This window comes from Leptodactylus fuscus, chromosome 11 (assembly GCF_031893055.1).
Source record: "Leptodactylus fuscus isolate aLepFus1 chromosome 11, aLepFus1.hap2, whole genome shotgun sequence".
NCBI lineage: Eukaryota > Metazoa > Chordata > Amphibia > Anura > Leptodactylidae > Leptodactylus > Leptodactylus fuscus.
Genome location: NC_134275.1, coordinates 86,439,447 through 86,499,626, shown reverse-complemented (window position 1 = coordinate 86,499,626; position 60,180 = coordinate 86,439,447). Strand labels below are relative to the sequence as shown.

The 60,180-nt window shown below is 45.3% G+C and overlaps 2 protein-coding genes across 2 annotated transcripts; both read right to left on the bottom strand.

Moving 5' to 3' along the window:
- Positions 1-9,644: 9,644 nt before the first annotated feature.
- Positions 9,645-21,237, bottom strand: LOC142185389 (cytochrome P450 2G1-like). The gene is made up of 9 exons (XM_075260809.1): positions 21,061-21,237; positions 18,684-18,846; positions 18,442-18,591; positions 16,163-16,323; positions 15,215-15,391; positions 14,243-14,378; positions 11,931-12,118; positions 10,746-10,887; positions 9,645-9,972 (listed from the first exon to the last, which is right to left on the bottom strand). Exons 1-9 carry the CDS (start codon positions 21,235-21,237, stop codon positions 9,788-9,790), a joined length of 1,479 nt encoding a protein of 492 aa, XP_075116910.1. The 3' UTR covers positions 9,645-9,787.
- Positions 21,238-24,826: 3,589 nt separating this feature from the next.
- On the bottom strand, positions 24,827-54,153 carry LOC142185392 (cytochrome P450 2G1-like). The gene is made up of 9 exons (XM_075260812.1): positions 53,974-54,153; positions 53,155-53,317; positions 46,458-46,607; positions 33,327-33,487; positions 32,687-32,863; positions 31,246-31,387; positions 29,429-29,616; positions 26,017-26,158; positions 24,827-25,047 (listed from the first exon to the last, which is right to left on the bottom strand). The coding sequence occupies exons 1-9, from the start codon at positions 54,151-54,153 to the stop codon at positions 24,860-24,862; spliced, it is 1,491 nt and encodes a 496-aa protein (XP_075116913.1). The 3' UTR covers positions 24,827-24,859.
- Positions 54,154-60,180: the final 6,027 nt, after the last annotated feature.

The window sequence follows — 60,180 nt, the reverse complement described above, 5'->3', positions numbered from 1 at the left end:
ATAAACATATCAAATTAAAATTTTGGGGGGAAGAATCAACAACGAGTGAGACACAGCTGTGAAGTGGAACGAAATTTATTGGATATTTTAAATTTTTTTAAACAAATATAAAACTGTAAAATAGGGCATGCAGTATTATTCGGCCCCTTTACTTTCAGTGCAGTACACTCACTCCGTTCAGTTCAGTTCTAACGTCCTAAATGACTGATGATGAGAAATAGAATCCCCCGGTGTAACCAAGTCTCCGTATAACGCACCTGCTCTGTGATAGGCTCAGGGTTCTGCATAAAGTGCAGAGAGCATCATGAAGACCAAGGAACACACCAGGCAGGTCCCAGATACTGTTGTGGAGAAGTTTAAAGCCGGATTTGGATACAAAAAGATTTCCCAAGCTTTAAACATCCCAAGGAGCCTGTGCAAGCAATCCTATTGTAATGGAAGGAGGATCAGACCACTGAAAGTCTACCGAGACCGGCCGTCCCTCTAAACAAGGAGAAGACTGATCAGAGATGGAGCCAAGAGGCCCAGGATCACTGTGGAGGACCTGCAGAGATCTACAGCTGAGGTGGGAGAGTCTGTCCATAGGACAACAATCAGTCCCTGTACACTGCACAAATCTGTTCTTTATGGAAGAGTGGCAAGAAGAAGCCATGTCTCACAGATATCCATAAAGAGTCTGGTGTAAAGTTTGCCACAAACCTCTTGGAAGACACCAAACATGTGGGAGAAGGGGCTCTGCTCAGAGGAAACCAAAATCAAACTTTTTGGCCACAATACAAAACAATATGTTTGGAGTAAAAGCAGCACAGCTCATCCCCCTGAACACCCCCTGATCCCCCTGTCACACATGGTGGGGTGGCATCAGGGTTCGAGCCGACTTTTCTTCAGCAGGGACAGGGAAGATGCTTAAAATTGACGGGAAGATGGAGCCGAATACAGGACCAATCTGAAAGAAAACCTGTTGGAGTCTACAAAAGACCTGAGACTGGGACGCAGATTTATCTTCCAACAAGACAATGATCCAAAACATAAAGCAAAATCTACAATGGAACGGCTGACAAATAAACGTCTCCAGGTGTTAGAATGGCCAAGTCACAGTCCAGACCTGAATCCCATCGAGAATCTGTGGGAAGAGCTGATGCTGCTGCACAAACGTCTCCATCCAACCTCACTGAGCGCAAGCTGGTTTGGGCAAGAATTTCAGTCTCTCGATGTGCAAAAAAGATAGAGACAAACCCCAAGTGACTTGTAACCGCAGCAAAAAGGGGGCGCTACAAAGTATTAACGCAAAGGGGCCGAATTCCGATTTTTCTTTGTAACAAAGTTTGAAATATCCAATAAATTTCGTTCCACTTCCCAATTGTGCCCCACTTTTTGTTGATTCTTCTCCAAAAATTAAAATTTGATATCTTTATGTTTGAAGCCTGAAATGTGGCAAAAGGTTGAAAAGTTCTCAATAATAAGTGATAAATAAATAATAAATAGGGGGCGTGGAACTATGTTCTATCCCCAGAGATTATCATATGCCGAACCACAACAAAATAGGGAAAGTATAAGTCCCAAAAGATAAGTGTATCCTATCAGTGTGGGAAGATTTGCACTTACCGAAGTCATGTTGGGCCAGATGCATAGCGCCCGACGGAAACGCTGCTTCTTATAGTATGCTGCTCTTCCGTGCGCCCGAAAGGACAGACGTGCATTCGCGGTCGGCTCCAACTGGAGTTCGAGCGGTAGTGTCCTTCGTCCTTTGGTATGAAGTGCGCCTGCGTGTAGTTTCCCATTGGAAACTACAGGGGCCAACAACAAGAGGATCGCATATATGTGGCCTGCCGTGACTTCGGTAAGTGCAAATCTTCCCACACTGATAGGATACACTTATCTTTTGGGATTTATACCTTCCCTATTTTGTTATGGTTCGGCATATGATAATCTCTGGGGATTGAATTTTCTCACACTATGTTCTCTCTTAGACAATTTCTGAACTTATTCTCTGATATGTTTTTATATTTATTAATGTACTTGACAGTCATGATCCATATTCATTCAATATATGTGGATGCCCCGTTTTCTAAGGATGGCTTTAGGATGACCCTGTCCTTTTATGTTTATTTATTTGAAATTTTTGCTTTCACTCTTGCTATAATAACTTTTTTGGGCTTGATGCGTCCCTCGGGTTTTACTCAAGGTTATTGCTGTGTATTTTTATTGTTGTTTATAAAAATTGGTCTTTTTTGGTTCTTTTCTATTACTACAGTGACTCTACACTTGAGAAAGGTTTTTTGTTATAACCCGAAACGCGTTGTGCTTTACTGTGTGAATTTTATTAAAGTTTGTCCTATCTACTACTGGATTCTTGGTATATCCATAGGACCTAGAGCGCGGATCCTCTTACAGTCAATTCAAGGGACTGGTTGTAAAATAGAGCAGATGTCACTGGTAAGAGTTGTTAACCCATTTACAGCTGTTGACCTTTTAGATGCCCTGCTCAATTGTGAAGGTGCCTAAATAATGGCAGTGCTGGGCAGCGACATATCAGGAGCCTATGGAAGGCTTTCAGCCTTGGCTTCAGTTAACATGCATCACACACTGCTATATGCAGATCTAGCACGGCTCCATTGCACTGAAGTCTCATTTGCATATTTCCAAGGCTAGATTCACACCTGTGTTGTGTCTCCGCTGGGGGATTCTGTTTCCCATTCTGCAGGAGTTTTCCTCCGCGGACTTTCTGTTGCAATTATACCTACGGGAAAGCTGCTGGCATTTCCGTAGATATAATTGACATGCTGCAATGTCCAAAACTGCACCAGTTTTGGAAATCGCAGCGTGTCTACCCTGTGGGTTTAAACGCAAAATGGGCATGAGATCCTCATGAATCCATCCACTGTGCATTTACTGTAAAACGCCACGATTTTTCCAAATCACAGTGTTTCTGGCCTGTGGAACCCTGGCCTAAAAATACAGAGAGAAAAGTGTTGCAAGCAGCGGTTTCCTCTCCACGTTTTCAGGGTTCCGATCCAAAAGCCGGTTAGCCACGAATGAAAGCTGGAGCACTGCACCGGCATCCAGTCACGCACTCCACTCCGGATTAGGCCCAATGAATGGACCTAGTCCGGAGGAGGGAGTGTCTTCAGGCTGAATCGTGAGGCGAAACGCCCTGAAGAATGAGCACCTCGTGTCTTTTTCCAGGAGCCGGCACAAGCAGGCTCCCGGAAAAAGCTCCTGAGCGGCTCCCATTGATTTCAATGGGAGCCGTCTTTTTGGTCAGGATTTTGAGGCGAATACAGCCTCAAAATCCTGACCATAAAACTCTGTGTGAACTTATCCTAAAAAAGATGGGAAGTTCAGGTCCAATGGTTACATCAAGCCAATGTTAAAACCAGCAGATCTACAGCAAACAGGGACACATGAGAACAGGCCAAGGGTCGACAAAGATATGAAGCAGAGAAGACATCAGTAGACAGGGACATAGAGGGTAAGGGTCAGTAAACAGGTAGACCAGATGTACAGTGGACAGGGACAGGGAACAGTCCAAGAGTTATCACACAGGTAGACCAGATAAACAACAGACAGGAATAGAGAGAACTGCCGAGGGTCAGCACACAGGTAGACCAGATCTACAGAAGCAAAACAACAAGCTGAGGCCCAATGTACATGGAGCAATCTGGATAGGAAAGTCTAGTCCACACACTGGTTGGGATTCCTGGTCTGAATCTGGTTATGAGACTGGACTCCTTATATCGTAGTGATCTATTATTCTGGGAGTCTTGGCCTCCTCACATCTCTACTGTCCACAGTATTACAGTGAAGGGGATCCCAGCTTCAGAGATCACTATGACTTAAGGAGTCTCCTGACTAAGTGCAGACCACTAAGGTCCTTGTTACAGTGGAAACTACATTCTAACCCCGGCAGGTACAATTATAGGCTTTGTAAGAGTCTCATTTGTACGAACTGGTAGGTCTTTTAGCTCCCAACCAGAATTCTCGGAATTTGGGGGGAGCCAAGACTTAGCAGTCATCTGTGGTCCGTGGCGTCACCTAGGAGGAGGGAATAGACTGGAAAATGACCAAAGAGGACCATGATGGAGCACTGGGCACCATAAGAGAGGTCCCAGGAAGGTGAGGTAGGAATATCACTAGGGTTGAGCGATTGTGTTTCCGAACACGATCTTTTTAGGTGGGATCGAGATCGGTGATTATTTCCCACAATGCTTTTCTACTGGCCAAGCATTGTAGGAAAAGCTAACAATGTTAGCCTTTACACTGAGTATACGGTGCGCTCATTCTGAGCGGAGTGTATACTCAGTGTGAAAGCTCCGCTGCGGTTCCATATGAATGAATGGAAGCAGCCGGCACACAGCCTTAACCCCCTGCACGCTGGCTGCGTCCATTCATTCTAATGGGAGACTAGCTATCATCTCTAGTAGCTACTTACCTGCAGAGATGGCTGGTCCGGTTCCCGGTGTTCTCGTTCTTCTTCGCCTCGCTGCCCCCGCCTCCCAGGTTAGTGTTAAAGATCTAGGAAGAGGGCGGGGCTTGTGGCTTAGGAGAGTGTGGGCAGGTACAGGGCAGAGAGATGTGACGTCTCCCCTCCCAGTACCCGCCCACACTCTCCTAACCTGGGAGGCAGGGGGCAGTGAGGCGAAGAAGAAAGAGAACACCGGGCACCGGACCATCCATCTCTGCAGGTAAGTGGACACCAGGGGGGACTAAGTAGCCAGAGGATTAAAAAAAATCACTACACAGCGTGGATTCTAACAATTAAAGCGTTCAGTTGTTAGATTCCATGCTGTATAGTGAATAGGATTGTTATTAAAATCCGATCTCCGATTAGTAAAAAAATCCCATTGACTTGCATTGGGATCGGAATTGGGATCGAGATCAGGTTCGAATGAAAAATGATCGGAAATCGGATTTCAAAATCGATCCTGAAAAATCAAGATCGGCTCAACCCTAACTATCACTGTTTATTACGTTCCCACACCTCTCCTGAGCCTCCAGTAATTATACTTTTGGGTCTGAAGAGACAACTTTGATCCTAAACAAAACTGATAGATGAACCTCATGAATATTTACTGAAGGAATCTCACAAGATTAACCATCTCTAATCTTTCCGTGTTGGGGAACCCGATGACTGTCAGTGATCAACTGCTGGAAGAACCTGCCGAGTATTGTGTGAACAGCTTGTAAGAAATCAGAGTAACCACTGGATACATGATAGCGCCACCTAGAAGGATTTATTTAGCTTTACAGGGAAATATGCTTTTGGATAACGAAAACCAGACCATTATACATTATATGTTATTATATATGTAACATATCTACCATTATGCAGTGTAGGCCAAAAATATTGGCACCCCTGCAATTCTGTCAGATAATACTCAGTTTCTTCCAGATAATGATTACACAGCACAAACTCTTATATAGTATATAAGTGACACAGGGTATATACAGTATAAGTATCGCCCCCTGCAGTCCTGTCAGATAATCCTCGCTGTCCCCCAGATAATGATTACACAGCACAGACTCTTATATAGTATATAAGTGACACAGGGTATATACAGTATAAGTATCGCCCCCTGCAGTCCTGTCAGATAATCCTCGCTGTCCCCCAGATAATGATTACAAGCACAAACTCTTATATAGTATATAAGTGACACAGGGTATATACAGTATAAGTATCGCCCCCTGCAGTCCTGTCAGATAATCCTCGGTGTCCCCCAGATAATGATTACACAGCACAGACTCTTATATAGTATATAAGTGACACAGGGTATATACAGTATAAGTATCGCCCCCTGCAGTCCTGTCAGATAATCCTCGCTGTCCCCAGATAATGATTACACAGCACAAACTCTTATATAGTATATAAGTGACACAGGGTATACACAGTATAAGTATCGCCCCCTGCAGTCCTGTCAGATAATCCTCGCTGTCCCCCAGATAATGATTACACAGCACAAACTCTTATATAGTATATAAGTGACACAGGGTATATACAGTATAAGTATCGCCCCCTGCAGTCCTGTCAGATAATCCTCGCTGTCCCCCAGATAATGATTACACAGCACAGACTCTTATATAGTATATAAGTGACACAGGGTATATACAGTATAAGTATCGCTCCCTGCAGTCCTGTCAGATAATCCTCGGTGTCCCCAGATAATGATTACACAGCACAAACTCTTATATAGTATATAAGTGACACAGGGTATATAAAGTATAAGTATTGCCCCCTGCAGTCCTGTCAGATAATCTTCGTTGTCCCCCAGATAATGATTACACAGCACAGACTCTTATATAGTATATAAGTGACACAGGGTATATACAGTATAAGTATCGCCCCCTGCAGTCCTGTCAGATAATCCTCGGTGTCTCCCAGATAATGATTACACAGCACAAATTCTTATATAGTATATAAGTGACACAGGGTATATACAGTATAAGTATCGCCCCCTGCAGTCCTGTCAGATAATCCTCGGTGTCTCCCAGATAATGATTACACAGCACAAACTCTTATATAGTATATAAGTGACACAGGGTATATACAGTATAAGTATCGCCCCCTGCAGTCCTGTCAGATAATCCTCGCTGTCCCCCAGATAATGATTACACAGCACAGACTCTTATATATTATATAAGTGACACAGGGTATATACAGTATAAGTATCGCCCCCTGCAGTCCTGTCAGATAATCCCCGGTGTCCCCCAGATAATGATTACACAGCAGAGACTCTTATATAGTATATAAGTGACACAGGGTATATACAGTATAAGAATCACCCCCTGCAGTCCTGTCAGATAATCCTCGGTGTCCCCAGATAATGATTACACAGCACAGACTCTTATATAGTATATAAGTGACACAGGGTATATACAGTATAAGTATCGCCCCCTGCAGTCCTGTCAGATAATCCTCGGTGTCCCCAGATAATGATTACACAGCACAGACTCTTATATAGTATATAAGTGACACAGGGTATATACAGTATAAGTATCGCCCCCTGCAGTCCTGTCAGATAATCCTCGGTATCCCCAGATAATGATTACACAGCACAGACTCTTATATAGTATATAAGTGACACAGGGTGTATACAGTATAAGTATCGCCCCCTGCAGTCCTGTCAGATAATCCTAGGTGTCCCCAGATAATGATTACACAGCACAGACTCTTATATAGTATATAAGTGACACAGGGTATATACAGTATAAGTATCGCCCCCTGCAGTCCTGTCAGATAATCCTCGGTGTCCCCAGATAATGATTACACAGCACAGACTCTTATATAGTATATAAGTGACACAGGGTATATACAGCATAAGTATCGCCCCCTGCAGTCCTGTCAGATAATCCTCGCTGTCCCCAGATAATGATTACACAGCACAGACTCTTATATAGTATATAAGTGACACAGGGTATATACAGTATAAGTATCGCCCCCTGCAGTCCTGTCAGATAATCCCTGGTGTCCCCCAGATAATGATTACACAGCACAAACTCTTATATAGTATATAAGTGACACAGGGTATATACAGTATAAGTATCGCCCCCTGCAGTCCTGTCAGATAATCCCTGGTGTCCCCCAGATAATGATTACACAGCACAAACTCTTATATAGTATATAAGTGACACAGGGTATATACAGTATAAGTATCGCCCCCTGCAGTCCTGTCAGATAATCCTCGCTGTCCCCCAGATAATGATTACACAGCACAGACTCTTATATAGTATATAAGTGACACAGGGTATATACAGTATAAGTATCGCCCCCTGCAGTCCTGTCAGATAATCCCCGGTGTCCCCCAGATAATGATTACACAGCACAGACTCTTATATAGTATATAAGTGACACAGGGTATATACAGTATAAGTATCACCCCCTGCAGTCCTGTCAGATAATCCTCGCTGTCCCCAGATAATGATTACACAGCACAAACTCTTACATAGTATATAAGTGACACAGGGTATATACAGTATAAGTATCGCCCCCTGCAGTCCTGTCAGATAGTCCTCGCTGTCCCCCAGATAATGATTACACAGCACAGACTCTTATATAGTATATAAGTGACACAGGGTATATACAGTATAAGTATCGCCCCCTGCAGTCCTGTCAGATAATCCTCGCTGTCCCCCAGATAATGATTACACAGCACAGACTCTTATATAGTATATAAGTGACACAGGGTATATACAGTATAAGTATCACCCCCTGCAGTCCTGTCAGATAATCCTCGCTGTCCCCAGATAATGATTACACAGCACAAACTCTTACATAGTATATAAGTGACACAGGGTATATACAGTATAAGTATCGCCCCCTGCAGTCCTGTCAGATAGTCCTCGCTGTCCCCCAGATAATGATTACAAGCACAAACTCTTTGGTAATATCTTCATTTATTTTGCTTGCAATGAAAAAACACAAAAGAGAATGAAAAAAAAAGTCACATCATTGATCATTTTACACAAAACTCCAAAACTGGTGCGGACAGAAGTATTGGCGCCCTCAGCCTAATACTTGGTAGCACAACCTGTAGACACAATAACTGCGCACAACCGCTTTCTCACACTGGGCCCTACATGATGCTGCACAATGTGTTGGTCGTCTTCAGACTTCATAATGCCATGCACACGGTCAAGCAGTCCAGTGCCAGAGGCAGCAAAGCAACCCCAAACCATCAGGGACCTCCGCCATGTCTGACTATAGGAGGCGTCTTCTTCTCTTTGAAGGCCTCTTTTTTCCTGTAATCTCTATGTTGAGGCCTTTTCCTACTTTTGTCTCCTCTGACCAGAGAACATTCTTCCAGAACGGTTTTGGCTTTCTCAGGTAAGTTTTGGCAAACTCCAGCCTGGCTTCTGTCTGTGGGTAAGAAGTGGGGTCTTCCTGGGTCTCCTCCCATACAGTCCCTTCTTATTCAGACGCTGACGCTGGACAGTACGGGGTGACACTGTTGTACCCTCGGACTGCAGGGCAGCTTGGACTTGTTTGGATGTTAGTCGAGGTTCTTTATCCGCCATCCGCACAATCTTGCGGTGAAATCTCTGGTCAATGTTTCTTTTGCGTCCATATCTAGGGAGGTTAGCCACAGGGCCATGGGCTTTACACTTCTGGATGACACTGCGCACGGTAGACACAGGGACATTCAGGTCTTTGGAGATGGACTTGTAGCCTTGAGATTGCTCAGGCTTCCTCACAGTTTTGTTTCTCAAGTCCTCAGACAGTTCTTTGGTCTTCTTTCTTTTCTCCATGCTCAATGTGGTCACACAAGGACACGGGACAGAGGTGGAGTCAACTTTAATCCATTTCAACTGGCTGCAAGTGTGATTTAGTTATTGCCACCACCTGTTAGGTGCCTCAGGTAAGTAACAGGTGCTGTTAATTACACAAATTAGAGAAGCATCACATGATTTTTTCAAACAGCGCCAATACTTTTGTCTACCCCCTTTTTTATGTTTGCTGTTGAATTATATCCAATTTGGCTTTTTGACAATTCTTTTTGTGGTTTTCCATTGAAGATAAATTAAATGAAAATAATAATACCAAAGAGTTTGTGATTGCAATCATTTTCTGGAAGAACACAAGGATTATCTGACAGAACTGCAGGGGGACAATACTTTTGGCCAACACTGTACATTATATGTTCTCCACAGGACATTACACATGTGATACATTGAACAATCTGTGACTTTTGGTTATTCCATTACTCCATCCATGTGACCCATCTCTCTACTCCACAGATCACATGACTGAAGCTTATTCACTGTATCTGACGTACATCCTCTCCATCCAACATTACATTCGGGGGATGAAGGACATTCGGTAAAATTTGGGAACATTTGCAAAGCCAGTCATAAAGGGTTTAATGTCGTTGTCTGTGAACTCTCTCTCTGGACGTAATCTGAAGCGCTGTAAGATGGTTGTTAGGAAAATGAACAGCTCCATCTTGGCCAAACCTTCTCCGAGACATATCCGCTTTCCTAATGAGAGAGAAACCCATTAGCTACAAATTACATTGGGATGATTTAATATCACCAAAATTGTGTATACTGTCTCCACGTACCCCATGATATTACCCATCATGCTTTTCTTTCTCCTAGTCCTTGCTACAATGATCAAACAACCATTTTGATACACTGTATATAAATATAAAGACCCCAGCGTATAATAAGTGGAGGCTCAGAGGAGGTGAGAAAGTTTTACAGACACTTATGGCTGCATTACCTCAACTCTCCTGGACATCTGGCACTTCCATGGCCTCCTCTTTTATCCTTTCCTGCCTCCGACTGACATCAAATGCCCTGGGGTCACAACTGATTCTTGTGGTTGGGTTTCAGTGGTCACATAGGGTGAGCCAACATCTTGATGCTTTGATCCACTATATTGCCACAACCAATCACAGGGCTCAATGTTGACCTTGGGAAGCGTGATGTCAGCCAGAGGCCAGAAGAGGATTCTGCAACTAAGCATGTCATGTGTGAGCATCCATCTTGGGTGGGGTGACCTCCACGTCATATAGACCAGTGGTTCTTAGTTGGCAGCAGTTGCACCACCATAGTTGCAGTACTGTCACTGAATTCATGATACCGCAGCCACTGTATTACTTCGGCCTATATTACCATTTTTCCTTTGGTCCATTCAATACCCTTGAATTTCTTCCCAAACTCCCAGAACTCCATTAGTGTCTTAGAAACCATGCAGTCAATGATAAGTTTGGCTTATGTAGACAAAGTGATTTACATTCTGTTAATACCTGCAGAAAACGGCATGTAGGACTCGTTCTTCTTAAAACGTCCCTTGTTGTCTAAGAAATTGTTGGGGTCAAACTTGTCGGGGCGGGCGAGCTTTGTGGGGTCTTGATGAACCGTACACAGCAATGGATAGATGTCTGTACCCTAGACACACGAGGGATGGAAAATACTCTTATGGTAAAATGACTTCTATTGTATCATCTGTAACCCAGGTTAGTGCAGATGATGGATTCCCCAGGTCACCGACTAAGGGGCTGCTCAATGGATGACCCACCACAATATGAGGACACATCATATCTAATAAACTAAAGGTGCTCATACACATTACACTGAGCGTAAAGACAATGGCAATTTAAACCATACAAAATATTTGTTGGGTAAAATTTAGGAAAGAGCAACCACTTTATGTGACCAACAAAACAACACGATCATCTAGAAAGAATTCGTCCATAGTTTATATTTTTATCCAGTAGTCAAGTGAAAAGACTTTTTGACATTTCAATTGTCAAAAAATTTTCAACTAAAGAACATTCCCAGAATGATAATTTGTCCTTTCCCAGTGACACTGGAAATGTATGGCCATTCTGTATGACTATAAATGCCAATATTCAGTGGTTTTGTCCAATAATCCACCGCTTCTACCTAATGTGTTGGCCGCCATTATAAGCATACACATGTAGGGGGTGTCCAGGAGTTTTTAGTTTATGGTTTATCCTTAGTGAAGGCTACAAATATCTGATGGGTGTAGTGCACAGACGCTGGCAACCATGTTCTGAGGCTCATACTATACACAGTAACGGGCACAGAGCCAGAAACAGATGGCCAGACCCCAATACTTCAGCTTAGCCCCCACTGAAGTCATTACCTTCAACCAGCCACTATACAGGGACCGGCCATCAGCTTCTAGCACCATGTTGTGTATAGTGCAGCTATTGGAAGTGGCCTCGTACGTCTGATCTGCCCTTCCCCCTAATGATCAGTTATTTATGGCCTAGGATAAGCCATAAATTAAAAATTCCTGGAGAACCCCTTTAAAGACGTTGTTAGAAATAAGAAATGGTCTCCATTTATACAGAGACTGAGCCAGTTGTTCATGGTTTGTACCTGGCTTTGCAGGTTGGCCGACTTCACGTGAGAGAGACCAGACACATCAATTTTCCTGGTTTACCAGTTTTTCCTTCTCCTACCTTAGGAATAGTGTATCCCTTGAAGTGAACATCTCTGGTTGTTAAATGGGGAAGATTCACTGGGAGGATATCAGCGAATCTCTGGATCTCATGGATTACAGCATCTGTATATGGCATTTGGCTGCGGTCCTCGATGTTTGGGATGCGGCCGTCACCAATCACACGGTCTATTTCCTCATGCACTTTTGCTGGGAAAGAAATATTGGGGAAAAATAATAAACAATTATTAACCGATAATTAGAGGGACGTTCCAGTTACTTTTTTTACCCCTTTCCCCCAACAAGACTTAAAATAATCCATACTATATACTCAGTAAGGTCAGTACAGCCCTCAGACGCCTGGATGAGTTCACTCGCATGTCGGAGGGCTGTACGGACCTTACTAAGCATGCGCAGTCGGCTCTAACAAAGTCTCTGCTGTCAGAACCGACTGCGCAGGCGTCAGACATTACGAAGAAAGAAGACGACAGACAGGGGGAGGAGGCAGATGAAGAAGAAGGACGCCCCCATTGCTGCCGAGACCTCATTAGCATACCGGTAAGTACTGGTATTTCTAGGGAACGGCGCGACGGAGACCACATCTAAAGGTTGGAGACAAATAGCCTTTCTTAAGGCTATTCCGACGTGGTAATTAGAAAAAAAGTTGCTTTAATGGTAGAATCCCTTTAAAATCAGCTCCAAATTTCACCCAGAATCTGCTTCCCATTGGTTTCATGGTATCCTTCCATCCCCTATTAAACATACTGTCATAGCTCGACTACACGAAAATTGTCCGCTAGACCGGTCCTGCATTGCTGACTGTAACTACCTCCCATCTCTAATCTGCAATTCACCCCTATATTCCTAGAATGCTTGGTCTACTCTCACCTACTGTAACGTCTCTGCCTATTTGGGTCTCTGCGCCACCCTCCGCTCACATGCTACGGCGCAGGAGACGTGTTCAGTTTGGTTCTTTGCTTAGCGTTTTTCAATGCTCATTCTGAACACTGATCTATTACCGCTCCTCTGTAATTGAATTTTTTTACCACATCCATCTCCTGCACCTTGTTTCCCTCTGTTCTTCAAATAGTTAATCATAACCTGTCTGTCAATCAAGTGTAGGGCAGGTCCTAGGATTCCTATATATAGGACATCAGCCCACACAGGTTTGCTGGCTATTGTGATTCTGTCCTTAGACTTTGTCCCTGCTAAACTCCTCTTTCGGTTCATGTTGCATTTTTGACCTCTGACCTTTGGTTTCCCTTGTGACTACTCTTTGGATTATGATTTTGTACTGCTTTGTCTCTCTGGCTTTGACCCTTGACTTGCTGACTCCTCTACTGTGCTGTTTGTCTTGTTCTGTGTACACTGATTGAGAGAAGGGACTGTCGCCAAGTTGATGCTGTCACTAGGACAGTGTGATGAGTAAGTAGGGACAGGGGCTGGGTCTAGGTTAGGACTCACTGCCTCTGTCTTTCCCTTCTTCCATTGGTCCAGCAGCAACACTAGGGAATTGCGCAACTAGCAATTCCCTTACACCTGCTCTGCTAACTCTCTGCTAGACACTGTCCTATCTAAGCCTGACTGCTCCTGTCAATCTAATGGCAGCCATTCCTGACTCATTCCTCTGGATCTTTCTGCAGCATTGACACTGTTGAAATAATTTCAGGGGTCACTACTGTCAGTGGGCACCAATCTAGGGGGTCTACAGGTCACACTCATCACATTAAGGCTGATTAAACTTCTTTGATCTCATTTATGATTTTCTTTGCTGGCTAGAATTCTGAACCAGAGACTTTAAGTCTGAGCTGGACGGGATAAGATTCCGCTAAGCCAGTCCCACATTAGGCAGTAGTCAGGAGATGGGACTAATCCCTGCTCAACTTGTGGTCAAGAGAGCAGGGATAAGAATATCAGGATAAGTCATGTGACTGATCTGCACCTCCCAGTGGGACCTTGTTGAGGCTTTGTGGACTTTGTAAGTGTTGCATACTGTATAACATGACGACGGCCCCAGCATGAGAGAGGCAGGCTGTAACAAGGGTGTACCATCTACCAGCTCAGCCCCTGCCTTCAATCCAAAAGACTTAAACCTTCAGAAATTGGACTCTGTTTTTGAGCAGGGAATAGGACCCAAACGTATTAAGGACGTTCCTTTTCAAATGCCCCAATATGAAAAACTATAGTGTTAGAGCAAAAATAACTTATCTGACAAGATAGAAGCAAATTGTTACACGGACAGACAGATAACTGAATACAATCTATGTAACACTTCATATTATTTGTGGTTGTGCTGCAGAAAAGTCATCTATGGATTTCTGGTCTGTTACTGACCTTGTATATCGGGATATTTCATGAGTACCATAAGTCCAACCCTTAGAGTGCTGCTGACTGTTTCAGTTCCGGCAAAAAATAAGTTGAGAATCGTCATTATCATGTTATTCTTGTCAAAGTTCGGATTGTCTTGTTCCTGTAAACACAATTTATAGGATTATTATTTAGCCCCTTCTTGCTGATTTGATTTTTGATTTGTTTATTTTGTACAATTTACTGGAAAAAAAATTAGAATGAGGTGGAATTGGAGAAAAAGTGCATTTGTGCGACATTCTTAAAGGCTTTGCTTTGACAGCGTTCACTATACAGAGTGAAAATATTTGTAAAGGTTTGTAGACCAGACATTTTCTGACACAGAGATACCGTATATAATGCTTCACAGTAAATAAACATTAAATGTTATATGTGCTCTTGGGAAATGGGGTGCTTTGAACATTTTTTTTCCCATAGGCTCCCAGCTGTCAGGGCATCAGGGTACTGTCCCTGGATCTCGCTGGATCAGCAGAGACACCAGACGCCATATTTAAATACCCGGCATCCATTGTTGTTCCATTTTGGAGTGACAGTTTTAAGATGTATCTGACCATGTTAAAGACACAAGTATATAATAAATTTCTAAAGTAGTTCCCAAACATCCCACCCCTATAATCACTTACAACAATAGGACATGGACACAATTTCTTTTATGGCAATGGCTTTAGATTTAACAAATTGTTCCCTGGTAATAACACCAACTATTGGATCACAAGTATTTTATTTTGCATTCCCCAATGATACGTTGACACCCATTGGCACAAACCCTTCTGTACCACTATGTACCCATTGGATTTGTGAATAAGATGGACTTCAGGAGGCCGAGCCTACAGCCAGCTATTGTATTGGGAAAGGCCATTGGACTCTAACCCAACCATATACAGGTGGCCCACCAACCACTTACACTTATTACCCCTCTCCTAATCCTCAGTCACTTACCTGCTGCTGTTTTATAAGAAAGCAGTCAATGTAATCTCTGGGTGAGTTTGGATCAAATGACTCCTCATTCATCTTGATTCGCGTCTCAATGAAATCGGTGAGTTTACGCAAGTTTTTGTTGATTCTCTGGTGGGGTCCAGGTACATAGTGCATGACTGAGGGCAGCATATCCTTCATCTGGAATAAGAGATACACATTACTCATTGTAAGTAATAGTAGTAATACTAACCTAGTAACTAATATACTGGGAAAGCAAAAGATCCATGTCTGACATATGGGCAGGACCGAAGGACCAATCACTCAGGTGTTGTCACTGCCAAACTACCTCCAATCTCTTCCAGACACTTACACCCCGAGGGAAATGGCGCAGATTCCGCATGGATTTTGGTGCAAATACGCATCAGATTTCATGCAGAAAAAGCCTCCCCATAGAATTCTATGGGGAGGATTTTTTTCCATGCGGAATCTATCGCAGATTCTGTGCTAATTCCATGCAGATTCACGCCAAAGTCTGTGTGGAATCTGTGCCACTTTCCTCAGTTTGAATGCACCCTTACAGGGCCAAGACATGGGAGATATAAAGTGGCAAAGTACCTTATAGACCAATAGGAAAGCTTTATTAGTGCGTGTCAGAGGTGATAACGTGACTTTTAGCCGGAGGCTTATAAAAGATTTTGTGACTAGGGAGTTTGTTACCTTTCTTACATATTAAATACATATGAATTAGACACAAAAAGACACATATAAACTGTACAGACCAAAAGTTTGGCCACACCTTCTGATTCAAAGAGTTTTCTGTATTTTCATGACTATGACAATTGTAGATTCACACAATTTAGAGGGTGCTAAATCTGCATATAAATATTGCTTGTCCGAAGTGCAAATTCATCGACCACAGTTACATGATTCAGGTGTCCAGTATTAATACAGAAATGTCTTGGCTCTTACCTGTCCCCATGCGCTACTCATATCCACAAATACAACATTGAACATGGTCAGAAGCTTCTGGAAGCTATCATTACTGTATTCAAAGCGGTTTCCAAACACAATCGAGCAAATTATATTTGAGACTCCCTGGACTAAGAGTTTAGTTGGGTCAATGAATTGCTCTGTAGAAAAAAACATTTAAAAAAAAGATATTAACTGGAGAAAATTATATTTTCTTCAAAAGGGGTGAAAGGGCAGAAGAGCTCGTAAATAGGAATAAAGGACAGAAGGAAGTGTAAGGAGGAGAGGTGATCTTAGAAGGGTGACTTAGAGGACCATATACAGTGTCCCAAGACAGATTAGTATCCCCCGAGACACGGAGTTCATTCATCAGTTACATTGTAGCTGCCGGCAGACAGTCTGTATAACAGATGGTGATGGACATTGTATAGTGTTGTATTTCCTCTGCAGGTAGTGTGTGACGGTAGAAGGTCGGTCACATCTAGTTGTAGTACCATGGATGGAGGAATTCGGCATGTCCTATGGAATGATTCCATACTAGCTATGATGTGACATTTGGGTAACAAGAGGATGAAGGCGCGCTGTATAAGGGCAGATTTCACGCCGTCCTAGGTCAGTTCCATGTGCAGATTTTGTCCATATGCTGAGTCTATTGGGTTGGTCGATCCATGTCATCTCGAAAAGCAACTACCATGTCATGAGAAGCCGGAGGAGACCTAGTCTATGAGTGTGTCAGGGAGAGTCTACTGTGGGAAATGGACGATGTTTCTTTTCTATCTTTTATTTGCATTTTTTATGAATTGTATTGTGCTTTTACCTGTATTTGCTTGACCATCCGTTGATGTATATTTCTGTATATGTCTTAGAATTGGGTCCCACAGGGTTCTCTCTCAGCACACTGTGCCACCTGCAGGTCAATCTAACTCTGGCCCTCGGCATCGTGCAGTGAAGTGTCTGGAGGCTAAGGCCGGGTTCACACGGAGTTACGTGCCGCGAGATTTGGCACGTAGACGCCGCGTGACCCTTTGCATGCCGTACACGCTCCCATTCATTTCAATGGGAGCGGGGAGCGTATGCGCCGCGCTAGTTTGCGGCCGTGAATAAATGCACGGCCGCAAACTAGCGCGGCGCATACGCTCCCCGCTCCCATTGAAATGAATGGGAGCGTGTACGGCACGCAAAGGGTCACGCGGCGTCTACGTGCCAAATCTCGCGGCACGTAACTCCGTGTGAACCCGGCCTAAGTGCCATTCTTTCCCTATTAAGAATGCACAGACATTTTGGAGCCGCTCAGAGGCTAAATCCCGTTTTGCCCATACTGAGCATGATCAGTGACATCATGGCCACTGCCCTGTTGGGCGGGGACTAGCCTTTATATGGTGTGAGCCGATGCCTGCCCGGTGCTCACACTTTGATTAAGTACTTTAAGACAGGAGGTTAGGGCCAGGTTCCAGTTTATGGTAGGAGCAGTCTCTAGGGATCTAGGTAGGATTCCTTGGCCCTGCCAATGGGAATCAGTAGCTCATTTAACTGTCTCCTCACTTTGTAGCTCCTAGCTGTTGCAGGAGCATGTTTTGTTGCTGACCTCGAGTGAAGGTTAACCCTTGGCAGCCTTGCTGTTTCAGCTGTACTGTACACCCGTCCAGTGAGGTTAACTGGCACGGTGTTGTTGCAGCTTGTTCATATTGTGTACCGCGCCACATGACTGCCAGTGCAGTTTAACAGGTAGCAAGCTGTTCAGACTTACAGCCGCCCATCTGGGCCTGTGGCCCTCACTGCAGTGTCTGCAGACTAGCGGTTCTGTAGTTAAAGTTCATTATTTTTTATATACATACACAGAACTGTAACAATATGTTATTGACTAGTACCGACCCACTTTGGTTGAAAATATATAAAATTTATAAAGCTTGTTTCATATTATCCTATGAACTCTATGAGAGTCTACTGAAGGAAAAGGATCGATGGCCACCAACTCATGTGTGTAAACTCTGGAGGTCGGAAGTCATTTACTAAGTGCCTCAACCTGTGTGTATTGGTCGGCCATCAAGACTGGAAGGTTCTGGTCCTGGGATTAAAGAGCATTTGATGATTTTACTTCTGACATGTCTACACTGTAAACTCAGGATTGTGCGTGGTTGGATCAATAGATGTACAAGAAAGAAAATAAAAGAAAAAGTTGTGGGTCAGGCATATTATTGATCATAGACAATCCTCTCCTAATATAAAACCCACTTCATTCCTCTACACTCTGGAATTTGTGCTGGTAAATGATTTTGTACCTTTTTGTGATCTTATCTCTTCTACAAGAAATTGCGCCTCTTCTTGGATTCTTTCTTCAATGGTTTTCTTTCCCATGCCAAAATTTCTTAGAATTGTAAGGGAAAATCTGCGAAGATCCCTCCATCTTTCTCCGTTGCCAAGAACTACCCCTGAAACAAAAATCATGACATATTGTGTATTGTAATCCAGTGTGAACCTCTCCATACATCGCTGTACATGTACAGAATACTGACAGACTTACCATATCCTTTAACAAAATCATCAACAGTCGGAAGTCTCCCCCGACCACCAAAGTCTTCTGCTCGATCAATTAACGCTTCTTTGACAGTGTCGTAACCACACAGGACAACTACTGGATAGTGTCCAAAATACACAGTGTACACTGAGCCATATTTCTTACTGAACTGAAAGACCAAAATCTTCCTTAGTATATATTACAGCATAGAGGATACATTATCATACATCTTATACATGGAGCATTGCAGTATAAGGGATTCCTTTGGTGATATAATACAATGGTCAGACCAGGTTTCCTCCCTCCATCCACCAAATAGGGAACTTTTTTGTTAGTTTGGTTATCGTTTTAATCAGAATAAATATCTCCTGTGTGCAGAATCTCTCCGTCTGAATCAGACATTATGTTGTTTTTTTAGTCCATTGCTCTGGTCCTATGACAGATCAAGTCAATGAACTTGTATAGAAGCAAGGTAAACTTAGCCTAACAGTAACCAACCAGCAGAATATGAAAGCTGGACTGTAAATGGGGTGAACTGTGGCTCTGAGCCTTTTTTCACTTGGATCCTTCTATCGAGATGGTTTAGGGAATATAATAATATATTTATTATAAAATAATTTCCTAACATTAGCGCACTGCTTCATCTTCGTGACACACTTCTGTTTATTGGACCTGCCACCGATCACCAGATACATAACACAGATTTAATCGCCTCCCATGACCTCTGAGAAGTCTCCTTAACCTGGATATACAGATTCCTGGAAAACCAGTACAAGGCGCAAGAACAGAAAATCCGGCACAGGAGGGATCTATAAAATGTCCTTTTATTATCAAAACATCACAAAGTCCATTTTATATCCTCATTTATGTACCAAGGCAGCCGGTCTACATGGTCCAGACTTGTATCTGTAATAGTCATCTGTGCAGTGTATATACAGTCTGATGAATCATGATTTCACTTTGCTTAGTAACTGCTGATCTTTCTCAAATGTGCAGTTGGACTTGGTCTAAGACAAATGTCCTGTGTGTATGAAGATAATTCTTTGTATGAAATGTTCTGTTTGGGTATGAATACATAATAATCTGTTAGAGGTTCTAGTTGGAAGTGAAGCCCGAAAGGCACCATTCTCATTGGATGAAATATGTAAGAGATTTGTTCCCTTTTTGAGTCACACATTTGACTTTTGTGTTTATTTGTCATCTGGTTAACTAATGGTAGAGTGTGTGTTTATATAATATATATATTCTCACAATCCTCAGCATTAAACACAACTACAGCTTTGTACAAGAGATTTAGCTAGGTGTGGGAAAAAGCTGCTAAGTAAGAATACTTTCAGAAATAGAAATACCCAGAAAAAAGAAGCAAATGTTTTCTTATATTTGATGTATTATGAACTGCATGAGAGGCAAAAGTGGTATCAAAATACCTGTGGTGTAGACTCTCTATTCTCGTGAAATATGGGTAATAATTGTCAGTATCTACAGTTTTGTTTCTTATACAATTTGTGGTAACCTATCCTTAGACTTAGGTTCTGTACAAAACTCTACAGGACTAACTGTGAATGAGAGAACTTCTCCCTGGACTAACTTGGTCACTTTATTTTGTCTACAGAACTTTTCGCCACTATTTGATGACATTTAGATACAAGGTTTCAAACTCTTTTATGAAGCTAATTTGTGTGACCATGACAGGTCATCCTCTGGTACTTTCTGCTGATCTTATACAGAGTACAGGGACATATATGGGAACAATGATATGGGATTGTTGCACCAGAATATGGCAGACATCGCCTGAATTAGGGATCAGGTCATATCTCAGCTTCTATATGTGTAGGATTAAGTATATGCTCAGATGATACTGGCCGCTGTGTGTATATCTTACAGAGATGCCGCTAGTAATGTACAGGGGGATCAGATGGATTCCTGTTGTGTAAATCTACAATAAATAAGGATCACTGAAATAAAGCGCCCAATGCCAGTCTTCTGCTCCAAAAGCTAACAAGTCACTGCAAGCCTTACAGTAATGTAGAAAACATATTCTTCTAAAGACAAACATTATAAACCTCTGATGTGACTGAGCCTGGAAGATATTGTCCAGTTTATGGCACCATCCCTTAAAAAAGAGCTGGAGAAACTTCAAAGCAGGAAAACCAAAGTGATAAGAGGCAAAGAATAGAAGATCTAATGTCTCAAAGATGGTTGGTAAACATAAGTGTATTAACTCCAGAGAAAAATTGCTGAAGGCTGATACCGTATGATAATTGAACGGCAAATCACTCGTTTCCCTTCCTTTAGAGTAACCAGGATCTGTCCCTATATCAGGTACTCACTACATTATATTAGCAGTGAATCTATATTTTAGAGGTTTCCCTTCAGAACTGACCTCCATCAAGGATTTGACCAGTTCCCCTCTCCTAATGTGCAGGACATTTCCAAAAATCGGCAGCGGTGTTGGTCCCGGAGGCAGGTTACGTCTTCTGTATATGGCATTCCATGTGGAGTAGATGAACCATGAAAGGATCCCGAGCAGGACCAGCGATTCCAACCAGCTAAGAACCATCTCTCCTAACTATGAAGCTTATAATGATCCTCCAGCAGATCATCAGGCCGATGTTAATCAGAAACCTCAGGTTAAATATCATTATCTGAGCTTGTTCTTTGTGTTGGAATATAATGAAAAGATTTTCTCCAGCGTAGTCATTGGTTGGCAGGTAGATGGAGGGTTTCTTTTAGTACAGTAAATATGATTTTGTGCCAAAAGAGTTGCCAAAGTGTGATAGAGCACAACAGTCTGATTACCCAGCTTTATAGTGCACTGTGGACAGTACATTGAATAGAACTTATGTTGGAATTGTACAAATAGATCTTAAGACTGTTGAAACAGATTTATCATATTTTGTACGCAGAAGTAGAAGTTCTTGTATTTTATAACATTCCGGCCAATTCAGTTTTACTTTCCTCCCCAAAAATGAATGAGAAATGATCAAAACTTCAGATGTTAATCAATATGGTACAATTAAAAACGACATCTTGTGACGCATAAACAAACACGTATCACAGATACATACAAAGAAGAATTTTAAAAAGTTAGTTGAGCAATTCCCCAGTGGTTGCTGCTGAAACCAGCGAGTAAGAGAAAGACAGAGACAGTGAGTCGTAAACTTGACCCAGCCCCTGTCCCGACCTAGTTGCCATAAGTGTCCTAATGACAGGGAGAACTGGGCGACAGTCCCTTCTCTGAATAAATGTTACACAGGACAAGACAAGCAACATAGTAGTAGAGTCAGCAAGCCAAGGGCCAAAGACAGAGAGACAAAGCAGAACCAAATCATAATCCGAAGAGTAGTCACAAGGGAAACCAAAGGTGAGAAGTCAGTAATACAATACAATAGCAAGAAAACCGCTTAGCAGGACAAATTCAAAATAGCCGTCGAACATGTGTGGGCTGATGACCTGCTTATAGGAAGTCCAGAACCCGCCCCAGACTTGAATGGTAGATAGGCTGTCAATCGCAAAGGAAAGGCTAAGATTAGCTATTAGAGGAGCAGAGGGAAACCAAGATGAAGGAGATGGGTGTGATGGAAAAACAATTACAGAGATGAGGAATAGGTCAGTGTTTAGACCTAAATAGGTCAGTGTTTAGAACCTAAAGCAAGGAATCATAATTGAACACACCTCCTGCTCCACAGCATGCGAGCAGAGGATGGCACAGAGATCCGAAGGATTCAGTATTTTTTCTACCTTGAATTCTAGATCCCCCTGAACAACAACAGGCGCTGGTGGGCCAGAGAAACGTGTTTTTTTTTTCATTCGCCTGGTATTTCCGATATTTTCGGACTTTAAGCTTAGAGAGGCATTCCCTAGAATTTAGTAGCCGAGACCGTCTCCTCACTGTCTAAGGTGTGCAAAGCAATAAAGTGGGATGAGCACTGATCTCCCCATTTTACCAACTCCATTAGACCAATCAAATCTAAGGTTATGGAGGTCTAACCAGGGGAGCCCTAAAATAATATCGGAAGAAAGATGCTCCATAACAAAAAAGCTTATAACCTCAAAATGTGCAGAGTTCACTTGCAAAGTGATTAAGGAGGTCTTGAATTGGACGTTACCCCTGACCAGTTAGGCAAAATCCGCCCCAGTATCTAGCAAAGGAGTATCAAGTGTCAAAAGTTGAATACCTAAAGCTGAGACATACGGAAATTTAACAAATTTTGCAGTAGCCCCAGAGTCAACTAGGCCTTGGCTCCTTAGGACAGAAACACAGATAACATCATCTTATTTTTGGCAAATACCTGCTTGCCTGAGCGGTTCTTCTGACTACCACACAGGCACTGAAGCCCTCCCACTGGTGTGTGGGCTCTGATCTAGCGGTCTTGGATGATATGACCTGAAGTACACAGTACGGGCACAGGTTATTCCGGAGACAATACTCTGGTCGAGTCTTGGCGTCCATAGCTCCCAGTTGCATGGGTTCCTCAACAGGAGTGATGGGAGGAAAAATAGGTTTTTCCAAAGAGAGAGGGGAAGAGATGGGCCCTATTCTCTCTTTAAAATGCTCCTGTATTTTATGGTCAATACGGACAGCTGAAGTCATGGCCTGCTCAAGAGTAAAGGGATGTTGGTGTCCAACCCAGAGCTCCTTAACACGATCACACAAACCTTGTTTAAAGTGAGCCTTTAGAGCCGACCAACATGTAGTTACTCTGCACTTGCGGCATTCTAAGCAATAGTCCTAGGCAGAGCGTTTCCCATGTCACATGGTGAGGAGTTGAGATTCCGCAAGTGCCATGTGGTCTGGCTCAGCATAAATGGAGCCCAGGGACTTAAACATTTTTGCAAATTCAGATCACTCCTCAGGTCCAGGAGGGAATTTTAAGACTAGTTGCAACAAGAATCTAAAGCAAGAAATCATAACTGAACATGGAGGGAGGTGCGGAGACCTAAATGACTAAGATGTATCAGAAAGACTTTTGCATTTTTCAAAGCTTTAGGTTGTAAAATTATTAAAACATAACAGAGAACTATAAAAATCTTTTATCGCTGTACTGACGGAGTGTAAGGAACATGTTACTTGTACCCTGCAGGGAGCACCATAAAAATGAAACCAGCAAGAAAATGATGAACATTCTGCTTTATTCATATGGAATATGGAGCCATTACAGAGTTCAGTTTCTTCAGCAAAAAATAAGCCCCCATCTGTCTCTGTGAATATAAAAATTAAACAAGAGTTATAAAATAGATACAGTATCACTTTTTAAGTATAAAATTCAATATTAAATGCACATCATGTACGGGAAGAAAAATACTATTGAGGTTTGGTCAGAGAATAACCTCTCCTTGAGAATAGTAGATCCTGTAGGCTCAATCTTTAGGGTAGAAACTTTATCATACACAATGTCTCAGGTCCGAGACCGGGCCGAAATCTGATGTTCCTCGCCGCCACGATACTCCACAGCTCCAACTCATCCTCCGAGCCCAGATAAGTGGAGCACAATGGTAAGACATCCGCTGCCTGCATCACCATTCGGTTACTCTGCTGTCTCTGCCCCCGGTGATGTCTCATACATCGCACCTGTGAAGCTCCTCGAAGCAGAGGGACCACTGCAGGGACCTATCAATGTCTCATACCTCTGCAGGGGCATTTGATACTATGATGGACCACTGAGGAGCATTATATTGTATGGGGCCACTGATGAGGCATTATACTATATGATTGCTACTAAGGGGCATTATACCGTGCGGGAGCCACTGATGGGACTTTATAAGTTGTGCAGGTTAAGTATTTCTAAGGGGGGATTGACGGGGGGGGGGGGTACCATTTATGTAACCTTTGCACCTGTGTTAAATCGGCCCTGATTGTATGAGATCAGATCATGTATTATACAATTTGGAGATCAGATCTTTTAGTGCACAGAGTAAAAGAGGGGGCTAGATCATGTGTATGTGGCTTTGTTCACACTGTTGTGCGTCGACTTTCGGGATCTTTCAGCAAGAATATTGTAGCAAAACTATAACAAACTGCTGAAAATCGCAATGAATCTTTGCAGAGACAACACCTTGTATTGTATGTTTTTTAAAGAAAGTTTAATTGAAAAAAATCACAAATTGCTTACAACAGCAAAATTCTATGAATGTAACAAAGTCTGGAATTAGAAAGATTTCAGTGGTGGTTTCCATTTCACTTATATCACACGAGGGATAAATGACATCTTGTATTCTATGGGGACATTTGCAAATCCCGTCATCCGGGGGGCAATGTCACTTTCTGCAAACTGCGTCTCTGATGTTAATGTGAAATTCTGGAGAATTGTTGTAAGGAAAAGAAACAGTTCCATGCGGGCAAGACCTTCTCCCAGGCAAATCCGCTTCCCTGAAATACACAGAATATCGGTGACTTATGAGACATGACATCTATCGGCGCTCCTACTGATACACAACCGGATCTGATGAACATATCCCAAATGTCTGACTCGGGGTCTGGAATGACTTTTCAAAGCCCCTTTCGGGATCATCAGGTCAGCGGCAGATGTGATCAGCACCAAGACGCCTTCCAAAATGGAGGATTCTCGCCTCTTCTTCTCGGCTATTCCAACAGAAGGGCTCAGTTCTTCTCCTCCTCTCTGTATTTTTGGCTCCCCCGTGAAGGACCATCCATGTGACCATTGCAGCCAATCAATGACCTCAGTTATGTCATTTCTGCAGAGATTCCAGTCTTTCAGCATGGACGTAACCATTTACCACATTGTAGGGAAGAGGGGTGCGTAACACACAATTTCTATTTTAAATATTCATTGCCTTTAGCAATTTTAATGTTTTTGCCAAGAAATTCCCTTTTATATAAAGCCAATAATAAAGCTTTTTCTTTAAGGAGTCCAATTCTCTTTAAAGGGAGTCTATCACTTCCCTGGCTATTTTAAGCTGCTCCATAGTGCTGTGGATGCTGTTAGCAGAATATAAACCTTACCTTTCTTATGTTTCAGAGCCCCAGGGATGCAGAGAACAAGCACCTTTATTCTGTATTATTAGGTATTGTTTGTATTCTGCTAAGATCATCCACAGCATTATGGAGCAGCTTTAAGTATCTGGGGGCAATGAGAGACATGTAATTCTTTATTTATATATGTTGTTCAGGATCAGGAACCCCACCAATTGAAAACTTGATTGAGCATTTTTTCTACCTTGACTCCATGGTCATCTTTGGCCAATTCAAAAACACCAAACCTTTACAAGACAATGTAAGGTTAATTTGACAAATTTTGTCATGGAATATGAGCAATGGTGAGAACCCAGTAGAAAGAAATTGAGAAGCCATGGGGTAGGGTTGGACTCCTTTCATTACCTGTAGAGAACGGCATAAATGCATCACTTTTTTTGAAGCTTCCAGACGCGTCAAGAAAGTGTCCAGGGTTGAATTGTTCCGGGGTGGTGAACTGGCTGGGGTCTCGCAGAACGGTGCACAACAGAGGATAGACGTCTGTTCCCTGTATCCAAAAATAGAAGACAATACCAACCAATTAAAACAATGACGTTATCCAGAATTGTTCCACAAATTGTAATGGGGTCTCCTCTTTGGACAATTCCATTTTTTTTAGACTGGCGTCCGACACTCAGCACAATCACTTGGGACCTGTAAGGGGAACCTCGTAGCCAATGTGCCACTATAGGGATAATGACGCCTCTAAATCACTGACTTGTCCATGTTAGGTCCGGACATGTCAGTGAGATCCTACTTATGGCCACTCCCTGCTCTGGCTGATACATTAGCGCTGAGTAGGATTTCAGAGTTAGCATCCTAAACCCGACATCCTTTTTGTTGCCCTAAGACATATGGAGGGGTCTTTCCTTACCTTGTCTCCTGACTCAACAGATCCTGACATGTCACAAGATGTACAGTCACTTCAATAGGAGCAGGGCTACTTCTGGCTGTATACAATGTCTGGTAGCTACATCAACTGGGTGGAATGAGTCTAGGTGTCCTGTATATAGGTGATCAGTATATAGTATAGGCTCTCAATGATAGGCGAGGGGGGAATCTGACTTTCGGGACCCTCATATCAGCTGTTTCCCAGTGTGTGCCGCCCTTCCTCTCTATACTTTTAGGAGTGGCAGTTATCAGCCCTGTAGTGGTTCCCCATTTAAGTCAATGGGAATTACTATACATGCCAGAAAGAGACATGACACCCGAGGCCAGGGGTTTGTTACTATGACCATCAGGCTTATCTTCATCTACCACTCACTAACACATACAGATCAAGCCCACCCCCATTGCACTTAAGCTTCATTTGCATATCTCTAAAAACTGCTTTATCATGGATATTGCACTGAGACGGACTTGATATGGAGTTTCCGGAGACCGAATCCCTTTAATAGAGACAAACAACCCTATTTACTGATTGTATTTACTTTCGATAGAACTTTATACAGACTTAAGGATTTGCCAACCCTGAAAACCAGATCAGCAGGTTCTTGGGTCAATCTCTAAATCCATTGCCTTATATTAGTTTATCTCTAAAGCTTTACAGTTCTTACGACAGACGAACTTCACTGAACCTGTCACGTTATTTACCCCACACGGTGAATGTCACAAAAATAATCTTCAAAAAATGCCTCCATTTCTGGTTTTGTCCCCCAAAAAATTATAAAAGTTGATGAAAAATTATGTTCCCCGAAACAGCATCAATAAAGGTTACCTGCTAACAATATAGTTAATAAAAACCAGAAGAAGAAGAAGAAGAATTGGTTTCATTGTCCAAAAATAGTAAAGCGTCAAAAAAATCGTATTCGTCTCATCAGAAAGTATAAGTGTGCGATGTTATTTACGCCGCACGGTGATCGGCGCGAATATTAAAGCAGAAAGAAAATCAATGGTGGACCGGCTGCTCTTTATTACGGCCTAGGAAGAGTTAATGAAGGTTCGTGAATATGGTGCCATTACACAGTATGTAGCAGCCAGCCGGACGTGGACCTACTGTGTCACCAAACTGGTTTGACTTTGGGACACACCGAAGGACGTTGTCTACGTAGTCTCCCCAGTATTCTCCCATCAAGCCCTATACAGGGATCTGGACCTCACTGCGAAGAGATTACAAGGTCTATGGAGTGACCCAACGTTGGTGACAGCTGACCTAGGGCCAAGAGACACTGGTGCATGGAACCAGTGGTCAGATGCGAGAGTATTCCAGAAACAGGTCAAAGGTCTCTCCAACCACCAGCAAAGCAGGTGATCAGGGTGGGGGTATTCAAGTGCATTGGTGCATAAACAACCAAAGATCAAACATAGGTATCAACAGGATCAGAGATCACCAGAAAAGGGACAGAGAACCGGCCAAGGCTCAGCTCACAGGTAAACCAAAGCTACAGCAGCAAAACAAAGCACCTTCTCTGGATCTAACAAGCTGAGGCCCCATGTACATGGAGCAATCTGGTCCATACACCGCTTGGGTTTGCTGGTCTGAACCTAGTCAGGAGCCTGGTCTCCATGTATCATAGTAATGTATTATTCTGGGAGTCCCGGCCTCCTCACAGCTCCGCTGTCTACACTATGTACAGTATTGGACAACAAAGGGATGGGCAGGGACTCCCAGCATCATGGATCACTATGTTACAAGGAGTCTCCTGACTAGATGCAAAGAACATTTTCCAGTCCAGGTGGCCCTGGGCACATGGGACCTTGAATATTTTGCTCAAGAATCTCAAAGCGGAGAAAGATACTTTAAATAAGCCACAGGTGCAGATAATTGGCGGGGGACAGTCTTAAAGGGCCAGTGCACCCTACAGATAAGCGCTAATTGGAGGAATGTCTCTACATAGGCTGACACTGTCCAATCAATGCTGACAATCCCAGACACCACTTTAACAAGGGAGAAGGTAAAACCCAGTTGCAAGTTTAATCATTCATTTCTAGGACGCTCTAGAGAGCTGGAGAATTTGCAGCTTTCTGTAAGCTAATATGATAAATTTGGATCCGCCCCCAAAGCACTTGCAGGCTAATTTGCATATATATAAAATTATTGCTGTTTTCTGCCTGAAAAGCCTCTCTAAAATCCCTGCCACTAGGTGTCGTCCTTAATGCTAATTGTCTGTTCGCTCCCTGCTATGAGGGAAGTTCTCGAGAAACCAACATGCTCAAGATGGAGAAAACAAGAAGTGGAGCAGAAGGGGCCGATCTCTCTTCACATGTCTACTAATAGTATTCCTTGCCTGTACACTGCACAGAGCGGAGTCTGCAGCTTCTCACAGTGGATGTAAGGAGTCTATCTACTTCTGACTAGCTGCTTGTATTCTTGCTGATAGGATGTTAGTCATAGGTAGCAAGGAATTTACCTGATCATGAGCAGATTTCTCTTACTCTGGGTCAGGAATCTTTTTTTTAGCTACATCATAACCTGGAATTACAGTTCAGGATCCCCAGATCTCATACATTATGGTTACTTGGGCTTTGCTCATTTATTTATTTGCTATTTTACAGTTACTTCTGACAAAAGTACATGTATAGAAACCAGTAGTAGTAATAATGGATATGGAGGAGAGGGCAGGTTGCTGAGTATTGTACATACTTCCTGCCTCAGGGAGAAATAAAAACGTGATCCAGCTGTAACAGGGCTATTAACAACCGAAAGAAGATAAAGGATGCCATGTATGAAGCATCGTACAGTCAGAGAACAGACTGCCCACCAAGACCCTGTAGATATTTCAACTTTTCATGAAAACTCAGATACCCTTTAGTGTTTGCTTTTTTCCTCCTCACTTGCCTTTGGAATGGTGAATCCTCTGAATGTGGTGTCTCTGATGACAGTATGAGGGACGTTCAATGGGATGACATCACTGAACCTCTGTATCTCATGGATGACGGCGTCCATATAGGGCATCTTACTCCGATCCTCAATGTTCGGACTTCGGTTGTGTCCAATCACTGTATCGATCTCCTTATGTAACTTCTCTAGAGTAAGCATCATGGTCATTGTCATCATCATCGTCACCATCATGGTCATCGTCATCTCATTTCATGCATTTGCTGATTCTATAGACAATATACAGTACAGAACAAAAGTTTGGACACAACTTCTCATTCAAAGAGTTTTCTGTATTTTCATGGCTATGACAATTGTAGATTCACACTGAAGGCATCAAAACTATGAAGTAACACATGTGGAATTATATACTTAACAAAAAAGTGTGAGACAACTGAAGATCTGTCTTATATTGTTCTTCAAAGTAGACACCTTTTGCTTTGATTACTGCTTTGCACACTCTTGGCATTCTCTTGATGAGCTTCATGAGGTAGTCACCGGAAATGGTCTTCCAACAGTCTTGAAGGAGTTCTCAGAGATGCTTAGCACTTGTTAGCCATTTTGCCTTCACTCTGCGGTCCAGCTCACCCCAAAGCATCTCAATTGGGTTCAGGTCTGGTGACTGTGGAGGCCGGGTCATCTGGCGTAGCACCCCATCACTCTCCTTCTTGGTCACATAGCCCTTGCATAGCCTGGAGGTGTTTGGGGTCATTGTCCTGTTGAAAAATAAATGATGGTCCAACTAAACACAAACTGGATGGAATAGCATGCCGCTGCAAGATGCTGTGGTAGCCATGCTGGTTCAGTATGCCTTCAATTTGAATAAATCCCCAACAGTGTCACCAGCTGTTACCCTGCGATTTCTGAGGCTGGTGACTTGGATTAACTTATCCTCCGCAGCAGAGGTGACTCTTGGTCTTCCTTTCCTGGAGCGGTCCTTATCCTACGCAGCAGAGGTGACTCTTGGTCTTCCTTTCCTGGGGCGGTCCTTATCCTCCGCAGCAGAGGTGACTCTTGGTCTTCCTGTCCTGGGGCAGTCGTCATGTCAGCCAGTTTCTTTGTACTGCTTGATGGTTTTTGCAACTGCACTTGGGGACACTTTCAAAGTTTTCCCAATTTTTCGGACTGACTGACCTTCACTTCTTACAGTAATGATGGCCACTCGTTTTTCTTTACTGAGCTGCTTTTTTCTTGTCATAATACAAATTCTAACAGTCTATTCAGTCGGACTATCAGCTGTGTATCCACCTGACTTCTGCACAACACAACTGATGGTCCCAACCCCATTTATAAGGCAAGAAATCCCACTTATTAAACCTGACACGGCACACCAGGGAAGTGAAAACCATTTCCGGTGACTACCTCATGGAGCTCATCAAGAGAATGCCAAGAGTGTGCACAGAAGGAATCAAAGCAAAAGGAACTGAGAATATAGGACAGATCTTCAGTTGTGTCACACTTTTTTGTTAAGTCTATAATTCCACATGTGTTACTTCATAGTTTTGATGCCTTCAGTGTGAATCTACAATTGTCATAGTCATGAAAATACAGAAAACTCTTTGAATGAGAAGGTGTGGCCAAACCTTTGGTCTGTACTGTATACTATAAAATGCATATACAATATTATGGTTATGAATTCGCTTGGTCATACTGAGTCAGCGTTCCCTTATCTGAGAAGAATTAATTATTGGCCACATGTACTGGTCCGCTCTTCTAGTACGGTGAGCTGAGGTTATGTTAGGATAGAATACCAGTGCATGCACATTGCCTCTATTTACCTTGTATCTCGGGATGTTTGATAAGGATGAGGAATCCATGCCGCAGCGTGGTGCTGACTGTCTCTGTCCCAGCAAAGAACAAGTTGAGGACGGTCAGCAGTAAATTTCTGATGTTGAATTCAGACGTGGACTTTTCATTGTCCTGCAATAACATAAGAAAGATTTGTAGTAAATTTGTGTCGTTAAATTGTAGCAAAATTGACGACTCTGCAATTCACAGCACTTAAAGGCGTTATATCAGGACTGTTGTAGGATCAGAGCCCTGGACTTATACACCAATAGAGTGACTGATATAAATGGAGCGCTCTCCGTCTATGTCCGTTCTCATTTGGCAGAATCTTCCGTCATGTTTAGAATGGGTGAGACGTCTTACCGGCAGATCTTTTCCTTCCAGCTAAGTTCATTGCTCCGATCCTCTGCCTGCGAGGCTGCTAATAAGATTTTTTCCAGTCTTCTATGGTGTTCTCGTAGCTCTGGATGTTTTATGTGGTTTGTGCAGTGTTTAGTCCATCACCTGTTTCCTTCTTCTCGGTATAATCCCTCTATAGAATGTGTCCATTGTCCCCTCGCTATACTTAGTAAATTATCTAAAGGAAGAAATCTGATATTTTGGGAAAAATCTACGATGAATGGCTGGGTCATAGCTGGGGTTTTGATTTTCTTCCTAGCTGTATTTCCCTGCTATGGCACCTGCAGCCTGGACCACACGTGGTGACCACTGACCACACAATTCATGCAGCCATTGCTCACAAAAGATGGAGGATGTTCCATTACCACAGCATTGAGTCCAAGCTTAAAGGGATTATACCACAAACAATATTTATCATCTGTCCATAGGATAGCAAATAAATTGCTTATTGGAGGGATCTGAGGTCCCCCATCATTCTGAGAATAGGAGGTGTTTTACCAAACCCCTAATGTCCATGATCAACGTCATGGCTGCAGTGTGACCACAATACTCGCTCACTCTGCTCACTACATCTCCATTCATACATGGACTCAGGTCGTCTCAGGGTTCCAGGAGTCGGATCTTCCCCTATGACATCTACTGTATATGCTCTGATAGGACATATGGAATAGATGTCTATTTTTCTTACAGTCCTTGCCATAATTTCAGGGCGTTATTAGGTTCCACCATTTATGGACCTCTCCTCCATAGCCAAGTAGATCACAATCTAATTTTCCATGTGGACGCCGTACAGAGAGCACACAGACCCCATTATAATCTATGGGGTCCGTGCGCTTTCACTGCACACCGCTTGCCAATGTTCGGGGGATCCACATGGAAACTCCCCGAATGGGTTACCAAACGCAGATGTGAACTAACCCTAAGTCTAAAGAGGACTTTTCCGCACTTCACCAAGTCCAGCTCTTTTCATCTTGTAAGGGCCCCTCTTCTAATATGGAGGTCATATAGGATAGAGCTGGAGATAGTAGGTACCTGCTGCATTTTGGCGATGAAACAATCGATGTAATCTCTAGGAGAGGTTGGGTCTATCGTGGCCTCGTTCATCTTGACTCTTTCAGCCACGAATTCCAGCAGCCTCTCAATGATGGGATTGATCTTCTGGTGAGGTCCAGGCACATAGTCCATAATGTGAGGGATCAATTCCTGCAGCTAAGGGAAACATGTATGTATAATTGAGAGCTGTGCTCATTGAAGGAATACGTCTACAGTTATATTGTATACAGGACTCCAAAGAGCATCCCTGATAATAGATCTGGCAAGTTACAGAGGTTATCGGCTCATGACCAGCGGAACTCAGTCTTAACTTCCCCATTGACTCCTATGTTCAGCTCAGATCAATACACCAGGGAGATAAGTGGCTGCCTGATAACCTCTCCACCTGCTTATCTCCAGAAGAAACAAGGGATTAGACAACTTAGACCACATTCACACTTTGAATTACTGGAGTTTGAATAGTATTTGATCATTACTTACTTAAGCCAAAACCAAAAGTGAATCCTACACACCCCAACCCCCTCCCGAATACAATATAATGGGGACAATAAATCCTACTGCAATGTCATTATATCTAATGTATCAAAATGGACAACATTACTAGGACAATGGACAGTACCTGGCCCCAGGTGGAGCTCATCAGAAGAAAAATCTCATTAAATTGGTTGAGGAGCTTCAGAAATTTCAAGTCTTCATAATCAAATCGGTTCCCAAATACAACAGAGCAAATGACATTGGAGACGGCCTGAGCCAGGATATTTCTGGGATCTACAGGCTTTTCTGTCGGTGAAAAGGAATAGAATGATATATAGAATTAGGAGAGATCTGTAATAGGTAGATAGGTTACTGTCACCAGAACCAGCATATCACTCCAGCCCTGCAGATAGATAGGTTACTGTCACCAGTACCAGCATATCACCCCAGCCCTGCAGATAGATAGGTTACTGTCACCAGAACCAGCATATCACTCCAGCCCTGCAGATAGATAGGTTACTGTCACCAGACCCAGCATATCACCCCAGCCCTGCAGATAGATAGGTTACTGTCACCAGTACCAGCATATCACCCCAGCCCTGCAGATAGATAGGTTACTGTCACCAGAACCAGCATATCACCCCAGCCCTGCAGATAGATAGGTTACTGTCACCAGACCCAGCATATCACCCCAGCCCTGCAGATAGATAGGTTACTGTCACCAGAACCAGCATATCACCCCAGCCCTGCAGATAGATAGGTTACTGTCACCAGAACCAGAATATCACCCCAGCCCTGCAGATAGATAGGTTACTGTCACCAGAACCAGCATATCACCCCAGCCCTACAGATAGATAGGTTACTGTCACCAGAACCAGCATATCACCCCATCCCTGCAGATAGATAGGTTACTGTCACCAGAACCAGCATATCACCCCAGCCCTGCAGATAGATAGGTTACTGTCTCCAGAACCAGCATATCACCCCAGCCCTGCAGATAGATAGGTTACTGTCACCAGACCCAGCATATCACCCCTGCCCTGCAGATAGATAGGTTACTGTCACCAGAACCAGAATATCACTCCAGCCCTGCAGATAGATAGGTTACTGTCACCAGAACCAGCATATCACCCCAGCCCCGCAGATAGATAGGTTACTTTCACCAGACCCAGCATATCACCCCAGCCCTGCAGATAGATAGGTTACTGTCACCAGACCCAGCATATCACCCCAGCCCTGCAGATACATAGGTTACTGTCACCAGAACCAGCATATCACCCCAGCCCTGCAGATAGATAGGTTACTGTCACCAGTACCAGCATATCACCCCAGCCCTGCAGATAGATAGGTTACTGTCACCAGAACCAGCATATCACCCCAGTCCTGCAGATAGATAGGTTACTGTCACCAGAACCAGCATATCACCCCAGCCCTGCAGATAGATAGGTTACTGTCACCAGTACCAGCATATCACCCCAGCCCTGCAGATAGATAGGTTACTGTCACCAGAACCAGCATATCACCCCAGCCCTGCAGATAGATAGGTTACTGCCACCAGAACCAGCATATCACTCCAGCCCTGCAGATAGATAGGTTACTGTCACCAGAACCAGCATATCACCCCAGCCCTGCAGATAGATAGGTTACTGTCACCAGAACCAGCATATCACCCCAGCCCTGCAGATAGATAGGTTACTGTCACCAGAACCAGCATATCACCCCAGCCCTGCAGATAGATAGGTTACTGTCACCAGAACCAGCATATCACCCCAGCCCTGCAGATAGATAGGTTACTGTCACCAGAACCAGCATATCACTCCAGCCCTGCAGATAGATAGGTTACTGTCACCAGACCCAGCATATCACCCCAGCCCTGCAGATAGATAGGTTACTGTCACCAGTACCAGCATATCACCCCAGCCCTGCAGATAGATAGGTTACTGTCACCAGAACCAGCATATCACCCCAGCCCTGCAGATAGATAGGTTACTGTCACCAGACCCAGCATATCACCCCAGCCCTGCAGATAGATAGGTTACTGTCACCAGAACCAGCATATCACCCCAGCCCTGCAGATAGATAGGTTACTGTCACCAGAACCAGAATATCACCCCAGCCCTGCAGATAGATAGGTTACTGTCACCAGAACCAGCATATCACCCCAGCCCTACAGATAGATAGGTTACTGTCACCAGAACCAGCATATCACCCCATCCCTGCAGATAGATAGGTTACTGTCACCAGAACCAGCATATCACCCCAGCCCTGCAGATAGATAGGTTACTGTCTCCAGAACCAGCATATCACCCCAGCCCTGCAGATAGATAGGTTACTGTCACCAGACCCAGCATATCACCCCTGCCCTGCAGATAGATAGGTTACTGTCACCAGAACCAGAATATCACTCCAGCCCTGCAGATAGATAGGTTACTGTCACCAGAACCAGCATATCACCCCAGCCCCGCAGATAGATAGGTTACTTTCACCAGACCCAGCATATCACCCCAGCCCTGCAGATAGATAGGTTACTGTCACCAGACCCAGCATATCACCCCAGCCCTGCAGATACATAGGTTACTGTCACCAGAACCAGCATATCACCCCAGCCCTGCAGATAGATAGGTTACTGTCACCAGTACCAGCATATCACCCCAGCCCTGCAGATAGATAGGTTACTGTCACCAGAACCAGCATATCACCCCAGTCCTGCAGATAGATAGGTTACTGTCACCAGAACCAGCATATCACCCCAGCCCTGCAGATAGATAGGTTACTGTCACCAGTACCAGCATATCACCCCAGCCCTGCAGATAGATAGGTTACTGTCACCAGAACCGGCATATCACCCCAGCCCTGCAGATAGATAGGTTACTGCCACCAGAACCAGCATATCACTCCAGCCCTGCAGATAGATAGGTTACTGTCACCAGAACCAGCATATCACCCCAGCCCTGCAGATAGATAGGTTACTGTCACCAGAACCAGCATATCACCCCAGCCCTGCAGATAGATAGGTTACTGTCACCAGTACCAGCATATCACCCCAGCCCTGCAGATAGATAGGTTAGTGTCACCAGACCCAGCATATCACCACAGCCCTGCAGATAGATAGGTTACTGTCACCAGAACCAGCATATCACCCCAGCCCTGCAGATAGATAGGTTACTGTCACCAGACCCAGAATATCACCCCAGCCCTGCAGATAGATAGGTTACTGTCACCAGACCCAGCATATCACCCCAGCCCTGCAGATACATTGGTTACTGTCACCAGAATCAGCATATCACCCCAGCCCTGCAGATAGATAGGTTACTGTCACCAGAACCAGCATATCACCCCAGCCCTGCAGATAGATAGGTTACTGTCACCAGAACCAGCATATCACCCCAGTCCTGCAGATAGATAGGTTACTGTCACCAGAACCAGCATATCACCCCAGCCCTGCAGATAGATAGGTTACTGTCACCAGACCGCAGCATATCACCCCAGCCCTGCAGATAGATAGGTTACTGTCACCAGAACCAGAATATCACCCTAGCCCTGCAGATAGATAGGTTACTGTCACCAGAACCAGCATATCACCCCAGCCCCGCAGATAGATAGGTTACTGTCACCAGACCCAGCATATCACCCCAGCCCTGCAGATAGATAGGTTACTGTCACCAGACCCAGCATATCACCCCAGCCCTGCAGATACATAGGTTACTGTCACCAGAACCAGCATATCACCCCAGCCCTGCAGATAGATAGGTTACTGTCACCAGTACCAGCATATCACCCCAGCCTTGCAGATAGATAGGTTACTGCCACCAGAACCAGCATATCACTCCAGCCCTGCAGATAGATAGGTTACTGTCACCAGAACCAGCATATCACCCCAGCCCTGCAGATAGATAGGTTACTGTCACCAGAACCAGCATATCACCCCAGCCCTGCAGATAGATAGGTTACTGTCACCAGTACCAGCATATCACCCCAGCCCTACAGATAGATAGGTTAGTGTCACCAGACCCAGCATATCACCACAGCCCTGCAGATAGATAGGTTACTGTCACCAGAACCAGCATATCACCCCAGCCCTGCAGATAGATAGGTTACTGTCACCAGACCCAGAATATCACCCCAGCCCTGCAGATAGATAGGTTACTGTCACCAGACCCAGCATATCACCCCAGCCCTGCAGATACATTGGTTACTGTCACCAGAACCAGCATATCACCCCAGCCCTGCAGATAGATAGGTTACTGTCACCAGAACCAGCATATCACCCCAGCCCTGCAGATAGATAGGTTACTGTCACCAGAACCAGCATATCACCCCAGTCCTGCAGATAGATAGGTTACTGTCACCAGAACCAGCATATCACCCCAGCCCTGCAGATAGATAGGTTACTGTCACCAGACCGCAGCATATCACCCCAGCCCTGCAGATAGATAGGTTACTGTCACCAGAACCAGCATATCACCCCAGACCTGCAGATAGATAGGTTACTGTCACCAGATCCAGCATATCACCCCAGCCCTGCAGATAGATAGGTTACTGTCACCAGAACCAGTATATCACCCCAGTCCTGCAGATAGATAGGTTACTGTCACCAGAATCATCATATCACCCCAGCCCTGCAGATAGATAGGTTACTGTCACCAAAACCAGCATATCACCACAGCCCTGCAGATAGATAGGTTACTGTCACCAGACCCAGCATATCACCCCAGCCCTGCAGATAGATAGGTTACTGTCACCAGATCCAGCATATCACCCCAGCCCTGCAGATAGATAGGTTACTGTCACCAGACCCCAGCATATCACCCCAGCCCTGCAGATAGATAGGTTACTGTCACCAGAACCAGCATATCACCCCAGCCCTACAGATAGATAGGTTACTGTCACCAGAACCAGCATATCACCCCATCCCTGCAGATAGATAGGTTACTGTCACCAGAACCAGCATATCACCCCAGCCCTGCAGATAGATAGGTTACTGTCTCCAGAACCAGCATATCACCCCAGCCCTGCAGATAGATAGGTTACTGTCACCAGACCCAGCATATCACCCCTGCCCTGCAGATAGATAGGTTACTGTCACCAGAACCAGAATATCACCCCAGCCCTGCAGATAGATAGGTTACTGTCACCAGAACCAGCATATCACCCCAGCCCCGCAGATAGATAGGTTACTTTCACCAGACCCAGCATATCACCCCAGCCCTGCAGATAGATAGGTTACTGTCACCAGACCCAGCATATCACCCCAGCCCTGCAGATACATAGGTTACTGTCACCAGAACCAGCATATCACCCCAGCCCTGCAGATAGATAGGTTACTGTCACCAGTACCAGCATATCACCCCAGCCCTGCAGATAGATAGGTTACTGTCACCAGAACCAGCATATCACCCCAGTCCTGCAGATAGATAGGTTACTGTCACCAGAACCAGCATATCACCCCAGCCCTGCAGATAGATAGGTTACTGTCACCAGTACCAGCATATCACCCCAGCCCTGCAGATAGATAGGTTACTGTCACCAGAACCAGCATATCACCCCAGCCCTGCAGATAGATAGGTTACTGCCACCAGAACCAGCATATCACTCCAGCCCTGCAGATAGATAGGTTACTGTCACCAGAACCAGCATATCACCCCAGCCCTGCAGATAGATAGGTTACTGTCACCAGAACCAGCATATCACCCCAGCCCTGCAGATAGATAGGTTACTGTCACCAGTACCAGCATATCACCCCAGCCCTGCAGATAGATAGGTTAGTGTCACCAGACCCAGCATATCACCACAGCCCTGCAGATAGATAGGTTACTGTCACCAGAACCAGCATATCACCCCAGCCCTGCAGATAGATAGGTTACTGTCACCAGACCCAGAATATCACCCCAGCCCTGCAGATAGATAGGTTACTGTCACCAGACCCAGCATATCACCCCAGCCCTGCAGATACATTGGTTACTGTCACCAGAACCAGCATATCACCCCAGCCCTGCAGATAGATAGGTTACTGTCACCAGAACCAGCATATCACCCCAGCCCTGCAGATAGATAGGTTACTGTCACCAGAACCAGCATATCACCCCAGTCCTGCAGATAGATAGGTTACTGTCACCAGAACCAGCATATCACCCCAGCCCTGCAGATAGATAGGTTACTGTCACCAGACCGCAGCATATCACCCCAGCCCTGCAGATAGATAGGTTACTGTCACCAGAACCAGAATATCACCCTAGCCCTGCAGATAGATAGGTTACTGTCACCAGAACCAGCATATCACCCCAGCCCCGCAGATAGATAGGTTACTGTCACCAGACCCAGCATATCACCCCAGCCCTGCAGATAGATAGGTTACTGTCACCAGACCCAGCATATCACCCCAGCCCTGCAGATACATAGGTTACTGTCACCAGAACCAGCATATCACCCCAGCCCTGCAGATAGATAGGTTACTGTCACCAGTACCAGCATATCACCCCAGCCCTGCAGATAGATAGGTTACTGCCACCAGAACCAGCATATCACTCCAGCCCTGCAGATAGATAGGTTACTGTCACCAGAACCAGCATATCACCCCAGCCCTGCAGATAGATAGGTTACTGTCACCAGAACCAGCATATCACCCCAGCCCTGCAGATAGATAGGTTACTGTCACCAGTACCAGCATATCACCCCAGCCCTACAGATAGATAGGTTAGTGTCACCAGACCCAGCATATCACCACAGCCCTGCAGATAGATAGGTTACTGTCACCAGAACCAGCATATCACCCCAGCCCTGCAGATAGATAGGTTACTGTCACCAGACCCAGAATATCACCCCAGCCCTGCAGATAGATAGGTTACTGTCACCAGACCCAGCATATCACCCCAGCCCTGCAGATACATTGGTTACTGTCACCAGAACCAGCATATCACCCCAGCCCTGCAGATAGATAGGTTACTGTCACCAGAACCAGCATATCACCCCAGCCCTGCAGATAGATAGGTTACTGTCACCAGAAACAGCATATCACCCCAGTCCTGCAGATAGATAGGTTACTGTCACCAGAACCAGCATATCACCCCAGCCCTGCAGATAGATAGGTTACTGTCACCAGACCGCAGCATATCACCCCAGCCCTGCAGATAGATAGGTTACTGTCACCAGAACCAGCATATCACCCCAGACCTGCAGATAGATAGGTTACTGTCACCAGAACCAGCATATCACCCCTGCCCTGCAGATAGATAGGTTACTGTCACCAGAACCAGTATATCACCCCAGTCCTGCAGATAGATAGGTTACTGTCACCAGAATCATCATATCACCCCAGCCCTGCAGATAGATAGGTTACTGTCACCAGAACCAGCATATCACCCCAGCCCTGCAGATAGATAGGTTACTGTCACCAGACCCAGCATATCACCCCAGCCCTGCAGATAGATAGGTTACTGTCACCAGATCCAGCATATCACCCCAGCCCTGCAGATAGATAGGTTACTGTCACCAGACCCCAGCATATCACCCCAGCCCTGCAGATAGATAGGTTACTGTCACCAGAACCAGTATATCACCCCAGTCCTGCAGATAGATAGGTTACTGTCACCAGAATCATCATATCACCCCAGCCCTGCAGATAGATAGGTTACTGTCACCAAAACCAGCATATCACCACAGCCCTGCAGATAGATAGGTTACTGTCACCAGAACCAGCATATCACCCCAGCCCTGCAGATAGATAGGTTACTGTCACCAGACCCAGAATATCACCCCAGCCCTGCAGATAGATAGGTTACTGTCACCAGACCCAGCATATCACCCCAGCCCTGCAGATACATTGGTTACTGTCACCAGAACCAGCATATCACCCCAGCCCTGCAGATAGATAGGTTACTGTCACCAGAACCAGCATATCACCCCAGCCCTGCAGATAGATAGGTTACTGTCACCAGAACCAGCATATCACCCCAGTCCTGCAGATAGATAGGTTACTGTCATCAGAACCAGCATATCACCCCAGCCCTGCAGATAGATAGGTTACTGTCACCAGAACCAGCATATCACCCCAGTCCTGCAGATAGATAGGTTACTGTCACCAGACCCAGCATATCACCCCAGTCCTGCAGATAGATAGGTTACTGTCACCAGACCGCAGCATATCACCCCAGCCCTGCAGATAGATAGGTTACTGTCACCAGAACCAGCATATCACCCCAGCCCCGCAGATAGATAGGTTACTGTCACCAGACCCAGCATATCACCCCAGCCCTGCAGATAGATAGGTTACTGTCACCAGACCCAGCATATCACCCCAGCCCTGCAGATACATAGGTTACTGTCACCAGAACCAGCATATCACCCCAGCCCTGCAGATAGATAGGTTACTGTCACCAGTACCAGCATATCACCCCAGCCCTGCAGATAGGTTACTGCCACCAGAACCAGCATATCACTACAGCCCTGCAGATAGATAGGTTACTGTCACCAGAACCAGCATATCCCCCCAGCCCTGCAGATAGATAGGTTACTGTCACCAGAACCAGCATATCACCCCAGCCCTGCAGATAGATAGGTTACTGTCACCAGTACCAGCATATCACCCCAGCCCTGCAGATAGATAGGTTAGTGTCACCAGACCCAGCATATCACCACAGCCCTGCAGATAGATAGGTTACTGTCACCAGAACCAGCATATCACCCCAGCCCTGCAGATAGATAGGTTACTGTCACCAGACCCAGAATATCACCCCAGCCCTGCAGATAGATAGGTTACTGTCACCAGACCCAGCATATCACCCCAGCCCTGCAGATACATTGGTTACTGTCACCAGAACCAGCATATCACCCCAGCCCTGCAGATAGATAGGTTACTGTCACCAGAACCAGCATATCACCCCAGCCCTGCAGATAGATAGGTTACTGTCACCAGAACCAGCATATCACCCCAGTCCTGCAGATAGATAGGTTACTGTCACCAGAACCAGCATATCACCCCAGCCCTGCAGATAGATAGGTTACTGTCACCAGACTGCAGCATATCACCCCAGCCCTGCAGATAGATAGGTTACTGTCACCAGAACCAGTATATCACCCCAGCCCTGCAGATAGATAGGTTACTGTCACCAGAATCATCATATCACCCCAGCCCTGCAGATAGATAGGTTACTGTCACCAAAACCAGCATATCACCACAGCCCTGCAGATAGATAGGTTACTGTCACCAGACCCAGCATATCACCCCAGCCCTGCAGATAGATAGGTTACTGTCACCAGATCCAGCATATCACCCCAGCCCTGCAGATAGATAGGTTACTGTCACCAGACCCCAGCATATCACCCCAGCCCTGCAGATAGATAGGTTACTGTCACCAGAACCAGCATATCACCCCAGTCCTGCAGATAGATAGGTTACTGTCACCAGATCCAGCATATCACCCCAGTCCTGCAGATAGATAGGTTAGTGTCACCAGAACCAGCATATCACCCCAGCCCTGCAGATAGATAGGTTACTGTCACCAGAACCAGCATATCACCCCAGCCCTGCAGATAGATAGGTTACTGTTACCAGTACCAGCATATCCCCCCAGCCCTGCAGATAGATAGGTTACTGTCACCAGACCCAGCATATCACCCCAGCCCTGCAGATAGATAGGTTACTGTCACCAGAACCAGCATATTACCCCAGCCCTGCAGATAGATAGGTTACTGTCACCAGACCCAGCATATCACCCCAGCCCTGCAGATAGATAGGTTACTGTCACCAGATCCAGCATATCACCCCAGTCCTGCAGATAGATAGGTTAGTGTCACCAGAACCAGCATATCACCCCAGCCCTGCAGATAGATAGGTTACTGTCACCAGAACCAGCATATCACCCCAGCCCTGCAGATAGATAGGTTACTGTTACCAGTACCAGCATATCCCCCCAGCCCTGCAGATAGATAGGTTACTGTCACCAGACCCAGCATATCACCCCAGCCCTGCAGATAGATAGGTTACTGTCACCAGAACCAGCATATTACCCCAGCCCTGCAGATAGATAGGTTACTGTCACCAGACCCAGCATATCACCCCAGCCCTGCAGATAGATAGGTTACTGTCACCAGAATCATCATATCACCCCAGCCCTGCAGATAGATAGGTTACTGTCACCAGAACCAGCATATCACCCCAGCCCCGCAGATAGATAGGTTACTGTCACCAGACCCAGCATATCACCCCAGCCCTGCAGATAGATAGGTTACTGTCACCAGACCCAGCATATCACCCCAGCCCTGCAGATACATAGGTTACTGTCACCAGAACCAGCATATCACCCCAGCCCTGCAGATAGATAGGTTACTGTCACCAGTACCAGCATATCACCCCAGCCCTGCAGATAGGTTACTGCCACCAGAACCAGCATATCACTCCAGCCCTGCAGATAGATAGGTTACTGTCACCAGAACCAGCATATCACCCCAGCCCTGCAGATAGATAGGTTAGTGTCACCAGAACCAGCATATCACCCCAGCCCTGCAGATAGATAGGTTACTGTCACCAGTACCAGCATATCACCCCAGCCCTGCAGATAGATAGGTTAGTGTCACCAGACCCAGCATATCACCACAGCCCTGCAGATAGATAGGTTACTGTCACCAGAACCAGCATATCACCCCAGCCCTGCAGATAGATAGGTTACTGTCACCAGACCCAGAATATCACCCCAGCCCTGCAGATAGATAGGTTACTGTCACCAGACCCAGCATATCACCCCAGCCCTGCAGATACATTGGTTACTGTCACCAGAACCAGCATATCACCCCAGCCCTGCAGATAGATAGGTTACTGTCACCAGAACCAGCATATCACCCCAGCCCTGCAGATAGATAGGTTACTGTCACCAGAACCAGCATATCACCCCAGTCCTGCAGATAGATAGGTTACTGTCACCAGAACCAGCATATCACCCCAGCCCTGCAGATAGATAGGTTACTGTCACCAGACCGCAGCATATCACCCCAGCCCTGCAGATAGATAGGTTACTGTCACCAGAACCAGCATATCACCCCAGACCTGCAGATAGATAGGTTACTGTCACCAGAACCAGCATATCACCCCAGCCCTGCAGATAGATAGGTTACTGTCACCAGAACCAGTATATCACCCCAGCCCTGCAGATAGATAGGTTACTGTCACCAGAATCATCATATCACCCCAGCCCTGCAGATAGTTAGGTTACTGTCACCAAAACCAGCATATCACCACAGCCCTGCAGATAGATAGGTTACTGTCACCAGACCCAGCATATCACCCCAGCCCTGCAGATAGATAGGTTACTGTCACCAGATCCAGCATATCACCCCAGCCCTGCAGATAGATAGGTTACTGTCACCAGACCCCAACATATCACCCCAGCCCTGCAGATAGATAGGTTACTGTCACCAGAACCAGCATATCACCCCAGTCCTGCAGATAGATAGGTTACTGTCACCAGATCCAGCATATCACCCCAGTCCTGCAGATAGATATGTTAGTGTCACCAGAACCAGCATATCACCCCAGCCCTGCAGATAGATAGGTTACTGTCACCAGAACCAGCATATCACCCCAGCCCTGCAGATAGATAGGTTACTGTTACCAGTACCAGCATATCCCCCCAGCCCTGCAGATAGATAGGTTACTGTCACCAGACCCAGCATATCACCCCAGCCCTGCAGATAGATAGGTTACTGTCACCAGAACCAGCATATTACCCCAGCCCTGCAGATAGATAGGTTACTGTCACCAGACCCAGCATATCACCCCAGCCCTGCAGATAGATAGGTTACTGTCACCAGAACCAGTATATCACCCCAGTCCTGCAGATAGATAGGTTACTGTCAGCAGAATCATCATATCACCCCAGCCCTGCAGATAGATAGGTTACTGTCACCAAAACCAGCATATCACCCCAGCCCTGCAGATAGATAGGTTACTGTCACCAGACCCAGCATATCACCCCAGCCCTGCAGATAGATAGGTTACTGTCACCAGATCCAGCATATCACCCCAGCCCTGCAGATAGATAGGTTACTGTCACCAGATCCAGCATATCACCCCAGTCCTGCAGATAGATAGGTTAGTGTCACCAGAACCAGCATATCACCCCAGCCCTGCAGATAGATAGGTTACTGTCACCAGATCCAGCATATCACCCCAGCCCTGCAGATAGATAGGTTAGTGTCACCAGAACCAGCATATCACCCCAGCCCTGAAGATAGATAGGTTACTGTCACCAGATCCAGCATATCACCCCAGCCCTGCAGATAGATAGGTTACTGTCACCAGATCCAGCATATCACCCCAGTCCTGCAGATAGATAGGTTAGTGTCACCAGAACCAGCATATCACCCCAGCCCTGCAGATAGATAGGTTACTGTCACCAGAACCAGCATATCACCCCAGCCCTGCAGATAGATAGGTTACTGTCACCAGATCCAGCATATCACCCCAGCCCTGCAGATAGATAGGTTACTGTCACCAGACCCAGCATATCACCCCAGCCCTGAAGATAGATAGGTTACTGTCACCAGAACCAGCATATCACCCCAGCCCTGCAGATAGATAGGTTACTGTCACCAGACCCAGTATATCACCCCAACCCTGCAGATAGATAGGTTACTGTCACCAGACCCAGTATATCACCCCAACCCTGCAGATAGATAGGTTACTGTCACCAGAACCAGCATATCACCCCAGCCCTGCAGATAGATAGGTTACTGTCACCAGAACCAGCATATCACCCCTGCCCTGCAGATAGATAGGTTACTGTCACCAGAACCAGCATATCACCCCTGCCCTGCAGATAGATAGGTTACTGTCACCAGAACCAGTATATCACCCCAACCCTGCAGATAGATAGGTTATTATTGTGATCTTATATCCACATGATGCTGCACCCCCTTTCTTGTTCCCCACCTGATATAATTCCTCTTTTATTCGTGCCCTACACAGTATAATGCCTTCTTTTCAGCGCACCCTGGAGGCTGAAGGGAAAGCAGATGTGAAGATTGCTAAGTGAAAAGCAGTAGTGACCTGCTTGAATAATCTAGTATTTAATGATTCTTTAAGAAATAAAGCGCTATCTAACGTCTCCAGTGCCAGGGCAGAGAAACTACCAAGAGATCATTAAAATAATATTAAAGTGAATATTCATTCAGAACATTTTCCAAAATTATTGCTTTCACAATCCATGATGGGACAATATTTCTTACAACCTTTAGAGGGCGCTGTAACTGAGCTCTATTGTTATAAATACAAGGTCAGTCGTACTTTCATATTTTCTGATTGCTTCCATTAGACATTGAGCCTCTTCCTGGATTCTTTCCTCGATGCTTCTTTTTCCCATTCCAAAATTCCTCAGAGTAGAAAGTGAGAACCGACGGAGCTGCTTCCAGCGTTCCCCATTACTGAATACAACTCCTGTATGAAAGAAGGATCAATGATTAGATATTTATTTATACTGGAATCTGATTATCTGAAAAGGCTGCTAATATGGAAATAACTGCAATATAATTCATATGGGATTCATATCTGTATAGTAGGGTCAGCCAGCGGTGCGGGTCCATATTACAGAGCAGGGGGTCCATATTACAGGGCCCCCGGGTGTCACAATATGGCAACACAATTTTTTTTGCTATTTTGCAAAGTTTTAAATTAGAAATACTATATAAATGTGTTATTGTCGTGATCATAAAGACCCAGAAATACAAGTAACTATATATATATATATATATATATATATATATATATATACGGCGCTGTGATTGTCCTGATCCGCAGCATACAGGTAATGTCATTAATACTACATAGTGAATGCCGTAAACAGTTAACCCATAAGAAATTGGTGCAAATTTTTTTTTTCCCGATTCCACCTCATTCTGAATTTTTTTCCAGCTTTCCAGTACATTGCACAGGATCCTGAATAATGTCATTACAAAGTACAATTTGTTTCACAAAAAATAAGCCCTTATGTGACTCCGTGGACTGAAAAATGAAAAAACGTTGATTCCTGGAATGGAAGAAGGGAAAAACAGAAATGCAAAAAAGACATTCCCGGATTCAGTGTCCTGTCCCGCAGTCCCGATCAGTGGGAGGTATGTCCTGGTTTCAACTCATCTGCGTCCTCCGGAGATATACGCGAGTAAACCAGGAGCCGTCACAGATCAGCTACTGCTTTAATGCTGCGCTCCGGCTCCTGCATGTGTAGGCGCGATGTGAGGATGTCACATCATGCCTACAACTCTGTGAGTTAGACTGCGGAGAGAGCGGCGGGGGAGCATTGGAAGGTGAGTATAAGTGTTTGTTTGTGTTAAACATTGAGGGGGAACATAATGAAGGGGACCCATGAAACGGGGGAGGTTGAAGGGGGGGAGAATGGCATAAAACTGGGTCAGAGATGGAGGGGGGTTATGAAACTGGGGCAGAGATGGAGAGGGGGACATGAAACTGAGAAGAGATGGGGACATGAAACTGGGGGCAAAGATGGAGGGGCGACATGAAACTGGGGGCAGAAATGGGGGGACATGAAACTGGGGGCAAAGATGGAGGGTGTATATGAAACTGGAGGAGAGATGGAGGGGGGACATATAATTTACGGGTGACTGGCGGAGGATTATACTGTGTGGAGGCACATGAAAAATGAATGAGACTGGGCGGAGTCAACATAAAAGTGGGCAGGGTAAGTTTGCCATCACATTTTGTCCCTCTTTCTGTTCTTTGGAAGTTGGGAGGTATGGAAATGTACAAATTCATGAAGGGACAATACAAAGAACTTTCTAAGAATCTTTTTATTCCCAAGCCAGTGACATCGGGACGTCCTCTACACCTAGACCAGTGACAGTAACAAGGAGACGTCCTCTACACCTAGACCAGTGACAGTAACAAGGAGACGTCCTCTACACCTAGACCGGTGACAGTGAGAAGGGGATGTCCTCTACACCTAGGCCGGTGACAGTGACAAGGGGATGTCCTCTACACCTAGACCGGTGACAGTGACAAGGGGATGTCCTCTACACCTAGACCAGTGACAGTAACAAGGAGACGTCCTCTACACCTAGACCAGTGACAGTGACAAGGAGACGTCCTCTACACCTAGACCGGTGACAGTGACAAGGAGACGTCCTCTACACCTAGGCCGGTGACAGTGACAAGGGGATGTCCTCTACACCTAGACCAGTGACAGTGACAAGGAGACGTCCTCTACACCTAGACCGGTGACAGTGACAAGGAGACGTCCTCTACACCTAGACCAGTGACAGTAACAAGGAGACGTCCTCTACACCTAGACCGGTGACAGTGACAAGGGGATGTCTTCTACACCTAGACCAGTGACAGTGACAAGGGGATGTCCTCTACACCTAGACCAGTGACAAGGGGACGTCCTCTACACCTAGATGGGTGACAGTGACAAGGGGATGTCTTCTACACCTAGACCAGTGACAAGGGGACGTCCTCTACACCTAGACGGGTGACAGTGACAAGGGGATGTCTTCTACACCTAGACCAGTGACAAGGGGACGTCCTCTACACCTAGATGGGTGACAGTGACAAGGGGATGTCTTCTACACCTAGACCAGTGACAAGGGGACGTCCTCTACACCTAGATGGGTGACAGTGACAAGGGGATGTCTTCTACACCTAGACCAGTGACAAGGGGACTTCCTCTACACCTAGACCAGTGACAGTGACAAGGGGACGTCCTCTACACCTAGACCAGTGACAGTGACAAGGAGACGTCCTCTACACCTAGACCAGTGACAGTGACAAGGGGACGTCCTCTGCACCTAGACCAGTGACAGTGACAAGAAGACGTCCTCTACACCTAGACCGGTGACAGCGACAAGGGGACGTCCTCTACACCTAGACCGGTGACAGTGACAAGGGGATGTCCTCTACACCTAGGCCGGTGACAGTGACAAGGGGATGTCCTCTACACCTAGACCAGTGACAGTGACAAGGGGACGTCCTCTACACCTAGACCTGTGACAGTGACAAGGGGACTTCCTCTACACCTAGACCAGTGACAGTGACAAGGAGACGTCCTCTACACCTAGACCGGTGACAGTGACAAGGGGATGTCCTCTACACCTAGACCAGTGACAGTGACAAGGAGACGTCCTCTACACCTAGACCGGTGACAGTGACAAGGGGATGTCCTCTACACCTAGACCAGTGACAGGGGGACGTCCTCTGCACCTAGACCAGTGACAAGGGGACGTCCTCTACACCTAGACGGGTGACAGTGACAAGGGGACATCCTCTACACCTAGACCTGTGACAGTGACAAGGGGACTTCCTCTACACCTAGACCAGTGACAGTGACAAGGAGACGTCCTCTACACCTAGACCGGTGACAGTGACAAGGGGATGTCCTCTACACCTAGACCAGTGACAAGGAGACGTCCTCTACACCTAGACCGGTGACAGTGACAAGGGGATGTCCTCTACACCTAGACCAGTGACAGTGACAAGGGGACGTCCTCTGCACCTAGACCAGTGACAGTAACAAGGAGACGTCCTCTACACCTAGACCAGTGACAGTGACAAGGAGACGTCCTCTACACCTAGACCAGTGACAGTGACAAGGGGACGTCCTCTGCACCTAGACCAGTGACAGTGACAAGGAGACGTCCTCTACACCTAGACCGGTGACAGTGACAAGGGGATGTCCTCTACACCTAGACCAGTGACAGGGGGACGTCCTCTGCACCTAGACCAGTGACAGTGACAAGGGGATGTCCTCTGCACCTAGACCAGTGACAGGGGGACGTCCTCTACACCTAGACCGGTGACAGTGACAAGGGGACGTCCTCTACACCTAGACCAGTGACAGTGACAAGGAGACGTCCTCTACACCTAGACCAGTGACAGTGACAAGAGGACATCCTCTACACCTAGGCCGGTGACAGTGACAAGGGGATGTCCTCTACACCTAGACCAGTGACAGTGACAAGGGGACGTCCTCTACACCTAGACCAGTGACAGTGACAAGGGGATGTCCTCTACACCTAGACCAGTGACAGTGACAAGGGGACGTCCTCTACACCTAGGCCGGTGACAGTGACAAGGGGACGTCCTCTACACCTAGACCGGTGACAGTGACAAGGGGACATCCTCTACACCTAGACCAGTGACAGTGACAAGGAGACGTCCTCTACACATAGACCAGTGACAGTGACAAGAGGACATCCTCTACACCTAGGCCGGTGACAGTGACAAGGGGATGTCCTCTACACCTAGACCAGTGACAGTGACAAGGGGACGTCCTCTACACCTAGACCAGTGACAGTGACAAGGGGATGTCCTCTACACCTAGACCAGTGACATTGACAAGGGGACGTCCTCTACACCTAGGCCGGTGACAGTGACAAGGGGACATCCTCTACACCTAGACCGGTGACAGTGACAAGGGGACGTCCTCTACACCTAGACCGGTGACAGTGACAAGGGGATGTCCTCTACACCTAGACCAGTGACAGTGACAAGGGGATGTCCTCTACACCTAGACCAGTGACAGCGACAAGAGGACGTCCTCTACACCTAGACCTGTGACAGTGACAGGGGGACGTCCTCTACACCTAGACCAGTGACAGTGACAAGGAGACGTCCTCTACACCTAGACCATTGACAGTGACAAGGGGACGTCCTCTACACCTAGACCAGTGACAGTGACAAGGGGACGTCCTCTACACCTAGGCCGGTGACAGTGACAAGAGGACATCCTCTACACCTAGACCAGTGACAGTGACAAGGGGACGTCCTCTACACCTAGGCCAGTGACAGTGACAAGGGGACGTCCTCTACACCTAGACCGGTGACAAGGAGACGTCCTCTACACCTAGACCGGTGACAGTGACAAGGGGACGTCCTCTACACCTAGACCAGTGACAGTGACAAGGAGACATCCGCTACACCTAGACCAGTGACAGTGACATGGGGACGTCCTCTACACCTAGACCAGTGACAGTGACAAGGGGACGTCCTCTACACCTAGACCAGTGACAGTGACAAGGAGACGTTCTCTACACTTAGACCAGTGACAGTGACAAGGAGACATCCGCTACACCTAGACCGGTGACAGTGACATGGGGACGTCCTGTACACCTAGACTAGTGACAGTGACAAGTGGACGTCCTCTACACCTAGACCAGTGACAGTGACAAGGAGACGTCCTCTACACTTAGACCAGTGACAGTGACAAGGAGACATCCGCTACACCTAGACCGGTGACAGTGACATGGGGACGTCCTCTACACCTAGACCAGTGACAGTGACAAGTGGACGTCCTCTACACCTAGACCAGTGACAGTGACAAGGAGACGTCCTCTACACTTAGACCAGTGACAGTGACAAGGGGACATCCTCTACACCTAGACCAGTGACAAGGGGACGTCCTCTACACCTAGGCCGGTGACAGTGACAAGGGGACGTCCTCTACACCTAGACCAGTGACAGTGACAAGGGGACGTCCTCTACACCTAGACCAGTGACAGTGACAAGGGGACGTCCTCTACACCTAGACCAGTGACAGTGACAAGGGGATGTCCTCTACACCTAGACCGGTGACAGTGACAAGTGGACGTCCTCTACACCTAGACCAGTGACAGTGACAAGGAGACGTCCTCTACACCTAGACCAGTGACAGTGACAAGGGGACGTCCTCTACACCTAGACCAGTGACAAGGGGACGTCCTCTACACCTAGGCCGGTGACAGTGACAAGGGGACGTCCTCTACACCTAGACCAGTGACAGTGACAAGGGGACGTCCTCTACACCTAGACCAGTGACAGTGACAAGGGGACGTCCTCTACACCTAGACCAGTGACAGTGACAAGGGGATGTCCTCTACACCTAGACCGGTGACAGTGACAAGTGGACGTCCTCTACACCTAGACCAGTGACAGTGACAAGGAGACGTCCTCTACACCTAGACCAGTGACAGTGACAAGGGGACGTCCTCTACACCTAGACCAGTGACAAGGGGACGTCCTCTACACCTAGGCCGGTGACAGTGACAAGGGGACGTCCTCTACACCTAGACCAGTGACAGTGACAAGGGGACGTCCTCTACACCTAGACCAGTGACAGTGACAAGGGGACGTCCTCTACACCTAGACCAGTGACAGTGACAAGGGGACGTCCTCTACACCTAGACCAGTGACAGTGACAAGAGGACATCCTCTACACCTAGACCAGTGACAGTGACAAGGGGATGTCCTCTACACCTAGACCAGTGACAGTGACAAGGGGACGTCCTCTACACCTAGGCCGGTGACAGTGACAAGGGGACGTCCTCTACACCTAGACCGGTGACAGTGACAAGGGGACGTCCTCTACACCTAGACCGGTGACAGTGACACCGGGACATCCTCTACACCTCAGCCAGTGACAGTGACAAGGGGACGTCCTCTACTTCTCGAAGAGTTTCACCAGCAACATAGACGTGGATTCTTTATTGTAAGTACAATGAGAGTATATTATGTGTTGGACACTATAGGGGAGGTGTTATACTGTGTGGGGCGTCTGAGGGGGCCGCTAAGGGGTAATTATACTCTGTGGGATCCACTAAAGGATAACATTATAATGCATGCAGCCACTAAGGGGCATTGTACTGTGAGGGGGTACTTGAGGACATCATACTGTATATGGGAGTCACTAAGGAATGAGACTTTATACTATGTGCATGCACAAGGGAGCTGGGCACAATTAGGAAAATGAGTTAACATTAAATGCTGTATCCCCTCTTTGTGTCCTGGGGGTCCAGTTATGAATCCTTTGCCCACCAATGTGTTTAAACAGAACTGTCTGGGTTTGACTTACAAATACTGATGCAAAATACTGAACAGAATACTGCAATGTGAATGAGGCCTAAGGCTTTGATTAGTGATATACAGCACCTATGGCGGGCCCAGATCTATGTATACAAATCAAAACACGCATATAATAAGGTGTAGAGATGTTTCCCACCATATCCATCAAATATTTTATCCACTGAATGCATTCGTCCTCTGCCGCTGAAGTCATCGCCTTGGTCAATGAGAGCTTCCTTCACTGCCCGATAACCATTTAGGACAACCACTGGACGTTCCCCAAAGTAAAACGTGAAGACAGGTCCATGTTGATCTCCCATCTGTGTAGTAAACATGGGACAGCTTAATACAGTAAATAACTCTTAACCCATACAATATTATATATATATATATATATATATATATATATAGACAAGTTGTCTTCTAACTCAGATAACCACAAGTCATACAGTAGTTATCAACGGCCACCAATTGGCTGGGTTTGCCGGAAACTTTCAGCAAGAATCCCAGACTGTGTGATCCCCATTCAGAAGCAGGTATATATATATATATATGACAGGTTGGGGGCGGCCCTGGACCAGGATATGAAAGGAGCTGCACTGATCCAAAAAGGTCCAAAAGAGGAGCTCAAACTGAACATGTAGGGTGTCGGGAGGCGCTACAAGATATTCCACACATGGTAGGGTAAAAATACATTGTAACAAAGGAGAAAAGGTCACAATATAAAAAAGACACAGAATGTTCTACATACACTGATACAATCTAGAATTGTGACAACCGTAATATCCTGCACAGGGAATGGTGATTTTTTGTAACTTTGCCTCCCCTACAGAAAATACACCGTGACCTAGAACAGAACCAATAAAACTACAGCTCATAGATGGGATATGGGTTTTCCTTCAACCCCAAAATTCCATTTATTGAACCTACGGAGTTCTGGTCAGTTTCTGCCGACACGTACAAGATATCCACTGACCTTCATAAGAGATTTCACCATCTCCCCCCTCTTGATTTGCAGCAAATTTCCAATTAGAGGAATTGGGGTCGGCCCTGGTGGCAAATTGCGTTTTCTGTAGAGTTTGTCCCATGTTGAGTAAATGAAGAGGCAAGAAATGACTAGAGCCAAAATGAGTGTCCCCAATCCCGTCAGATCCATGTTGGTGTCAGATCTATCTACGGTCCGTCATGTACCTGATATATATAGAGGAGCACAACTAAAGCGTTAATGAATTGTAGGCCAGTGTCCCTAATCCTCTTAGAGAACTAGACCAGACCGTAATAAATATATTTAAAATTCCATTTGTTCAAAATCATATTAAAAATCTTGATGTTCACAACAAAACAATTTGCCACCATGACCGCCAACAGGCAGCTCTCTTCGCTGACGCGTTTCAGACTGTAGCAGATCAATCCTAGTCACGGCTCGGTCATGTGACTAAACATAAAGAACAAGTTACTTTTAGAATTGTAGTTGGACTTGGAGCCTTCAACATCCTTCAAGCTCAGCTTTGCCATCATGCTCCGAAAATCAATGGGCGAAGACTGGCGTTACTCATGCAAGTCTTCATAGCGCTCTTCTGCAAAGTGACATCCAACTCTAAACTGATCCCTCCCTACAGAAACACACTGAGCACGTATATAATGCTAAAGCCAGACCACCCTACTAACCCAACTATTGCCCTAAACTATAGACCTAACCCAATTATAGACGTAACCCAACTATAGACCTAACCCAACTGTAGACCTAACCCAACTATAGACCTAACCCAACTATAGACCTAACTCAACTATAGACCTAACCCAACTATAGACCTAACCCAACTATAGACCTAACCCAACTATAGACCTAACCCAACTATAGACCTAACCCAACTATAGACCTAACCCAACTATAGATCTAACCCAACTATAGACCTAACCCAACTATAGACCTAACCCAACTATAGACCTAACCCAACTATAGACCTAACCCAACTATAGACCTAACCCAACTATAGACCTAACCCAACTATAGACCTAACCCAACTATAGACCTAACCCAACTATAGATCTAACCCAACTATAGACCTAACCCAACTATAAACCTAACCCAACTGTAGACCTAACCCAACTATAGACCTAACCCAACTGTAGACCTAACCCAACTATAGACCTAACCCAACTATAGACCTAACCCAACTATAGACCTAACCCAACTATAGACCTAACCCAACTATAGATCTAAGCCAACTGTAGACCTAACCCAACTATAGACCTAACCCAACTATAGACCTAACCCAACTATAGACCTAACCCAACTATAGATCTAACCCAACTATAGACCTAACCCAACTATAGACCTAACCCAACTATAGACCTAACCCAACTATAGACCTAACCCAACTATAGACCTAACCCAACTATAGACCTAACCCAACTATAGACCTAATCCAACTATAGACCTAACCCAACTATAGACCTAACCCAACTATAGACCTAACCCAACTATAGACCTAACCCAACTATAGACCTAACCCAACTATAGACCTAACCCAACTATAGACCTAACCCAACTATAGACCTAACCCAACTATAGACCTAACCCAACTATAGACCTAACCCAACTATAGACCTAACCCAACTATAGACCTAACCCAACTATAGACCTAACCCAACTATAGACCTAACCCAACTATAGACCTAATCCAACTATAGACCTAACCCAACTATTGCTCATAGATAAAACTGCTTCCCTTTCTCCCAATGTCCTGCCCCCCTTTTTTAATGGCTCCGAATGGAAATCTACACCATTCAGGAATTGGCCTAGATTTCCCCCCGTAACTTACATTAATCTCAAACTTCTCTTTTTTTGGTAACATCCCATAATAATAGATCCAATGGTATGACAGAAAGTCGGGAGCGCGATTCAGTGGGGTCGTTTCTGTTGACTTTCCGCCAAGCTTAGCCTTTGTGTATTCCAGGAGACTTTTCCTTCTAATCCAACTAAGGCCAGGCAGTTTCAGAGCGGAAATTCGATGGATTCCATCATAGTCAATGGTGTCTGTTGGGTAAATGATTTGCTCATACATTGCTTTGGTCCTCTAATGGCACTAGTGTGAACCTTGCATAAGTTTTGTTTCCCACCGCTATTCATCCAACTCTTATATGATCCATAACCATCTGTAACCAAGGTCAATGTTTTGTCACTCATGACTTTGGCTCAACAATCATCCATCAACAGTAGTAATATCGTATATATGATGTCCATTGACTTCCATGAGTTCAGTTACTGTCCCCGATACTTCACTATTATTGGTTCGGGAGACATCTTGGACTTGGCAGTCTCCCTTTAATAGGATATATAAAAAGGGGCTGCAGATCTTTAACTAAATTAGAAAAATTCTAGTTATTTCATGTATGTTGCATGTATGTATGTTGTTGCATAAAAACACTTTTGATAAAATCTTAACCTTTTTTTATGACATTACATAATGACAGAATAATCTGGGAGACTTGTCACGCTAATCTTGTACTTTGGCCTGCACTAAACAATACCAGGAATAAGTGTCATACAACTCTCACAAACTCTATTCATTACTATGGGAAATGAAAATCCTCCATTTACGTTGCCAAAGGACATGAAATCTTAGTGTAAGTTCACACCATGGGAAATACAAGGTGGATTTGCAGCACCTGTATGTATTGTACTGACCTTGCACGTTATGGTGTCTTCGAGTAGATCGTGCTATCCCACCGGAGGGACTGCGCTGCCACTGTCCTACATAACTCACGCTTTGCTTACATATCCAGGGTGGGAGTCGAGGATGCGACCGGCCACCTACGACACAGGGCGTACTCTCATATTAATGGGGTATCTATCAGGTTGATGTTTTCTGATTTCTGCATTGTATTAGACACCATCAAACCCAACGTTCTTGCACAGAAAATAAAGAAGGTGAATGTGCGGAGCCCCATATTGAGTTGACCACAACTAGTCCGGTTGGGCAGCTGTCTCTCTGACAGCCTTATCAGCTATATTGTGGCTTGCTGTGTCCTGTAGATAACGGTAACGGAGGAATCACAAAACAGCAACTGTTACATAACGTTAAGTAAAACAACTATGCAAAAAAATGTTGACAGATTATAGGCCATAGCGATGATGTGATGACTGATGGAGATAAGGAGAAGAAATTACTCAGGCAGGGTGTGGCTGCTATGGATAAAGCTTTATAGCAGGGATAGGTAATGTACGACTCTCCAGCTGTTGCAAAACTACAACTCCCAGCATGCATACTTCCTCTGTTATTCTTGGAACAATGGAAGTGAATGGAGCATGATGGGAGTTGTAGTTTCCCAGCAGCTGGAGAGCTGAAGGTTCCCTATCCCTGGTCTAGAGTGTCTAACATCTAACCCATACACAATCAATTACAGCCAACAGAAAGCTGAAGACACAACCAATCCATTAGTTGTGACCAAAAAAAAAAAAAAAAAGCTGAAAAATCTGCAACAAAAAGATGAGTCCCCCTGTCCCAGAGGAGAGTGCACCGCCATTGGGGCGAATTCTAGTGATGTTGCAAGAGACTGTGTGCGAGGGCCAGTCTATGAGAATGAAGACTATGAGGTGAGTAGAGACCAGCTAGTGCCGGGTTATTGCTGTGAGGTGGAGGTGACTCAGAGAGGGCGAGGATCAGATTATTAGGACACTGGGCTGTTAATATAAATGCTCAGCGGCAGTGATAGAGGCTGTCCTAGATTGAGCTGAAGAAGCCATTCCCAGGACTGTTTTACAAGTGTCACTTCAGTTTTGCAGACATCAGACACGTTTTGCAAGTGTCAGCAAAGTGTGGCCCTTCCGAGTCATGTGTTGTGTCTTATGACTGTAACCTCGCCCTGCATGAGTATTACTGCGAGTATAACATATAGAATAATGTATGGCAGCGACATAACAATGAAAAAAAGGAGCTTTGGTCCAGTACTTACAAGAACCAGAACTTGTCACATGGAATATACCCCCTATGTGATAGCTCAGGAAAGGTCATCGCTATACAATTCCCCTAAAACCCCTCGAATATACATTTAGAGATGAGCGAATTGAAGCCGATGAAGTGAAATTCGATCCAAATTTCAGGAAATATTCAATCGAATATTCTCATCGAATCCAGATTTCCTTGAGCTTCCTGGTGACGAATTGCATTTTTTCCTAGGACATGGGGCAAGGAACTCTTGGAACATGGGATCACCCACAATGCCATGCCTGCAACCAATCAACAGACAGCTGTGACTGCCCAAGGTATCGGGATCTGGTGTTATCTGTAACTGACAGCTAACACCCTGCTCCATAACCCCGATCAGGGGTTTTAACTCCTTGGATGCTGCGGTCAAACATGACTGCGGCATCCAAGGGGTTCTGCCATTCTACATGTCCCCCTCGGGAACAAACGTGGTGAAATCGGGGATACCAATATGCATCTTCTGCAGCCAAGGGTTTGACTAGTGACCCTGGGCTGCTAGTAGCCCCCAGTACCTGGTTCATCCTGCCCGGAAGTGAGGAAGTCAGCCTATACATCTGTGTGTATTGCAGTCTATAGTGCTGAACCACTGATCAGTGCATCGCTGCTTCAGGTCCCCTAGTAGGACATCACTAAAAACCATTGCAAGGCACAATGTTCTACACCACTATATAGTCTCTCCACAACCAGGAAATACTGTAGCTGTTTTTTAACGCGATTCGCCACAACTTAATTCGAATCAAATCATATCGGAAAATTTGACGAAGCCGCTGAATTGAATTTTTGAAAAATGTGCTTATCTCTCTATCTATTGTATCCTATCTCTATCTATTGTTACTATCACCAAACTCAATAAAGAGAGTTCATCAGGACCCGCACTCTAAGGTGGTGCAGACACGGATCTTAAGAAGTTAACTGTTTCCCCCTTGGTCATGCCCATATAGTTATGAATATAGGTAGGAAGGGATTCAGTTACTGTTCACACTGTGTGTGTGGTTTGAGCTAGGCATGGCTGGGGTCACTTCAGGTTTACATTGGATATTATGCTGTGTAATACTGAGTAATGTGTGTTACTTGGGCTGGTGCAGGTCACCGCACGATGTTGGAATGGCGTTGTGCCAACGCGGTGCACCGTGGGAGAAGCTGGGCTGGGCGTTCCTGCAGTGCGATCCACTACCTGTGTCATTACTGCAAGGACTAACCCCAAGTCCAGTATTGTTACCGGAGCATTATATATGGAATCTACAGATGGCTCCATCCTCACCTGTCCACAAATTTTGTTCATGACTCCAATTTCTCCCAATACAGATGTGATCCATTATCGCCACATTGTCGAGTTTATTAATAGAGCACAAACACATTTCACGGCACTTTACAAATCAAAGGTTAGAGGAGCAGATAATATCAGAGAATATTGTAACATTGTAACAGAGTGATTAATGGATCAAACAAAACAGGAGTATCACAATAAATGGCGAGACGCTATGGCAAAATCCTATTTCTGTTTGCTCGAAGCCGCTCATTTCATGCCCCAGATGAATAGGGCTGTCCACTTAATTGTTATTGATGACTTATCCTCAGGATTATAAGGCGCCTGACACCAGGGACCTCCGCTGATCAGCTGCATTATAACATATGGGGTCTGGTTTAGGGTGCGCATTCCTTATCTGTTTGTCACATAGGAGGGACCTTCTTTCAAAGCAAGAAAGATGAAGAGTTGCTCATAGTCTATCCTCCTCCTCGGACCCAGGGCAACAAATAAGTCAGACCAAACATTTGCATCTCAAACCTCGCTGACATGTGACATTGTCTCTCCTGCCCGTCCTGATCTTTAATCCATTGACTTTTTTCTAGCCTCTGCCACTGATGGACAAGATCAAAGAGTTCCACAAAAAAATTAGCATTAATTAAATTAGACACGGTTTAGGGATTTGTGATGGGTAATAAGTGTTACAGGTCATACAGATATCATCCCCAATGTCATTTACATGGAAAGTTCTCTGCAGTTTCACAGGATCATCAGAAACTTCTTTACGGAAACTTGTGAAGCTTTTCTTATTAACTCTATAAATCAATTGTGCAGATGATAATAGTAAATGTTGTAGTAAAGAAAGTTTCCTATTTCTTCTCTTGTGTCACTCCTATATATGGATTTGGTTGGGGCAGAAGTTTGTTCAGCTTTCAGCAGTGTGCAA

What these genes read in the sequence shown, in the direction of transcription:
- LOC142185389 (XM_075260809.1), bottom strand. Translation starts at nt 21,237, where the DNA reads ATGGTTCTTAGCTGGTTGGAATCGCTGGTCCTGCTCGGGATCCTTTCA. An exon ending in TGAGTAGCGCATGGGGACAG is followed by an intron (nt 15,392 to 16,162) that starts GTAAGAGCCAAG and finishes CTCTTATTCCAG; the next exon opens with ATGAAGGATATGCTGCCCTC. An exon ending in AGGGATACACTATTCCTAAG is followed by an intron (nt 10,888 to 11,930) that starts GTAGGAGAAGGA and finishes TCGTGTGTCTAG; the next exon opens with GGTACAGACATCTATCCATT.
- LOC142185392 (XM_075260812.1), bottom strand. Translation starts at nt 54,153, where the DNA reads ATGGATCTGACGGGATTGGGGACACTCATTTTGGCTCTAGTCATTTCT. An exon ending in TGAGCTCCACCTGGGGCCAG is followed by an intron (nt 32,864 to 33,326) that starts GTACTGTCCATT and finishes TGTTTCCCTTAG; the next exon opens with CTGCAGGAATTGATCCCTCA. An exon ending in CAAACATCCCGAGATACAAG is followed by an intron (nt 29,617 to 31,245) that starts GTAAATAGAGGC and finishes TGCTTACTCTAG; the next exon opens with AGAAGTTACATAAGGAGATC.